Raw genomic sequence first — 72,089 nt, 5'->3', positions numbered from 1 at the left:
CTTTTATATCCCCTATGTCTGACACACTTCACATTGCAAATAGAGATTTGTTAAGACGCTTGAGCAGTTCTGTGGTGTGCTCCTCCCAGTTGAATTTTTATCAAGCTGCAATCCCACGAATTTAACACTGTCCACTTCTTCTATGTGCTTGTCATTGTATGTACTCGTGGGACACCCCTTACAAGTTGTAACTGCATGTAGTGTGTTTTTTCAAAGTTTGGTGACAAATAATTGGCTAGGAACCAGTGATTAATGTCCACAAGTATTTTATTAGCCGATCTTTCTAAGACTACACTTGATTTGCTATTTATTACAATGTTTGTATCATTGGCAAACAAAGCGAAATAGACATCTGGTAATGTTACTGATGAAAGGTCATTGATATACACAAGAAAAAGTAAGGGCCCTAAAATAGAACCTTTTGGGACGCCACATGTAATTAGTTCCCAGTTAGATGATGCCTGATAGCTTAATACATGTCTCTTTCCTAATAACAGCCTTTGTTTCCTGTCAGAGATATAAGATTTGAAAAATTTGGCAGCATTTCCTTTTGTACCATAATATTCTACTTTACTTAAAAGGATATTGTGATTTACACAGTCAAATGCCTTTAACAGATCACAAAATATACCAGATGCCTGTAATTTTTTGTCTAATGAATTAAACACATTTTTATTGTAAATGTAGATAGCCTTCTCAATATCAGAACCCTTTAGAAATCCAAACTGCGACTTTGACAGTCTGTTATTTGAGATAAGATGGTTATTAAGCCTATTGTACATTGCTTTTTCTAAAATTTTTTAGAGTGCTGGCAAAAGTGAAATTGAACGGAAATTTGATGCTATTTCTTTATCTCCCTTCTTAAACAGGGGCTCAACTTCAGCATATTTCAACCATTCAGGAAATATTCCAGTGATAAACGAGTGGTTGCACAGGTAGCTTAATATGTTACTTAACTCAGAATCACATTCATTAATTAACTTTGTTGATATTTCATCATACCCACTAGATGTTTATGATTTTAAAGATTTTGTAATGGACATTATTTCTGCTGGGGCAATGAGGGCCAAATTCATATTATGGAAGTTACTTGAAATGTCTGGTCTGAGGTATTCCATAGCAGCATTTACAGAACCTGACAACCCCACCTTTTCAGTAACAGTTATAAAAAGTGTATTAAAAAGTTCTGCAACACTATACACATCTGTCACCAATGTATCATTTACTCTTAATGCTATTTGTTCCTCTTCATGTCTGGTTCTACCTGTCTCCTCCTCCACTATATCCCATATTGTCTTTATTTTGTTATCTGATATGACTATCTTTTCCTTGTAATATATTTGCTTTGATGTTCATATTATAGTCTTTAAAATTTTGCAATATTTCTTGTAATGTGCTATACTATCAACATCAGAACTGTTTCGGATTGACAGATACAGTTTTCTTTTTGTTTTACAAGATACCCCTATTCCTTGAGTAATCCATGGCTTCTTTGTAGACTTTGGTCTAACGTTCGTTAGTTTCGGGGGGAAACATTATTCTAATAAGGTAAGCATTTCATTAGTAAAAGTGTTATATTTTTCATTCATGCCATGAGCACTGTGAACATCAGTCCAGTGAATGTCTCTGAGGACTGTCCTAAAGTAATCAATTTTTGGCTTATTGATTACCCTCTAGAGCTCAGATTTAACAGACTTTATGTCCTGTTCAGTATTAACATTTAACAGGAGGAGCTGCATGTCATGGTCTGAGAGGCCATTGACTATTGGTTTTGTAATATAGTTTTGTTCACTGTACTTTTCTATAAAGATATTATCAATGGCTGTTTGTGAGCAATTGGCTATCCTAGTGGGGTGTGGTGTCACCGCCAGACACCACACTTGCTAGGTGGTAGCTTAAATCGGCCGCGGTCCATTAGTACATGTCGGACCCGCGTGTCGCCGCCATCAGTACTTGCAGACCTAGCGCCACCACAGGGCAGGTCTAGAAAGACGGACTAGCACTCGCCCCAGTTGTACGGACGACATTGCTAGCGACTAGACGTACGAGGCCTTCCTCTCATTTGCCGAGAGACAGTTAGAATAGCCTTCAGCTAAGCACATGACTACGACCTAGCAAGGCGCCATTAGCCTTACCTACTTTGAGAGTTATAGTATAAATGTCTCAAGAAGAACGCTGTATTCATCAGAGAATAAAAGTTAAGTATAAAGCAACTACGTACTTTTCTTGCTACCATTCAATAGTTATCCTGTTTCAGACTTCACGCCCGTCTGCATTAGTTAGCGTGCCTTTCGGCTACCTCCGAGTGGTGTGGCTGTCTTGCTACGCCACAACATGGGGAACTTCACAGTGGGAATTGTGTTGAATGATAGCGTTACTAACTCAAATAAGTTCTTATTGGGAGAGTCTTTAAGGAAATCTACATTGAAATCACCAGCAACCACTATTTCTTTGTTTTTGGTTCTTAAGTTGGCCAGTACAGCTTCAAGGTGGTTTATGAACAGATTAAAGTTACCTGCAGACGTTTGATATATGCTTAATATTATGAAGGATTTTTTGTGAAATTCTACTTCTGTTGCACATGCTTCCATATGCTGTACTAGGCAAAATTTATAAATGTCTATGTTCCTAAATTTATGACAGTTCCTGATGAATGTGGCAACTCCTCCTTTCTCCATTTCTGCACTACAAAAGTGAGATGTTAACCTATACCCTGCAACACTTAAATGTTCTATACCAGTGGCCACATGATGATCAGAGAGGCAGATTATGTCAGCTGGGTTTGAGGACTCTAATTCATCTATGCAGATAATTAATTCATTAATTTTATTTCTCAGTCCTCGAATATTTTGATGCAATAAAGACAGCTAACATTTCGCATTGACTGAGTTAAAATTGGGTAGAGTTGAAAATTGTTGAAAATTCTCAACCAATAGCTGTTTGTGTTGATGTAATAAGCTAGAATTATGTTTTTTGGTTTCTTTCTAAAACTGAAGGTTTGTCTCAGTCCTTAAAATTTGATTTCTTTCTGTTCTCCCTACCCTAAAAAAGGGTCTTTTTGTATTACAATTACATAGAACTTAGAGTATACACATTACAAATACTTGATTTTCTCAGCCATTATATCTATATTACTTTCTACAAAATGTACATTACAAACATACCAATTTCTAAGCAGACCAAGGGCCTCATTTAGTTTCACCACCTCAGGCCTCGGACGACTTAGTCCACCATTGTTTACAGGTACAATGCTTAATTTTGTAAGCAAATTTTATGTGGCTGTGCAGAACATACATTACTGGGTGACTGCCAACACAAACACTGTTGTTTATATAGGATATTAATTAGGGTCTAAAGCAACTTTAAATCTCTAAAGGCACAAATAAATTTTGTATTTCCACTTCACCATGGTATTTACACTAAAATACTAAGGCAAAAAATTATTATTATACACTGATATAAAAACATTTTTACCATATTGACTGTTCTGCAGTAATATGAACTTCAGCTGGATCCACTTTCAGTTACCAGTACAATATTTTTCGAATCTTTACATCACTTCAAACAAGTCTGTGTTACTTTACTACATATAAGTGATTACAAGCAATTGCTGAAAACTAGAATGAGATTTCTGTCTCACCATTTAAGAATATTTTGTCACTTAACATAGTATTTATTTATGTTACTTAATTGAAGACTGAAGCTTCCAGCAACCTGAGGATGTCCCTCATGCCATGTATTTCCTGCAGGATACCTTCTCAGACACTATATCTCTCCACATTATCGCCAAGACCATATATCCCCATTGCCCCAACCTTCCCCTACAAGCCCTAATCCTTCTCCAAGAATCCTGTCACTTGTACCACTTCTTCTTGTGGACTCATGACTGGGATACACTTACACACCACCACCAAATACTGAGACACATCAGGAATTTATTAACTGCAAATAAACTGTGGGGCTGGTGCACCAGACTCAATACTACATTCCCCATTAACTCTTTGAACTATTGGAAAGGATTCTATCGACTCACTGGCAATAGCCCTATCCTTTACTACCTGTTCCTAAACAACAACCATCCCCTACCTGACAAAATGAGAAAAGTTGTTCACTTTGCATCGTATATCACGAACATCTCCATCCCTGACAATCCCCAGTTTCATTATTCCCTGTTCTCTACCATCCATGAACGCACAAACACCACTGTCCCACCTCTGGTTCCCAGCTTCCAGTACTTGGACAAAGTATGACAAACAGAATTAAATACACCAATCACAGCACATCACACATTCTATACAAAAAAAATAACTGAGAACTTTACCCTTACAACCCTTTACACCACTATTCTCTCCAGACTATATTCAACTATGGAAAACGTCCAAAACACTAATTTTCCTGAAACTGTACAAGCCTCCAACTGATACCTCCTTCTACCATCCCATCTTCTCACCTCTTCTTTAGCAAGGTCTTTGAATCCATCAACCATTGAACCAACACCACCTGTTTCCCATTAACCAGTGTGCCTTCCATCCCAATTTCTCCTCTAATGACCAGCTGCTGAACATTGCCCATCTCCTACCCCACCAGCTCAACTCCCATAAAATCGTTATTTTTGTCTCCCTCGACCAAGAGAAAGCCTACAACCAGTATGGCATTCTGGGCTCCTTTTAAAACATCAAATACACACACGTTCACCCTCTTGCATTCTTCCTGTCTGGTCACCAATTCTTTGACACCATTAACAAAATCAATTCCTGTACATGCCATCCCACTGCAGGAGTGCCCCAAGGCTCTGTCGTCTCCTCTCATTTATCTCCTCTATGATGATGGCGTCCTAATGGGTAAAATATTCCAGAGGTAAAATAGTCCCCCATTCGGATATCGGGGCGGGGACTACTCAAGACGACGTCGTTATCAGGAGAAAGAAAACTGGCGTTCTACAGATCGGAGTCTGGAATGTCAGATCCCTTAATCAGGCAGGTAGGTTAGAAAATTTAAAAAGGGAAATGGATAGGTTAAAGTTAGATATAGTGGGAATTAGTGAAGTTCGGTGGCAGGAGCAACAAGACTTTTGGTCAGGTGAATACAGGGTTATAAATACAAAATCAAATAGGGGTAATGCAGGAGTAGGTTTAATAATGAATTTAAAAAATAGGAGTGCGGGTAAGCTACTGCAAACAGCATAGTGAACGCATTATTGTGGCCAAGATAGACACAAAGCCCATGCCTACTACCGTAGTACAAGTTTATATGCCAACTAGCTCTGCAGATGATGAAGAAATTGATGAAATATATGATGAGATAAAAGAAATTATTCAGGTAGGGAAAGAAATACAGTAGAAGAAGAATGGGTAGCTCTGAGGGATGAAATAGTGAAGGCAGCAGAGGATCAAGTAGGTAAAAGGACGAGGGCTAGTACAAATCCATGGGTAACAGAAGAAATATTGAATTTAATTGATGAAAGGAGAAAATATAAAAATGCAGTAAATGAAGCAGGCAAAAAGGAATACAAACGTCTCAAAAATGAGATCGACAGGAAGTGCAAAATGACTAAGCAGCGATGGCTAGAGGACAAATGTAAGAATGTAGAGGCTTATCTCACTAGAGGTAAGATAGATACTGCCTACAGGAAAATGAAAGAGACCTTTGGAGAAAAGAGAGCCACTTGTACGAATATCAAGAGCTCAGATGGAAACCCAGTTCTAAGCAAAGAAGAGAAAGCAGAAAGGTGGAAGGAGTATATAGAGGGTCTATACAAGGGCGATGTACTTGAGGACAATATTATGGAACTGAAAGAGGATGTAGATGAAGATGAAATGGGAGATACGATACTGCGTGAAGAGTTTGACAGAGCACTGAAAGACCTGAGTCGAAACAAGGCCCCGGGAGTAGACAGCACTCCATTAGAACTACTGACGGCCTTGGGAGAGCCAGTCCTGACAAAACTCTACCATCTGGTGAGCAAGATGTGTGAGACAGGCGAAATACCCTCAGACTTCAAGAAGAATATAATAATTCCAATCCCAAAGAAAGCAGTTGTTGACAGATGTGAAAATTACCGAACTATCAGTTTAATAAGTCACAGCTGCAAAATACTAACGCGAATTCTTTACAGACAAATGGAAAAACTGGTAGAAGTCAACCTCGGGGAAGATCAGTTTGGATTCTGCAGAAATGTTGGAACACGTGAGGCAATACTGACCCTACGACTTATCTTAGAAGCAAGATTAAAGAAAGGAAAACCTATGTTTCTAGCATTTGTAGACTTAGAGAAAGCTTTTGACAATGTTGACTGGAATACTCTCTTTCAAATTCTAAAGGTGGCAGGGGTAAAATACAGGAAGCGAAAGGCTTTTTTACAATTTGTACAGAAACCAGATGGCAGTTATAAGATTCGAGGGGCAGAACAGGGAAGCAGTGGTTGGGAAGGGATTGAGACAGGGTTGTAGCCTCTCCCTGATGTTATTCAATCTGTGTATTTAGCAAGCAATAAAGGAAACAAAAGAAAAATTCGGAGCAGGTATTAAAATCCATGGAGCAGAAATAAAAACTTCGAGGTTCGCCGATGACATTGTAATTCTGTCAGAGACAGCAAAGGACCTGGAAGAGCAGTTGAACAGCATGGACAATATCTTGAAAGGAGGATATAAGATGAACATCAACAAAAACAAAACGAGGATAATGGAATGTAGTCGAATTAAGTCGGGTGATGCTGAGGGAATTAGATTAGGAAATGAGACACTTAAAGTAATAAAGGAGTTTTGCTATTTGGGGAGCAAAATAACTGATGATGGTCGAAGTAGAGAGGATATAAAATGCAGACTGGCAATGGCAAGGAAAGCGTTTCTGAAGAAGAGAAATTTGTTAACATCGAGTATAGATTTAAGTGTCAGGAAGTCGTTTCTGAAAGTATTTGTATGGAGTGTAGCCATGTATGGAAATGAAACATGGACGATAAATAGTCTGGACAAGAAGAGAATAGAAGCTTTCGAAATGTGGTACTACAGAAGAATGCTGAAGATTAGATGGGTAGATCACATAACTAATGAGGAGGTATTGAATAGAATTGGACAGAAGAGGAGTTTGTATCAGAACTTGACAAGAAGAAGGGACCGGCTGGTAGGACATGTTCTGAGGCATCAGGGGATCGCAAATTTAGCATTGGAGGGCAGTGTGGAGGGTAAAAATCGTAGAGGGAGACCAAGAGATGAATACAGTAAGCAGATTCAGAAGGATGTAGGTTGCAGTAAGTACTGGGAGATGAAGAAGTTTGCATAGGATAGAGTAGCATGGAGAGCAGCATCAAACCAGTCTCAGGACTGAAGACCACAACAACAACAACAATGCCCATATACTCAAACCACATCCACCAGTCCAATTTCTTCAGTATTCTGATGCCATCACATTTCTTGCCTCTACCCTACATTCCAGAAACACTAATGATCCCTACAAATCCACCTCAGTCAGTTTATCTGCTAGTGTAAGTGATGGCTCCTCGAGATCAACCCTTCCAAAATCCAGGCAATAATTAAAAGTTGAACCGCCCACAACTTCCATCTCCATGACTTGTACCTTATCATTTACGACTGTATTATCCATTTACAACTGTATTATCCACTAATAGACTAAATATCTTGGACTGACCCTCATCCAGCTATTTATGGGGAAACCTTACATACTAACCATCCAACAGAAAGCTCACTATAGACTGCAACTACTAACAGGCTGAACTTGTGGATTACACACCTCCACTCACACGTACAAAACACTGATCTGACCCATTCTCTGCTATGCAAATGCTGCAGAGACCCCTGCCCCATCAAAGTTCTGTAAGTCTCTCCAGATCCTCAAATCCCATGCACTCCATCTCATTTTCCGCATCAGTTTACCTTCCCTCGCATGGAACCTGTACCAGCTCATCAAATTACCATCCCTCCTACCAACACTGAACACCTCCACATCTCCTATACCATCTGCAAACAAGAGTACAATAACTCCACTGTCTGCACTCTGATCATCAACGCTGATATGCTGTCACACATTTACAAATGCACCCCATCATCCTTACATCTACACACGCTCCATATCCTATCCCAACACAACTCCAACCAACTCCCTCTCCCATACAATGAGATTCGCCCTGGTATTTAGATTTCCTAGCAACTTGAACTCTCTCCCACATACCCCACTCCACATCAGGGATCCTCTCTCCTTTTCCTTCTGCATCCATCCCCTCCTTTCCTCTTGTTACCACTACCTTATCCACATACCAAGCTCCCCTTTACCCTCTTTCTTTCCTACCTTCTGTCTTCCCACTATCCTCCCCAACATATGTCTTCATCTCGATAATTTTCCTACCTAACAGACCCCCTATCTTTTATTCCCACACCCCTCAACACTATGAAACATATTCCCTTCTCCTGAAATACTTCTTTCCCAGTGTATGTCCTTCAAATTTCACGTTAAAGTACTGCATTTCATTGCTTTTTCTTATACAAATTTCACGATCCAGCGATGTTTTTTTTCTATTTTGTCTATTTTCATTTCTAGCTGTCCATCTTTGACGTTGAATTTCAGAAACAAAAGTAGTCCTAATGTTTTCTGTCTGCTCTTGTTTTTAAAGTGCCTATAAAGCACAAGAATTTTAATAGGGCTATGCAAGAGTAATCATTGTATATGTCAGTTTAGGATGATTAACAGAGGATTATCTGTGACTCTGCTTACTGCATTAATTTGAAAATATAGTATAGATTGTTGTGTTACTTAGCAGTTTTGAAAAACACTCCCATTTCTAAAAACACGCCATATGTCTGCAATTACTAGGGAGAGATCTGCGAAATGCATGTCAGTCTCTCTAACACCTCACAAAGAGTAATAAAAATATATTACTTTCATTGTCTCAATAGGTCCTTGCCAGGCAGTTACAATTTCTTCACACATCTGCATAGAATTTTAGCAATTGAGCTTGCTGATATTACAGAAGTAAACTTTGAGCATTAGAATGACCTGCCTGTCGCCAGACATTTCGAAATTTCTCCTAAACTCTTGTTGACTGTGACTGCCTTTCACATTAACGTATTGTACTTCTGTACTTTATTTTGTATCAACGCTAATAACTTGTTGGAAACTAATTTAGGAAATCTTTCGGATCCATGATTCTGATTTCAGTCAGTAAATTCACATGTGGACAGTTGCTCCTTCTTTTCAACCAATCTCGGACCCATTTCCTCTTTTTCGTTTGTTTTTTTTTTTGTTTGTTTTTGTAAGCAGTAGCTAATATAATTTGGTGTTTGACATCTTGTTGTTGTGGTCCTCAGACTGAAGACTTGTTTGATGCTGCTCGCCATACTACTCTATCCTGTATGAGCCTCTTCATCTCCCTGCAACCTACATCTTTCGGAATCTGCTTACTGCATTTATCTCTTGGTTTACCTCTATGACTTTTACGCCTCACGCTTCCCTCTATACTAAATTGGTGATCCCTTTATGTGTCAGGATGTGTCCTAGCAAACCGATCCCCACAAATCTCCTGTCTCCTCAATTCTTTTCAGTACTTCCTCATTAGTTATGTGATCGATCCAGCTTCTTTTTCTGTAGCACCACATTTTGAAAGCTTCTGTTCTCTTTTTATATTAATTGTTTATCATCTGTTTTCACTTCCATAGATGGCTACACTCTACACAAATACTTTCTGAAAAGACTTCATAACACTTAAATCTATATTCGATGGTAACTAATTTCTCTTCTTCAGAAATGCTTTCCTTCCCATTGCTTTTCTGTATTTAAAATCATGTCCACTTCAGACATCATCAGTTATTTTGCTGCCAAAATAGCAAAACTCATTTACTACTTTAAGTGTCTTGTTTCCTAATCTGATTCCCTTAGCAGCACCTGATCCAATTCGACTACATTCCATTATCCTTTTTTGCTTTTGTTGATCTTCATCTTATATCCTCTTTTCAAAACACTGTCCATCCCATTCAACTGTTCTTCCAGGTCCTTTGCTAACAGAATTACAATGTTATCGGCAAACATCAAAGTTTTTATTTCTTCTCTCTGAGTCTTAATTCTTACTCCAAATTTTTCTTTGGTTTCCTTTAGTGCTTGTTCAGTGTGCAGATTGAATTATGTCAGGGATAAGATACAATCCTGTCTCATTCCCTCCTCACCCACTGTTTCCCTTTCATGCCTCTCGACTCTTATTACTGACATCTGGTTTCTGTACAAGTTGTAAACAGCCTTTCACTCCCTGTATTTTACACCTGCCACCTTCAAAATTTCAAAGAGAGTATTGCAGTCAACATTATCAAAAGCTTTCTGTAAGTCTACAAATGCTATAAATGTAGGTTTGCCTTTCCTTAAACTATCTTCCAAGATAAATCATAGGGTCTGTATTGCCTCATGAGTTTCTACATTTCTCTGGAATCCAAATTGATCTTCCCTGAGGTCGTCTTCTATGAGTTTTTCCATTTTCCGTAAAGAATTCGTGTTAGTATCTTGCAACCATAACTTGTTAAAATTATAGTTCGGTAATTTTCACACCTGCCAACAACTGCTTTCCTTGGAACTGGAATTAGCACATTCTTCTTCAAGGCTGAGGGTACTTCGCCTACCTAGTACACTAGATGGAAGAGTTTTGTCATGGCTGGCTCTTTTAAGGCTATCAGTAGTTCTGACTGAATATCGTCTACTCTCAGGTCCTTGTTTCGACTTAGATCTTTCAGACCTTTGTCAAATTCTTCTCGCATTATCATATCTCCCATTTCATCTTCATTACGTCCAATTCTCTGTGTACAATTTTTCTTACAAGTTCATCTCCCTTGTATAGGCCCACTATATATTCCTTCCGCCTTTCCTTTCTTTGTTTAGGACTGGTTTACCATCTGAGCTCTTGATATTCATACAGCTGCTTCTCTTTTCCCTAAAGGCCTCTTTAATTTTCCTGTACGTAGTGCCTGCCTTTCCCCAGCTAAAATATGTTTCTGAATGCATACATTTGTCCTCTAGCCATTCCTGCTTAGCAATTTTGCCCTTCCTGTCAATCTCATTTTTTGAATGTTTGTGTTGTGGATTGGCAAGAGAGCCAACCCGGTATGAGAGGAAGCCGAAAGGCACGCGTTTTAGCTCACGCAGGCTGGAGGTCTGGAACAGGTCAAGGAAATTAGACTAGCAAAAAAGGACGTAGCCGTGTAATACTTAACTTTAATTCATAAACAGTGAACATCGCTCGTGACGGTACACGTTTTACAGCATCAATAGTAACTGGTAATGGCGCCTTGCTAGGTCGTAGCAAATGACGTAGCTGAATGCTATGCTAACTATCGTCTCGGCAAATGAGAACGTATTTTGTCAGTGAATCATCGCTAGCAAAGTCGGCTGTACAACTGGGGCCGAGTGCTAGGAAGTTTCTCTAGACCTGCCGTGTGGCGGCGCTCGGTCTGCAATCACTGATAGTGGCGATACGCGGGTCCGACGTATACTATGGATCGCGGCCGATTTAAAGGCTACCACCTAGCAAGTGTGGTGTCTGGCGGTGACACCACAGTTTGTATTCCCTTTCCTCTGCTTCATTTGCTACATTTTAAATGTTCTTCTTTCATGAATTAAGTTGAATATCTCTTGTGTTATCCAAGGATTCCTACTTGTCTTTTTATCTATTTGATCATCTGCTTCCTTCACTATTTCATCTCGTAAAGCTACCCATTCGTCTTATACTGTACTCCTTATTTCCTTTCCCCTCTTCTAGTCAACCGTTGCCTGATGCTCCCCCTGAAACTCTCAACAATCTCTGGTTCTTTCAACTTATCCGGTTCCCTCTTCCATAAGTGCCTACCTCTCTTCCAATTTTTTTCGGTTTTAATCTACAATTCATAACCAATAAATTGTGGTCAGAGGGGAATGTTTAAAATCTGGTTCCTAAATCTCTGTCTAACCACTACATTGTCAATCTGAAACCTTCCCAGTGTCTCCAGGTCTCTTCAAAGTATACAACCGTCTTTTATTATGTTTAAACCAACTGTTAGCGATGATTAAATTATGCTCTGTGCAAAACTCTACCAGGCGTCGTAGAAGTTTTCACCTTTAAAATCACCTTGTTAATTGACAATTTTTGTTAATATCATTGATAGTGTGAGGTCGCTTCAGTATATTGAAGTTTCGATAAACTAGTATTATCAATAAATATATGAACGTGTTCTTTGGTAGTCATTCATTCGGTTGTGTCTACTGCAAGTTCTTTGATGGTCATTGTTTGTCTAGTTGTGTACAGTAACACACCCACACACACTCTGAATGTCGTGTATTGTGTATACACCGGCTGGCTGCACTGCGTGGTGTGTGTGGTACCGTTTGGTTTCTGTGGGGAGAGGGTGGCTTAAAATGCTTGAACTATAGCTGGTGTTCAGCGTTAATTTACTCGTACAGTTAATTTGTTTGGATAAAATGTGCGGTATTAATTAGGTTGACAAACAACGTTTCTCCGGTAGGTGATAGACAATTACATTATAAGAAATGCTGAGACATCTTACAAAAAATGCTAGAGACATATTTGGCAAATTTAGTTTTAAAAATTTTGTGAATACCTGTGAGTTACGCAAGGTCAGTTCATGTATAATCAAGTCGAGAGGAGCAACTTCATATTATGCAAATAGTTTACAAAGTAGGAAATATGTCAACAACCGCCTTGGTGATGCAGGCGTCAATACCAATAGCGAAGATGGATTTGGACGAAATAAAAAAGATTCATGGACAGATTCCATACACTTGGAGCATTCTGCACTTGAATTTTTGGGATGGGTAAGTTTTCTGTGCTTACTATTGTTAAATATAACAGTGTTGAATCGTTATTTAGAGTGTGAGTAACAAATTCGTGTAAATATTTTAAAGAGGTAAAGACAAAATGATAGCGCTGGCTTTATGATATTCTGCATATTACCAATAGTCTTCCATTCTCAGAAAGGGTGCTCTTTGTCTTTCAGGCATTCTGCATGTCAGTTGAACTGACGATTTCTTAGGTTTTTAATATTTCCTAAAACAAAAACAAATTTGCCCCTACTATACTATGAACTTTTAAATATACTAAGTTTAAAACATATAATAACATTGAGACAGAGCTGTTCACCAAATTTAAACACCATCAGTCAGAAAATGTGATAGTGTCTTCCACTGGAATAGTGTTAGAGATGAGAGACTGAGCGGTAAGTTACACAGAGCGTAGGTTAGGTTAGCATGTAATAACTTGGGGGGGGGGGGGGGTAATAATATGAAATTAAGGTTGTAATAATGGATGAATCCTAAGTGTAGTCCAAAGGTTTAAGTTAGCTCTATAATTAATGCGATTTAAAAACTAAAGTTTCGAAGTTAATTCAGAAGACCTGTTTTACATAATACGTAAATCTGGACGATTAGTTTGATGCAGATTATGTACCGCTACATATAGTTCTATATTACATAAAAACTATGAAAAGTAATCAAATTAGCGAGGGGGAGGGGTAGAACACGACTTTCCATCCCCACTTAATTTTGCTATTGACGCTCCGATGGTTCAGTGCCTAACTACATACATTATTACCTCTTGCATGAAATTGTTGTTTTTTCCCCCCACAAGGCCGTTTCACGTAGCATCTGTGAAAGGCATGTTATTATTTTTTTAGAAATATGTATTACTCAAGCTCGTTTCCTGACATATTCTGCATGCTTTAGGATCTCCTACCAATGGATCTCTGGACGAAAAAGTACATCTAATCTAATTTTCGACCATCCTTTCAGTTTTAGATTGGACAGCGCTAGGAATTACACGAGGAAAATATTTCATTTTCTATATTTAATTGTTTCAGGGAAATTTCCTCATTGCAGTGATGGGCCAACCTTTATTATTGTTGTGTTCTGTATCAGAATATAGGCTTAAAACAATCACACATGGGTTGAACTAACTAATAAGTAAGAGGATAGTATACTATGCCGGTCCATTCAAATTTGCCATTTTAGAAGGTTAACTACCTCCATTTGTCACATGTTGTCATTTAATAAGACACGTGGTAGTCTTAAAAAGTAACTATTAGCTGCAAATGTTTCTGACTTACACAGTCACAACATTATTTATATAAGAATATTGTGCCCTATTGCAGAAGAGTCTGTTTAAAGTCAAAACACAGAGCAGTGTCAGCAACATCCACTGTTTGTGTGTCATCAATTTTATTTTCATGCTGCAAATAAAGTGAAGGAAGCTGTAAAAGAAATTGAAACAAACAAGAATGTTTCATGTAGAAGCCGGCCACAATAGTATCACAAGCTCACTGCATCGATTTAGGTAAAGTGGATAAACTTGGAGAGGAAAATGGTGAACAATTACCCCACAGCATGACCACCACGGGGTCATTCCACGTGAAGTGGCCTAAGGCTCCCAGCTCAACCATCTTCAGTTTTTGATGAAATTTGTACAGTATGTACCTGAGGGTGCAACGTTTCAGGGTCGCCTGTAACTGTTGAGATGCTAGAGCCACTTTTGTGAAGACCACTTTTACAAGAGGCCGAAAAGTTGTGAAGAAATCTTCAGGTTTGGCATTCCACTGTTCCTAATGCAAAAGAGCTAGACTCTTGCTTCTGGGTATAGTGGTACAACTTCTTGTGCTATACACACAAATGATGGAAGTAGAGTTCAGAAAGCAATGCATTTGGCATAGTCTCAGTTCAAAGAGGGCAACACATCATGTCGTGAGAAATTTGTCCCATATTTTAATGGGGCGTAAGTAGTGGAGAAAGTGCACTATGGGCCTGATCTTTTGCCAAACTACTGTCTGTCTGGGAGTTTAGTATATCACAAATTTTGGTCTAGCTTCTGTGTTTAATTACTGTGCTACCATGCTGTAAATTTGCTGAAAAACATGAATGTATCAAAATATATCTGTGTTCAAAGTAACGTATCTCAAAATGGACACCTGCCGCATTACATTCATTAGCAGCGTTTAACAGAGCATATTTTATACTATTAAAAAAACATGTTTTCATTTTGGTGTCTCTTTGGGTAAGGTGCAAAAATTGTGCCCAAACTATTGACTTTTTTTTTTTTTTTTTGTAATTTGAGAAAAATCCTTGCATTGCTCCATGGTGGCTACGCCATTACCAATCTCAGTGACTCGTAGCCCCATTGCCAAGGGGCCTCGCCCGATAGCCATGCAAAGTCAGCCACAGGTGGGTTTCTTTACTGCAGGTTCCCAAACCGAAATTTGAGCATCTGACAGGTTGTCAAGCCTGAATGTGGGTATCTAGCAGGTTCCCAAATGTGAATGTGGGTATCCAACAGGTTCCCGGGCCTTGTTTGGGTCTCTTTGTGGTTCCCAAGCCATAATGCAGAATTTTTCAGTCATTAAATGCTTTAAATTTGTTGTTGATGTCCAAAACTAGTGTTGCGGCAAACTGTATTGCCGCCCCATCATTGAAGCAGCTGGAACTGTTATGACTATAATTATCTGTTGTTCTGGAATGCAGCATATGTCTCTTCTAACTGGCCAGTGAAATGATTGAGCAGCTCCATGAGGATTCATGACATTAATCAAGGCATCTTTTTGTTCACATGAAAGTTCAGATATTTTCTATCCACCATTTTCCACCATAAATGCAAGCGACATACTGGCCAGGCTGTAGTTCAGTAATGACAACATGTTTAGTAGCAACTTTAGCGCACTGACTAAACTCTTCATCATAAAAATATTCTATGACTCTTGCCGTCACAGCCTCGGGAAGCTTTTCCCCACATTTACCTTGGGCTGTGCCAATATTCCCTCTTCAGCTTTTAAATTTCTAGCCTTACATACCATTCTTTCTGAAAAACAAAATTCTTCCATAGTCTTTTTGATATACCAGCTTTGGGGAACTAAGGTTAAAGTTTAAATTTCCTGATTATGATTTGATATATGTAATTTGTCTTTCAATACTTGGATCAGCTGACTGTAATCTGAGCGGATGGTTGCTCCAATTCACTGGGATCAAGTCCTCCCACTTCTGCAACTTTCTTAATAATTGCACCTTCAGCTTGATGTATTTTTCACTTTGCATATCCTTTTGTATCCCTTGCATCAATTCGTTGAAATTTTGATGGTGATATTCCAACAGCTGTTAAGCTTGTACTCAAATTGTGAGCAACATTAGTCTTGTCATCTTCATCTGACTGAGATGTAACTTCCATCTGTGAATATTTCAGTGTATCAAATTCTTCTCAACAGGAAGGGCACTTTTTTTTGGCTTGGTTTAATACCAGACACAGTTATACTTTTTAGTAGGTCAGCTGTTTCTATGTTGATCAAATGCAAACTTTTTTGTGCGGTGTGGTTTTTCTTACCAAACAGGTTGCGGCACAATCTTTGCAAAAATTCAAATCTTTGTAGGAGTAAAGTGTCATGGTGGAAGCATAGTTGATCATTTTCAGTAGGGTGTAAACCATTCCGTCTAGTAAGTAATTGTTGTTCTTTTAAGGAAAGTTCCTTTACAGCTTTTTGTCCTTTTAAGACACTGTATGTTATTAAATGGCATGGGGAATCTGTATTTCCAAAACTGCACACATTAACTTGATCTTGGGTCATTCCATATCAAGTCATCTAGGCCATGACACCCATTACCTAGTTGTGAACTGAGATTTTGTGTACTGCTTTTGTATCTTATATTGAACATTGGCCAATTTTATTTATTTATTTATAACTTACACCATGGATCCAACTGTGAGAATTTCACATGTATGTAGTGTGTGTCAATTTTTACATTGTCAATGACAAGTACTTATACACTACATTTACAAATAAAGATTAGAAAGTTACCTTACTACTACAATGATCCATAACACAATATGATGAAATGAGAAACCTTAGGCTTACAGCTGACAAAGTATAAAACATAGTAGATTAAATATGAAAAAGGTCATATAACCCAGATAGTTAAATATAAGCAGTTAACACTAAAAGTGTTACATATGTGGCAAGAATGTACAGCTTAATGTTCAATTTATACGATAATACATCGATTTTAAGGCAGTTTCTCACTGTTTTTTTTCATAAACTCTTTCAAACTGTAAAATAACATGGCTAAAAGAAATTGCCTCAGAAGCTCTTTAAATGTAGATTTGTTGGCTATTTCACATTTGATTTCTGAAGGAAGAGCATTAAATATCTTTATACCAGAGTACTGTACACGATTCTGCACAACCTTCAAATTTTTACCTTCAGTGTGGAAATCATGTTTCCTCCACGTGTTGTACTGATGGTATTCACTGTTACATTTGTATAAATCAGTGTTTTTACTTATGAAACACATAAGTGAATATATGTATTGAGAAGTAGTTGTAAGAATTCCCAGATTCTGGAATAGGCTTTTGTAAGTGCATCTAGGGTCTACACTACACATCACTCTTACAACATGCTTCTGAGCAATGAATGTTTTCTTTGCAAGAGGTTGATTTCCCCAGAAAATAATTCTATATGCCAAGTAACCATAGTATGCTGCTTTTTAAATTTTGAAATGTTTTCTGGCGGTATACCATCTAGTGAGATATCAAGAGTTTCAAAATACTTCTCAACAATCTCTTTACTCAGAACTGCTCTCATTGTAGCAATGTTACTACACTGTGTCACTGATAATTGTTTTGTGCATGCTTGGGGATGACTTAACCCAGTCTAAGGTGGGAAGTCCCAAACTTAGCTACCTTCCGTCTCATTCTATCCAACAAAATTTTACTGCTCGCTCTTCGGTCAAACAAATCGAATCGGTACCCCCAGGCACCCATTTGAATCACACAATTACACAGTTGCTTTTCTTCGTATGAAGTAAAAACTATTCGTCCTCTAGGTTTCTCCCAGTGCGTATTTTTCATTTTATAGCACAAGGTCCGTGTACGTATATTGAATATTTGGGAGACTTTGTTTAGTGACATCATCTTTCGCGAAGAGAACAATAGTACTCGAGAAAATTGTAATCTCGTAAAAGAGTTGTTGCAACTCTCATAATTGTTTTTAAATTACGAATCAGTTCTGCACGTCTACCGTTCATAAATCTGGCTTGGTACTCTTCTATATTAGATCCTACTTATCTCTCTATTCTATTTTGCTTTATATACATTCTGTTGGTAGCAATTGCTGAAAGTTTGATGCAATTTGTTACTTCAAAGCAAACTGTAGAAATTTGAAAATTGGCTGCAGTTTTTAAAGAAAATATGGTATGCTGACAGTTTTTTCCCTGAATATCCTTTTGGACATGTAGTTTCTGAAAACATGTTAGAGTTGCCCAATTAAATTTTTGTAAATTAATTTTAATTAATGTTATTGTTAATTTAGAAAAATATTTTGGACAATTGTCACCCCCCCCCCCCCCCCCCCCAAATAATAAAGTTTTATCCCACAAAAAAATCAGTTTTGAAAAATGAATGGCACTATCCTGGAGAGAAATACAATTACTACCCAAGAGACATTAACAAGATAAGTACACATAACAATATCCAAATTGAACATAAATTGCAGTACATTACGTGACACGTGAACACCTTCTTACTTGTGTCATAACCAAATTAAGTGAATGTAAAAATACATAGCATTTTGTTTATAATATTTAAGCATTTTGTCAAAAGCCAATATTGTCAACACTGCCCAAATTGGTGGTGCTGCCGTCTGCATTAAAGTTGGTTCGGAATTACACGTGTGACAATACACTTTGATGTTCAGATAATATTTTTTTTTGTATGAGAACGACTTTTCTTCCATCAACTTTGAGGACTCTTTGCTCAGAGAATAAGTATGGCAAGTTGCAGCGATGATACCAACTTCGCTCAGAATACGAGGTGCAACAATAAAGTAATGAGGCTGATGTGAAAAAAAACTGTTGCTTACCGTTTTAGTCAAGTTTAGTGTTGTCTCCTTCAAAGTAGTTCCCTTGTGACTGCACACACTTTTTTCAGTGCTTCTACCATTGATGGTAACATTTCTGGAACTCATCTTCTGTAATATCCTCCAAGACCCTCGTCACAGCTTTTTGGACATCTTGTGTTGTTTGAAAATGATGTCCCTTGACCGCCGTTTTGACTCTTGTAAATAGAAAAAAGTCACACGGAGTGATATCTGGTGCATAAGGTCGCTGTGGTACAACTGAAATTTGTTTTGAGGTTAAAAAGTGCTGTACTGACAGAGCAGTATGGGACCATTTTTGCACAAATCTTTCTCATACCAAGATCGTGAGTTATTATTAGACGAAACAGTTCTCAATTGATGTTCAGTTCTTCCGCAATCATTTTCACGGATAATCTTAGATCAGATCGCACGAGTTCACGCACCCTGGCCAAGTTGACATCCGTCCGTGAGGTCGATGGTCATCTACTGTGGTCTTCATCTTCAACATTCGTTCTGCTTTCACTAAACATTTTATGCCAACAAAAAACTTGAGCTCTTGACATTACCTCCTCTCCAAAACCCTTCTGAAGCTTACCATAAGCTGTCATTGCGTTTTCACCCAATTTAACGCAAAAAGAAATGGCATACCATTACGCAATATTATGCGGTTCAATTTCCATGATGAACGACACAAACGTGCATTAACTTATTACGGCACAACTCACGACTGAGCAGTTGCATCGATGTGCCGCTTGGGCTAGAAGCAGCTTATAGACCGAGGTCAAAGGTATTGTGCCTGCAGGGTTGCCACATCTTACAAAGAAAATCAGTCTCCTTACTTTATTGTCACACCTCGTATGAGAGAAAGAAACATCACAAACGTCATTATCAGTCCAATAGAATGGGAGTGGTCCGTGAGGATGCGTGAACCCTACTGTAACATCTCCTCCTTCACAGTTCACCTTCTCAACAATTCCCAAATACCAAGAAGAGTCATATGCACATGCAACATAGCAGTTGGGCTGCACAGTGCATTCTGGCATTAGTGGTGTAAATGCATCTGAGAAATCATGCACGATACTGAAATCCGTATCACAGCTCAGCCTTTTTGCTCCAATCTTGGTTGGTGATATTGGTACAATGTGATGCATAGATCGTGTTCCAGGAATTGTTTTTGCACTTGTTAAGTGCTGAGAAAGATGATGTCTGACTTGTAGCATTTCATCTTTTGAAATATTGAGAACTGAAGTGCCTTGCAGGTTCTCGTGATAGAATTCAATTACCTGTGAAGTTGTAAGTATTTGATCTTTCTAAACTCTTTGCAAACTTGTTTTTGTGACAAGTCTTTTAACAGTGCCACCAATACCATTACAGGGAGATTTGCCATGGCTGGTAGCAAAAAAGGACCAGCTACACTTTATGTTAAAGTCACGTTCGCGGTAGCAGATATTTCTGAAATTCTTAATAATTTTTGTATTGTGCACCACAACCACAGCGAAATATTCGACATACACTAGATGAATTTCTGGAAATTCACACTTTAAAAAATTCAGTACAGTCTTCTGAGTCTGGTACACCAATGCAACATCATGTTCTAGATAATCTGAAACAATACAAATACTTTTTGCTTCAGCTGTTTGTCCTTTCTGTAATATATATGGGCAGTGTGAACAGTGCAGCTGCCATTGTTCCACTGGTACCCCTGTACTTCATCTTGAACAACAAACTTGAGATTTTCACTGAAATCCATTAAAATTAACACTGATCCTTCATCAAGTGTTTCCTTCTTCATTTTCAAATAATCAGATTTCGATTGAGAAATAAAAGAGTGTGGAGTAAGTTTTTCAATTTTATTAATTAGTTTTCACAGAATTTTGATACAGAAGTGATTTGAAAACTTAGTCATTCTATCGATTGATACCCATTGACTGCAGTATACCATCTCATTAGGATCATAGTCTTCTATTGCATTTTGTAAGTGCGTTTTATGCAATGAACTGGTGGGACTTTTTCACACAGATGAAAAATATAGGTTCAGTTATTTATATCACATGCTACTATTTTAATTATATCTTCGTATGTTTCCTTAATAGAAATGGAATTTAGAAGCAATTTAACGTTTTGGTGGTAAATGCACACACATACAGTATGTACTCCTGATGATCCTGCAAGTATACACTGTTTTGGTCGAAGAGAAGCAAATTTTGAGAATCCTTCTTTGTCTTCAGGATAATTTTTTAATAGAGAGAATACAGTTCAGTTAAATTACTTAAAACAAGACACTTTTTATAGGTATTTTTGTTAGTGCTCACTTTGGCTTTTTTCCCAGGCATTATTCTTGTGTTTTCGTGATCCAAATAAAAACTCTTTACTTTTTGCACTGTATTGTCTGGCAATATTTTTTCTCTTTTCTGCTCACCCATTGATAAAATATCCTTCTCCATAACCCCCTGCAGGTCCGGGGTTAGAATAGGCCCGAGGTGTTCCTGCCTGTCATGAGAAGCAACTAAAGGAAGTCTCACATTTTGGACTTCACGTGGTAGCCCCCTGTAGAGTTTGACCTCCATTCTTCAAAATTTTCCCGAAGAGTGAGCCAGTTGGGGAAGGGCGCCTTACACGGTGCATTGTGTCCGTCGTGTGCCGAGACCTTTCGCATCCTTCATCGACGTGGATCTGCACTTCGGCTCATTCTCCAGCTGTTGGGCGAGGTCACCCTTCTGGGTGCATTTTCCTCCATACATTGTGCAGGAACATTCTCTGCACTGACAGTGATAATGGACTTGTTTGCATCTGATATCCAGCACGGTAGCCAGTCCATTGTGGTGGGGCTGCCACGTATCCTGTTGGTTGTAGCCCCCTGACAACACAGGGATCGCTCTGCTGATGCCTTTGCCATTAACTCCCCATGTATGCCAAGGAGTAGATGCCCGTCACCCTGGGGCATCAGAACTCCCAGTAATGGCCATCCTGCCAGGTGGCCTTTGCTGCGGCTGGGTGGCGCCCGAGGGGAGGGCCCCTGGTCGAAGTGGGTGGCATCAGGGCGGTTGACACGCCATGAAGCATACTACATCACCTCTTGCTGGTGGTCAACCACCAGCAGTCTCCGAGCATTCGAGGGCTCAATTTAATGCACAGAATTATAACCACAACTAGTTCCCCCCCTGACGATGCCACGGGAGGAACGCCAGGCTAAGGACGACAGTGAATCTTACTCGCCCCGGTACCTAGTATGTACGAGAGCTGATGGGGAATCCTTTGTGTCGATGAAGCATCAGTTTTTTGTAGAACATTTGGAGGACAATTTTGGGGAGGTGGAAGGATTGTCCAAAATGCAGTCAGGGTCAGTCTTAATAAAAACAGCCTCCTCTACCCAGTCACAGGCATTACTCGCTTGTGACGAGCTGAGCCTGTTTCTGTTACTATCACGCCCCATAAGAACGTAAATATAGCCCAGGGTACTATTTTCCACAGGTATCTTCTTTTGCAGTCTGGCAAAGAGCTGCACGCAAATTTACGGTGGCGACGTGTTCATTTCGTCCGGCGCGTCCATTGGGGTCCGAGGTATAATCGGGTTGCCACCGTTGCCTTCGTGCTGGCCTTCAAGGGTGACACATTACCCGAGAAGGTCAAGGTGATGGTCTACCGCTGTGATGTTATGCCATATATCCCTCCCCCGATGTGGTGCTTTAAGTGCCGGAAGTTCGGCAGTATGTTTTCCCGCTGTACTTCCGGCGTCACCTGTCGAGATAATGGACAGACCTTCACATCTCAATATTCCCTGTGCCCCGCCTCTCATCTATGTCAACTGCACAGGATTTTACAGAAAGAGAGGAAAATTATGGAATACAAGACCCTGTACGACTGACCTACACTGAGGCTAAGAGGAAATTTGAATGCTGCACCCTGTGCCTATGACATCTTCCTATGCCGCCGCTACAAGAACAGTTATTGCCCCATCAGTTCCGCCAATTCCAGTCGGGTCTCAGAGCTGTAAAACTACACCTGCCCCATTGATGGTGGGGGCACTTCCCTCCCTGTTGCTCCTGCACACCTACTTCGCGAGCTACTCCCACCATCGGGGACATTAGTCCCACCTTCGCAGCTGGAGAAGTGTAAGTCTTCTTCAGCTCCTCTTGCTGTGAAGTGGTCCCTTGGCTCACTCCCTTCCCAGGATACTACCAGTGGCAAAGCGGGTACCCGCCAGTGGCTGAAGCGCACACACAGGTAGCTGGTCGTAGGGCTTCACAGTCCTCCTCAGTCCCTGAGACTGAACCAGTGAAGCCTTTCCTTGCCCGAAAAACCTAAGGAGCAGCGAGAGAAACTAAAAAAAGGAAAAGACCCGCAAGAACCAAGGCACTGCGATGGCACCCACACAACTGCTACCTACAAGCCCTGCATCTGAGGATGAAGTGGTGATTGTTGTGTCTGCTGAGGACCTAGATCTCGCTGGGCCCTTAGACAAAAAGAATGTTGATTGCACAGGTACTCATCAGGTAGCAGCAGGTGATCCTGAAGTGCAGACTGCCTCATTGAGTGTTTCATGCCTTCCCAGTATCACAATAATGTCATACTCCAGTGGAATTGTGACGGTTTTTTCCACCACCTGGCTGAGCTACAGCAACTGTTAAGCTTCACACCTGCTTTCTGCATTGCCCTCCAGGAAACCTGGTTCCCGTCAATGTGGGCCCCTGCCCCCCACGCTATAGGGGATATTACAAGAACCATAGCGTGTCGGGTGGAGTGTGCGTCTATGTCCTGAACTCTGTATGTAGTGAACCTGTGCCCCCTTCAGATGCCTCTCGAAGCTGTGGCTGTCAGGATACGGACGATGCAGGAACTAACTGTCTGCAACGTATATCTCCCTCCAGATGATGCAGTACCCCTGAACGTATTGGCTACACTGATTCAACAACTCCCTACACCTTTCCTACTTTAGGGAGATTTTAACACCCATAACCCCTTGCAGGGTGGCACCGTGCTTACTGGCCGAGGTAGAGGTACCAAAAATTTACTGTCTCAACTTGACCTCTACCTCCTGAATACTGGGTTCGCCACACATCTCAGTGAGGCTCATGGTATTTACTTGGCCATTGATTTATCACTTTGCAGCCCAGGACCTCTCCCATCTGTCCACTGGAGAGCCCATGATGGCTTGTGTGGTAGTGACCACTTCCCCATCTTCCTGTCACTCCCCGCAGCATCATGCCCATGGCCGCCTACCCAGATGGGCTATAAACAAGGCAGACTGGGAAGCTTTCACCTCTGCCGTCTCCGTTGAATCTCCCCCACATGGTACCATCAATATGGTGGTTGAGCTGGTCACTCGAAAGATCGTTTCTGCAGTGGAAACCGCAGTCTCTTGTTCCTTAGGGTGCCCGCGGTGAAAGTCAGTACCTTGGTGGTCACTGGAAATTGCTGAAGCCATTAAGGAGCGCAGGGGCTCTACAGTGACATAAGCGGCACCCTTCCCTAGAGCACTTAAAAGATCTTAAATTGCTCTGTGCCTGCGTTCGCCACCTTATAATAAGACGGAAACAGGAGCGTTGGGAGAGGTATGTCTCAACCATTGGGTGCCATATGTCACCTTCCCAAGTCGGAACAAAGAACGGACGTGTTTTTGGGTACCAGACCCCAACAGGTGTCCCCGGCATTACCATAAATGCTACCGAAGGAAACATGATTGCCGAGCACTATGCTCGAGCCTCTGCATCAGCAAATTACCCCCAGCCTTTCGCAACCTCAAACGGCAGATGGAAGGAAAGATCCCCTCGTTCACTACACGCCACAAAGAACCTTATAACGCCCCATTTACAGAGTGAGAGCTCCTCAGCGACCTTGCAGTTTGCCTTGACACAGCTAATGGACCAGATTGGATCCACAGTCAGATGCTTAAACATCTTTCATCCGACTACAAGCAATATCTCCTCGTCCTCTTCAACTGAATCTGGTTCGATGGTGTCTTTCCATTGCACAGGCGGGAGAGCACCATCAACCCAGTGCTCAAAACCAGTAAAAACCCACTTGATGTGAATAGCTATTGGCCCATCAGCCTCACCAATGTTCTTTGTAAGCTGCTAGAACTTATGGTGAGCCAGCAGTTGTGTTGGGTCCTGGAGTCACGTGGCCTACTGGCTCCATGCCAGGGAGGTTTCCGCTAGGGTCGCTCTACCACTGATAATCTTGTGTCCCTTGAGTCTGCCATCCGAACTGCCTTTTCCACATGCAAACACCTGGTTGCCGTCGTTTTTTATTTACGAAAAGCTTACGACGTGACCTAGCGACATCATGTCCTTGCCACATTATGAGAGTGGGGTCTCCATGGCCTGCTACGATGTTTCTGTTTCCATCACGCCCCATAAGAGCTTAAATATGGTCCAGGGTATCATATTTCACAGGGACCTTCTTCTGTAGCCTGACCATGAGCTGTGCGCCCATTTTAGAGCGGCAAGGTGTCCATTTTGTCTGGCGCATCCACTGGTGTCAGAGGGATAATCAGGTTGCCACCTGTGCCTTCATCTTTGCCTTCGAGGGTGACACATTACCCGAGAAGGTCAAGGTGATGGTCTACCGCTGTGATGTAAAGCCATATATCCCTCCCCTGATGCGGTGGTTTAAGTGCTGGAAGTTTGGCCACATGTCTTCCCGCTGTACTTCCAGTGTCACCTGTCAGGATTGTGCCTCCACATCCCAATACTCCCTGTGCCCCACCTCCCCCCTCTGTCAGCTGCAGAGAGCACCATTTGCCTTACTTGCCAGACTGCAGGATTCTTCAGAAAGAAAGAAAAACAGTGGAATACATGACCCTGGACCAACTGACCTACACTGAAACAAAGAGAAAATATGAGTGGCTACATCTTGTGCATATGACGCCAACCTACACTGTTGCTACGACAACAGTACTACCATCTTGCTTTCTGCCATGCACAGTTGGCTCTCAGAGCCGTCAGACTCCATCTGCCCATTGGTGGGGGACACTTCCCTCCCTGTTCCTAAAACCTACTTCAGTCCCTGAGACTGACTCGGTGAAGCTCTCCCAGCTGGACAAACCTAAGGAGCAGCAAGTGATCGCACAGGTACTTATCCAGTGGCAGCAGGTGACCCTGAGGCGTAGACTGCCTCATGGAGTATTTCATGCCATCTCAGTCTCACAATCATATAATCCTCCAGTGGAATTGCGGCAGTTTTTTCCACCACCTTGCTGAGCTACAGCAGCAACTGTTAAGCTTTACACCTGCTTTCTGCATTACCCTCCAGGGAACCTGCTGTAAGGGTTATTGCAGGAACTGTAGCGACTTTAATAGTGTCAGGTGGAGTTTGCAGCTGTCCTGAACTCAGTATGTAGTGAACCTGTGCCCCTTCAAAACCCTCTTACGGTGGCTGTCACAATAAGGATGACACAGGAAATAACTGTCTGCAACGTATATCTTCCGCCAGATGGTACAGTACCCCTGAACGTATTGGCTGCACTGATTGATCAACTCCCTAAATCTTTCCTACTTTTTGGAGATTTTAATGTGCATAACCCCTTGTGGGGTGGCACCATGCTTACGGCCAAGGTAGGGAGGTCAAAAATTAACTGTCACAACTTGACCGCTGCCTCTTAAATACAGGTGCCCCCACACTTTTCAGTGAGGCACATGGCACATGTTTGGCCATTGATCTCTCGGTTTGTAGTCCTGGCCTTCTCCCATCTATCCTCTGGAGAGTACATGATGATCATTATGGTAGTAACTACTTCCCCATCTTCCTGTCACTGCCCCGGCATCACGCCCACGGACGCCTACCCAGATGGGCTTTAAACAAGGCAGACTGGGAAGCCTTCACCTCTGCTGTCACTTCTGAATCTTCCCCACATGGTGCCATTGATGTTGTCATTGAGTAGGTCAATACAATGATCGTGTCTGCGGCAGAAACGTGATCCCTCGTGCCCCCAGCGAAAGACAGTCCCTTGTTGGTCGCCGGAAGTTTCTGAGGCAATTAAAGAGCATCGATGATCTCTACAGTGACGTAAGCAGCACCCTTCCCTACAGCACCTAATAGCCTTTAAGCAGCTCCATGCCCGTGTTCGCCAACTTATAAAAAGACGGAAACAGGAGTGTTGGGAGAGGTACGTGTTGACCATTGGGTGCCATACGTCACCTTCCCAAGTCTGGATGAAGATCAGACGTCTTTCTGGGTACCAGATCCCAGCAGGTGTCCCTGGCATTAACATCAATGGAATGTTATCTACCGATGCAAACGGGGTAGTCGAGCACTTTGCTGAGAACTATGCATGAGCCTCTGTGTCAGAGAACAACCCCCCAGCCTTTCTCACCCTCAAATGGCGGATGGAAAGGAAAGTCCTCTCATTCACTAAATGTCACAGTGAACCCTGTAACACCCCATTTACAGAGTGAGAACTCCTCAGCGCCCCTGCACATTGCCCCAACACAGCTTCTGGACCAGCTTGGATCAACAGTCAGATGATTAAACATCTCTCATCTGACTACAAGTGACACATCATCATCATCATCATCATCATCATCATCAACCAGATCTGGTGCAATGGCATCTTTCCTTCACAATGGCAGGAGAGCACTATCATTCCAGTGCTCAAATCCGATGAAAACCCACTTGATGTGTATAGCTACTGGCCCATCAGCCTCACCAACCTTCTTCGTAAGCTGCTGGAACATATGGCGTGTCAGTGCTTGGTTTGGGTCCTGGAGTCACGTGGCCTACTGGTTCCATGTCACGGCGCTTCCATCTGGGTCGCTCTACCAATGATAATCTTGTGTCCCTAAGTCTGCCATCCGAACAGGCTTTTCCAGATGCCAACATCTGGTTGCCGTCTTTTTTGACTTACGTAAAGCACACAAGATTACCTGGTGACATCATATCCTTGCCACATGGTATCAGTGGGGTCTCCAGGGCCCACTCCCGATTTTTATCCAAAACTTCTTATCGCTCCATACTTTCTGTGTCCAAGTTGGTGCCCCCTAGTGCCCCCCATATCCAGGAGAATGGGGTCCTCCAGGACTCTGTATTGAGTGTATCTCTATTTTTAGTGGCCATTAATGGTCCAGCAGCAACTGTAGAGCCGTCCATCTCACCTTCTCTGTATGCAGACGACGTCTGCATTTCGTACTGCTCCTCCAGTACTGGTGTTGCTGAGTGACGCCTACAGGGAACTATCTTCAAGGCTACAGTCATGGGCTGTAGCCCACAGCTTCCAGTTTTCAGCTGCAAAGTTGTGTGTCGTGCACTTCTGTCGGCGTCGTACCGTTCATCCGGAACCAGAACGTTTCCTTAATGATGATCCACTCACTGTAGTGGAGACATATCAATTCTTAGGACTGGTTTTTGATGTCCGATTGACTTGGCTTCCTCACCTTCGTCAACTTAAGCGGAAGTGCTGGCAGCACCTCAATGCCCTCTGCCGCCTGAGCAACACCAACTGGGGTGCAGATCACTCTACACCTTTCAATCCTGCCTTGATTATGGGAGCCTGTTTTATGGTTCAGCGGCAGCCCCAGCGTTGTGTTTACTCGACCCAGTGCACCACTGTGGTGTTTGCCTAGCGACAGGAGCTTTTAGGATGAGTCCAGTGACCAGCATCCTGGTGGAGGCCGGAGTCCCTCCATTGACAGTCAGGCGTGCACAAGTGCTGGTCAGTTACGTTGCACACATTCATAGTTCTCCTGAGCATCCGAATTATCGTCTCATTCTCCCAACCACTGCAGTTCATCTCCCGCATCGGCGGCCCGGGTCAGGGCTTACGGTAGTGGTTCGCGTCCAGTCCCTTCTGTCTGAACTGGAGTCCTTCCCTTTACCACCTCCACTTGAGGTCCATTCACTTACACCTCCATGGTGTAAACCTTGGCCAAAGCTTCGCCTGGACCTTCACGTGGCCCCAAGGACTCCATTAACCCTGCGGCACTCCACTGTCTTCCTCTCGATTCTCGACATGTACCTGGGCCATGAAGTGGTTTACACCGACAGTTCAGTGGCTGGTGGTCACATAGGCTTTGTGTATATTCATGGAGGACATACTGAACAGCACTCCTGCAGATGGCTCCTTGAGCAGCCTACAAGCTATCGACCAGTGCTACCCTCGTCATCCTGTGGTAGCATCCATTCAGTAGTCCATCTATGCCCTGGAACGGTCCTGTCATTCAGTGGTGTGTGTGTGGACCCCAGGCCACGTCGGAATCCCAGGAAATGAACTTATCAACAGGCTCGCCAAACAGGCTACACGGAAACCGCTTCTGCAGATTGGCATCCCCATAACTGGCCTGCGTTCTGTCTTCGGCCACAGGATTTTTCGGCTTTGGGAGATGGAATGCCATAACAGTACACACAATACAATCATTAAGGAGACTATGAATGTGTGGAAGTCTCCGATGCGGTCCTCTCACGTGAAATCACTTGTCCTCTGCCAGCTCCGCATTGGCCATACGTGGCTAACACATGATTGCCTCCTCCGTCGCGAGGACCCACCTCGGTGTGACTGTGGCTCACAAATGACGGTTGTCCACTTCATGCTGGACTGCCCACTTTTAGCCACTCTGCGGCGGACTTTTAACTTTCCCAGCACTCTACTTTCGGTGTTGGGTGACAATGCCTCAACAGAAGCTTTAGTTTTACATTTTATTCGTGAGGGTGGATTTTATCCTTTGATCTAAGTTTTAGCACATGTCCTTGGTCCCTCTGTTTTCTCCACCCTAGTGCTTTTAGGGTGGAGGTTGTAATGTTTTGCAGAGTGTCTGGCTTCTCCTGTTTATTCTCATGGTCAGCCAGCCATGGTAATCTGCTCTCTTGTTTTGATCTCTTCTACATGTTTCTTGCGTCTCTCTGTGGTTTCCTTGTACGATTTTGTCCACTTTAGTGTTTGTTGCCCTTCTGTCATTCTTGTGGTTTTCTCTTTTCTTCCAGGTGTGTTTTGTATGTCTCGATTGTTTTACTCCCAACCTTATGAAATTATTTTAATGGGAACAAGGGTCTGATGACCTAGCAGTTTGGTCCCTTCCCCCCTCTTTTAAACCAACCAACTCTTCTCCATTAAAAGATCCCTTGCTTGTCATACCAAATATTCAGAAACCTGAAATTTGGAACTGACTTTTTGTTCAGGCCAAGTTGGCAGCACAAGAGTAAGTAACTGAATTTTTTCACCATTATTTGCATATTCAATTTTCTGTTTGATTTTGTCCATGAGTTCATCATGATGTTTTACCTTTTCTTCTAGTTCTATTAAACCACTGTCAGGGATAGTGCTTGCATTAGCAGCCAGCTCAAATTCATATGTATGTGAAATTTTAGTTTTCAAAGCCCCAGCTGCAGATTCCAGTTTTTATTTGGCTGTTGCTTACAGACTATGCTGAGCAACTGAATGCAGCTTTGCAGGAGATACTCTGAAGCTAGTTAAGCTAGTATTTAGCACAGATTTTTCTGGAGCCTGCACCTTTACATTACTGTCATTTATATAGTCTGGTGATGAGTCGTCACTTGCTTGTTTTTCATTAATAAGTTTTATACAGGTTGGGCACATTTTCTCCCCAGGAATAACGCTAAAGCCTCTCATTATGCAGGTATTTGCCTTTTCTAAATTAATTTCATGCAATCCAGACGAAACAGATCGTTTATGGCACTTGAAGGGATCACAGCAAATTTTCTTACGTAGAAAGTATCTCCGCAGGTACCTGTCCTTGTGTTTAACACACACACATGAAACACTTAAATCAAAGAATGAATGTCTATTGCTTCGTCATAATAAAAGTTCTTGTTCTTCACTAGTCAGTTCATTCACACAAGTCAGGACATTGTCACACATATCTTGCAGATATTTTCCAAGAAAACACTGCCTGCTTGAACTTTCCATACTGCTTCAGTCATAAAAACAATATTTGTCGTAAATAATTCAAAAGATGATTGGTATAACCTAAAAAGTAATTAAATAATGAAAAATAATTCTGTCCCATTGTTTCATTACAAAAGTATTTCACATTGTTATTGTAACATTGGGGACTTTCGGTTTGGAATGAATACTTAAAAACTGCAACAATTGAATTTTTAACCAGTACTTGACTCTGGGTACGACTCAGTACTTGACTCTGGGTACAACTCAGTACAAGAGCTCAGAACTGCATGCTCAATGAATACATGACCCAAAACAAAAGGAACCGGATGATGCAATACATGTAGTGGCAATAAAACAGTGTTCTCAGATATTATTGTTTCCTAGGGAAATTCAGTGTAGCCAAATTCAGCAATTCAGTGGTGGCATGGTAGTCATGAATTAGCAACTTTAATATTTCTTGTACTGTAACGTTGTTTTTCACACTTCCCATTGTTTCTACAAACTGATTCTTTTTGTGTGGCGTAATGGAATATTTATAATAATATTGTAAATTTTCAAAAGGTATATATGAGGGGGTTCTACCTTTAAAAAATTATAATGTCCATGCATGGATTTTGTTTAAAAGAAATTATTTACAATTTTTTCTGAGATGTATATGGTATATATTCCCTACAAGAAGCATGACTATAAAAATATAAACTTTCCTCTTTAGGGGGGGAGGGGGGGAATCAAGCTTCCACTGCAAAAACTGTAGGAACTGTTGCATTTTTAAATTATAAAGTAGCTCATCTATGAAAGCCTTAATTCCTGAATCTATACAACTTCTTTTTACCATAAGTGAAAAAGTAATTGACTTTCAATAGTTATATTTTGGAAATGTGAAAATATATAGATAAACTTGAATTACACAAAATTTCAAGGATTTGCGTGATGATGGGTGTCATTTCCTAAAATTTCTGGATGATTTGATGTGGAATCACCCTCTTGTTTTTCCATTTTAGCGACAACTTGATGTGCTTCAGGCACAAAAATCAAATTGTCGAGTCCTAAATAAAGTAAAGAAATAAAATTAATAAGCATTCAGCTTCACAAAAATTATGTAGCAGTCACGAGTACAGTTAAATGGTTAAATTTAGCAATGAACCTGTCACAAAGGTTTAAAATCACCAAATAAAAAGCAAAATGGATATTTAAACACTGCAGACATAATCAACAAAATTTCAAATTTAAGGTGCAATTTTTGCACCTTACCCAAAGAGACACCAAAATGAAAATGAGTTTTCTAATAGAATGAAATATACTCTGTTGAGGGGTGTTAATGAATGTAATGTGGTAGGTGTCCATTTTGAGACACATGACTTTGAATGCAGATATATTTTGATACATTCATGTTTTTTAGCAAATTTACAGGATGGTAGCACAGAAATTAAACACACAAGCCAGACCAAAATGTGTGATGTACTAAACACCCAGACAGACAGTAGTTTGGCAAAAGACTAGGGACATAACACACTTTCTCCACTACTTATGCCTCGTTAAAGTATGGGACAAATTTCTCGTGACGTGATTTGATGCCCTCTTTGAACTTAGATTATGCCAAATGCATTGCTTTCTGAACTCTACTTCCATCATTTGTGTGTAAAGCACAAGAAGTTGTACCACTATACCCAGAAGAAAGAGTCTAGCTCTTTTACATTAGGAACAGTGGAATGCCAAACTTGAAGATTTCTTCACGACTTTCTGGTCTCTGTAAAAGTGGTCTTCACAAAAGTGGCTCTAGCACCTCAGCTAAGTTACAGGTGAGCCTGAAACTTTGCATAAGTTCATGTAGTGCCCTCAGGTATATACTGTACAAATTTCATCAAAATTGGAGATGGCTGTACTGGGAGGATGTTCTAAACTGGGACACTTGACATGGAATGACCCCACTGTCAACTATCGTGTATACATTGAGAGTGAGATCAAAATGCAATTATTTTTAAGTGGGTATTAATTAAGTATAGTGGCTGGAAGAACCATAGTTTTGAGGGCATTACAGAAGTGTCCAATCTTCTTTGACCCATGATGCCATCAATATGGCGGAAATGGCTACTTCCAGCTTATACAAATTGACTACAATGATGTCACTACATACACACACCAATAAATGCGAACAATAATAAAAATGACATAATGATGACTCACTCCAAAAATAAAATGAAACTTAATGGGACACCCATGGAAAATTGGGCGTTTAGGGCAGGGACAAGCTAAATATACACCAGTGAAAAAACACGGCACAATCTCAAAACAAATAATATAAAAAAATTAAATTACTAAATTCCACTACACCAACAGGAATTGGACAGTTTCCTCGACGTATATAGCTCGGCCACAGATTAAAAAAAAAAATTAAAAAAAAGCACCTACAGTCCCAAAAAGTGGAATTGGAAACTTCCTTTGATGTATACAGCTCAACCACAGCTTCCAATACCAAAAAACCAACAACTACAACTCTGAAAAGTGGAACCAAAACCAACTCAAAAACCCAAACACCCCATATTCGCAACATCAATTAAAACACAACTGACTTTCCATAAATATACAACACACAAAACATCATAATTACTATAGAATAAAACCAAAACAAATATTACTTACCAACAAACGCCTCTGAGAGACACACACACACACACACACACACACACACACACACACACACACACACACAGCGCCACATGTCCATGGTGACCAAAATCTGCAGAAGCTGTATGATAGTCATTGTACCATCACCTATCTCAAAACGTAGCAATACACTCATGAACGTAACTGCCTTATCTGTACCTAACAAAAAAAGCAATAATAAAATTAGAGTTCTTTCCCCACAACAAACACCAAACTAATCAGGCCCAAGAAAAGTGCCAAACACATAAACAAAACAAACCTTAATAACTCACTGGAAACACTTCCTCAACACTCGTTATAGCAACAAAAACATAAACTCAGAACCACGTTAGCATGATGACAACGACAACTCAAATGAACCCAATACCACATGTTAAACTCAGCATGTCCACCTTCACCTCCAGAGGGCACCATCAAATATAACAACACAACATCTACAAACACAACCAACTCAAAAACTCCGTGCCGTAGTGACGTCACACACCACAACACTATTATGTCAAGGGTCAGAGCAGACGGGTGAAATCACACACTTCCATTGACCCTTTTTGAATGGATGAGTACATGATAATCAGCAAAAAATATAGTAGTGGTAATACAGGACTAGAAAATAAGAATATGTGGAACCAATATGAATAGGGAATGTGTTACAATTACGGACATAGACTAGAACCCAACACTCACAACAGTAGTATAAGTTTATGTGCCTGCTAATTCCACAGATGATGATTTTGGGAAAAATATGTAATGAGATAAGATCTTCAGACAGTTAAGGGAGATGAACTTTTATTTGTGATGAGGGACTGGAATTAAATACTGGGGAAGGTAGGAAGGGAGGGGGGGGGGGGGGGAGGGATTGGCATGAAAGAAGGTTGTATATGTGAAAGAATCCTGGAGACACCAGAATGCTGCCAGTAGATTACATAATGGTAGGAAAGAGAATTAGAAATCAGACTTTTTTTTAACTTCAGAAATTTTCCTCAAACAGACATGGACTGAGTCCATAGCTCTTGTTTATGAACTCCAGATTAAAACTGAAGAATATACTTGGGAAATTCAGGAGATAGGTCTGGGATAAACTAAAAGAACTAGAGGTTTCTAAAAGATTCAAAAAGAGAATTAAGCAACAATTGGCTGGAACAGGTGAGTGAATACAGTACAAGTTAAAGAAAATAATGAAAGCAGGAAGTCAACTAGGCAAAATCCAATGGCCAGTAGAAATTCTTGTGTAACACACAAACATACTGAATTTTTTGTACAAAAGGAGAAAATATTAAATAGCTGGGAAGAGGAATTGACATCTAAGGCATGAGGTTGGCAAGTAATGAAAAATAGTGAACCAGGAATGGCTAGAGGAGAAATGCAAAGCTGTCGATGTATGTGTGACTGTGGGAATGATAGAGGTCACCAATAGGAAAATGGTGGAAACCTTTGGAGAAAAGAAAAGGACCTGTATCTATATAAAGAGCTCAAATGGAAAGCCAGTACTAAGCAAAGAAGGGAAGGCTGAAATGTGAATCAAATATATTGAACTGTTCAAAGGAAAGTAACTTCAAGTTGGTATTATGGGAGACAAGAGGACATAGATGAAGTGATGGGACATGTACTGATAGGAGAACTTGACAGAGCACTGGAAGACCTAAGTCGGAACAACTTCCTTGGAGTAGATAATATGCCTTCTGAATTACTGACATTCTTGGACAGCCAGCCATGGCTATATTATTGTGTCTAGTCTGCAAGATATATGAGACAGGTGAAATAACCTCAGAACATAAAGGAGAATGTAATAATCCCAGTTCCAAGAATGTTAGGTGCTGCCAGTTGTGAATATTTCAGAACCATCAGTTGAGTAAGCCATGACTGCGAACTATTACAAGAAATTATTTATGGTAAAATGTAAAGCAAGTGGAAGGCAACATTGGAGATAGGTTTGGGTTCCAGAGTCATGTTAGGACACACAGGGCAATACCAACCCTGTGACTTGACTTAAAAGACAGAAGGAAGTAATGCAAATCTGCCTTTACATCATTTGGAGAATTTTTTTTTTTTTTAAAGGAAGAAAGAAAAAAAGAACACTTTTGACAGTGTTGACGGGAATAAATTTTTTGAAATGCAGAAGCTAACTGGGATGAAATACTGACAGCAAAAGGTTATTTTCAACGTGTACAGAAACCAGACTATAATTTTAAGAGCCGAAGGACAAGAAAGGGAGGCAGTAACTGAGATGATGGTGAGAGAGAGCTGTAGCCCATCCCCTGTGTTTCACAACATTTATGTTGAGAAAGAAATAAAGGAACCCAAGGAAATATTTGAAAGGGAATAGGCTTCAGTTGAGATTACCAGTGACATTTTAATTCTGTCAGAGACAGCAAAGGACCTGGTAATCAGTCGAACAGAATTGATAGTGACTTGAAAAGAGTTTATAAAGAGAATGTCGACAAAATTAAAACAAAGGTAATGGAGTTGAGTTGAATTAAACAGGGTGATGCTGAGGGTATTAGATTAGGAAATGACACACTAAAAGTCATGGATGAGCTTTGCCATTTGGGCAGAAAAATAACTGATGATGGCGCTGAAGTAAAGAGGATATAAAATGTGGAATGACTGTCGAAAGAAAAGCATTTCTGAGAAAGAAAAAATTATTAGGAAGTGCTGTTTGATAATGTTTGTCCGTATATAGCATGGCCCTATATGGAAGTGAAAAGTAGGCAGTAAGCAATATAGGCATGAAAATAATAGAAGCTTGTGAAATATAGTGCTGCCAAAGAATAATGAAGATAGGATGAATCACTCACATAACTAATGATAAAGTACTGAATTGAACTGCGGAAAAGATAGTATTACATCACAACTTGGCGAAAAGAAGAGATCGGTTGATTTGGTATATTCTGAGGCACCAAAGAATAGACAGTTTGGTTATGGAGTAAAATTTGTAGAGGAAGACCTATGTTTGATTGCAGTAAGCTGGTTAAACTGGATGTAGGTTGCAATAATTATGCAAAGGCTTAACAGGGTAGAAAATGGAAAAAAAGGTGCATCAAACCAGTCTTCAACCTGAAGATCGCAGTTTTTGTTCCTAATTCCACTCATAACATACATTTGCCGTGATCAGTGCACTCGTGAGCTTGCGTCGATGCAAGGAAATGGAGCTGTGTTCAGTGCTAGGGAAGAACACTGTCTGGCGGGGGGAGGTTAAGCACCCGGAAAGGGAGAAAGAAATGAAACTTCAAAGAACTTGACAGTATGAGCCCACCTATCAGTATGTCACTGAACTCCATCTGGCCTGGATGCATGCACTAATTCATTGGAAAGGGTATAATAAAGCCATAGTATCTTCTCCTGAGCCAAGTCTGCCCACAACTTTTGTAACTGGTTCATGCTGTCCTTGGTACTGGCACTGGATCAGAGTTGATGTCTGTTACATGTTTCATCAGGGTTGGTCTGGGGATCTTGCTGCCCATGTGAGCACCTTATCATGCCAGCAATTTGTGGAAACACGTCTCACGTACAGATAAGTATTGTCGTGTTGAAAAATGACACCGAGATACTGTCACATGAGAGGTGACACGTGAAGACTGTGTACCCTCCGTGACATAGCATTGTGCCATTTGACTTCCTTCAGTCACTACCAGCCATGACCTAAATCACACTCAGTCTCTCTACACTGTGACACCAGGAGTAAAAGTACTGTGCCTGTCCAAAACATTGAAGACTGGACCTCTTGCTAGGTTGCCACTATACTTGCCAAGGATTATCCAGCATACTACACTACTGCAATTTTTTGCTGAACACAATACAGTGCCATTCATCAGCATCCATACTTGCCGGCCACAGCACCATTCAAAACATGGCCATTTTTGTGGTGTTATTGGCAGCCTGTGTGAGTAATTCCCTAGTCTAGCTGCCACTAGCCTCCAACCAGTGGTGGGGGATGATGGAATATTTCAGGGAGTCCATTATGTGTTCTCGGGTGGTAGGCACAGTGTGAAGGGGTCGTGATGTGCTCCATGCACAATATGGTGATCCTACCATGTGGTGCCGAGACATGATCGACTGGGATCTTGACGATGCGTATGCCTTCCGTCGTATTCCCGTGCAATCCGACATTCCCATGCAATTCAACATTGGGATGCTGTCACACCTGAATGCCCCACACATCTGGATACTGCACGATTTGACCAGCTGGCCAAATGGCAACACACAATGAGGTCCCTATCAGATTCTTATCAGGTGCTGATAATGCCATCTCACAGGCGCACGTGGCATCTCCGTGTCCTTCAGTGGTCGCTAAGTCTGATGCTGTTCACTCTCCTTATTTATCCTACAAGGCATGGTAACAATAGTAAACATGAACAACACTAATGCACTCCAGTGGCTGTTCTACCTATCACAGAGAACTGCAACTTTAAATCATTTACATACCTGCTTATAGTATGTATGAATAAGAAGTTACATTGATATCAGACCATGTCTTCTGTGTGCTTAACTCCTTTTGTCAGGCAGTGTAGAACAGGAAGATGGAAAAATCCAAAGAGGAGAGAATGAGTGCAGGTTGAGTGAAGTTACAGTTACTGGGCAGGGGTCTGTGTGGGACAGGGAGATTGGGGGTTTAGAGGATTGAAGGATAAGTTGCAAAGACAATCCCCATCTATGTAATTCAGAAAAGCTGGTGTTAGGAGACGATCGAAATGGCTTAGGTTGAGAAACAGTCATTGAAATCAAAGCAAGTTCTGAGCAGCATTTTCTGTCATTGAATGCTCAACTCTGTCCTCAGCCACGGTTTGGCTCTGGTTATTAACTTGGCTGGACAGCTGTTTGGTGGTATTGTCCACATGAAATACTGTCATAAGTTACAGGAGTACTGTTATGTGATAAGACTGATTCCACAGGTGACACTGCCTCTGATAGGATAAGATGTGCCTGTGATGGGGCCGCAGTAAGATGTGCTGAATAGATGTATAGGACAGTCTTGCACCTGGATCTTCCACAAAATATGACCTATGTGGCAAGAGATTGGTAGTCAGTGCAGCATAAAGATGGACTAGGTAATTTTGTAGATTGGAGAGGTGGCGGAGTATCACTGAAGGAAGGATGCAAAAAAATTGTGGCTGACTAAAATTTGGACGTCTCGTGACCAACTCTAATGAAGGCAAGTATAAAACAGTGTTTGAGAAGTGTGTGAAACTCTATTGCAAACTTCAAGTTGTGTGGCATTCTCACTAAGACATGGTAACAGTAATAATGGTGGTGAAGATACTATCATGAGATCCACCAAGTAATTCAGATTAAATGGCTGATAGAATTAGTTGAAACATAGTTTTATCTGAAGTAAGTGCTGAAGAATAGTATCTGTTTCATAGAGCAAGTTGTTTTATGTTGTTCTTAATGAAAATGGTAATGCTATTACTAGAATCAGTTGAGTGTTAAAATCACTGATTAGGCTCAGTGTGTGTTCATAAAGTAACACAAGTGTTGTCGAAAAAAAAAAATTATTCAAGATATAATTACAAAGCCAGGGCAGAAAGGTGGTCTGTATCGGTTGTAATGTCATCTGTCAAATTGGACTAATGCTTGTACATGCCTGAGTTAGATTGGAAAATGTGTCATTATAATTACGTTCAGTCTACATCACTACTTGTAACAGTATGTAATTGTGGATCTGTAATTGTTGACAACTGTGACATGGCATTTGATCAGTGTGCTGATGACAGCTGCACTGTCAATTTAAATCTAGATCTGCAATGCAGTTAAAAGAGAGAAGGCTTGCTGAATCAGTTGATTTGTATCAGTATAACTCTTGCCAAGTTTGGCACAGAACTTGATCACATACCATTGTTCAATCATTTACTCCATTACAGATGAAGACACGGTCTCGGAGATGAGTTTCACTGAATGAAAAAGACGCTGACACAACCACTGCTCAGACCAGACTGACTTGGGGTGCATTGTGAACCTGGTGCATCCTCCTCTCTTCCTCCTTCCCTTTCAGAGTCTAGCCCAAATGATCCAAATGCACTGCAACACACGGTCACTTCACAGTGAAATCACTCGAAATACTTTATGAACGCTACCTGTATACACATTGCATCTCAACAGTCACTAATTTGAATGGTCATAGATGACAATCACAATGTGTTAGTAACACTTCAGAGTGGCAGAAAAGAAGTGAGGAAAGAATCCAAATTTCCACATGTTCGAAGAAAGGAGTTAACTGTTGGCAGCAAGATCATTAGAAATGGTACCTGGTGGAACACACAACCGAAATCGAGGCTACTGAGCAATTTCTTATCTTTCTCTGAAGTGAAATTCCTGCAACTGTGGGACTATCCCTCTCATTCGTACCAACAGACTGGGGGTTGTTATGACTATCATAGTGAACTGAACAAGATTATGTTTGCTAGTATACAAGGCGATACAGCTAAGCTATTCTTCCCAGTTGTTTCTTGAACTGTTAAAGATACCATAATTCTATTTTCCCCGAATGAATTATGATAAATGTCTTCACTAAAGGGTGCATATTCTCTCTGCATAACTATGTTGGGGATATTGGTATCAACTTTGCTTTTTCGGGTAGAAATATATTAATTTCTGCTGCTAGTCTCGTAGTTCTAAATGATGAATTCAGTGACACTTCACTCTTCAGAATCTGATTAGTAGTTTTGGAGAAATTACAATATTTGGAACTTAGGATATTTCTGTTTTGCACTGGAAACCAGTTGTTACCTCATGAAGAAGTTCGCATTGTTATACGGAACTGTCATGTCAGGCTGATGGGGTGCTTTGGCTTGATGTATCTAAATGAGACTACTTAAAAAATTGGAATAGTGGAGAAAAGTTTGATTTAAAACTGATACTAATAACACTAGGCTATGATGATTCGACTGACACATGAATGGGAATGCAAAGACCGTATCATGTAAGGATGGTTTGCTAGTTAACTATGGTGACATTTTGGCTTTTGTTCCTGCCAGAGCTTTAAAAGAAAGATGCATGTCAAAAATTACATAGATTTGTAATACAGGGGACTGAGTTATAAAGATTGGTAAATAAGAACTTTGTTTCATGAATTTGATGTAAAGATACATACTCACATTGCAGAATTACATCAGCAACAGTAGCAGAAAGGGTATCACAAAACAACTTGGTCATAAACTCTTCTCTAAAATTCCATTTATATCATGAAGTTTTTTTAATGCTGACCATCTACTGCAATTAACATTGTTGTTTCTGGTGTGAGGACTCGTAGACAGACAGATGAGATTCCTTTGACATCATTGCATGTGCTGCTACAGTTTTGTGTTTTAAATCCTGTTAGATCATCAGAACATGTGCATGGGCATAATCTTTGAGTTTACCACAGAGAAAAAAGTCTGATGGTGTCAAATGTGGCAAATGAGCTGGCCATCTGATAACACCCACATGTCCTATCCATTGACCAGAATAGAGCTGGCTGAATGCTTTCCTAGAACCAGATGTTCACTCTACAACCTCTGATGTTGAACCTGCCTCGGCCAGCATGGGTTCTCAACTACTTACAGAATTCTGTGTGTTCTCTGCAGCCTTGTTGCTTAATCTGCTGATAAAGTGACTCGTGATACAGATGGAAGCTGTGTGGGTGCAAAATGCAAACACTAGTCTGACTTACTCCGGAGGCACTCGCAATATATTTTCACCTAAGATGTGGATTATGAGCAACAGATGCTGGAACATTTTGTTTTCTCCTTACCCTCTGCCTAATATTCCAGTGCCCTTCCAACATAAGCTTTTTGCACATTCGCTGAATTGTCGTTCTTGTCAGTCACTGTCAGTCTGGATATCTTTGCACATACAACTTAACTGTTTGCATTGTGTTCCATCTGCATTAAAGTAGTAGTATATCCAGTTTCTCTTGGTTTTTGAAAGGCTTCCCCCCCTCCCCCCCCCCCTCCAAACAACCAACACTCAACACATGTGAACAGCATATACAGAATGAAAGTGATATTTCTTTTGTGCTGCTTTTACACAGGTATTGTAGTGGTGCAAACAGTCTGTTTCTTCCATATCTAGCATGATGTTTTTCCTTATTTGGGTACAAAGTTACCAACTTCCACATGAAACAGCAATCGATTTAATGTTCAAAACAGTCAAATCTTAAGTTCTAAATGTTTTAATTGCTCCAAAACTGGTAATCAGATTTTGAAGGGTAAAATACCATTGAGCTTGTCTCTCTTAGAATTACAATATTAGGATTTTCATTATAAAAAGTGAAGTTAATATTGATGTCTCTGTAATAAATATATTTATGCAAAGAAACTGCATATTTTTTAATGAGGACCTCCTCACAATTCATCTAGGTGAAAACAAAACTAAAAACTATTAAATGGTTCCTGAAATACTGGAGCTGATCAGCTTAGCTGAATCACCATCTATAATGTGGTTGGCATGTAATAGATCATGTGTGGTAGTTATGTAGGACAAGTTTCATATCGTTGATGGTTTTAGTATTAGGGTTGACTCTAATTTATATACCCAACAGGAATGTAAGTACTTGGTGCAGCCAAACTACGACAAATCTGAAGTTCTGTAATTAATGAACTGCCATAGGCTGTCAAATAATCTGTGAAAAACAGAGTGCCTAATAATAACTAGTGCAATAAATGAAGTCTTGTAAATGAAGACTAATCCACTCCAAGGAGACTCCGAGTAACAGCCAAGGCCATAGTATGTGCAGTTGTTGCTATACTCATCAGTGATACCAGTAGGCTTCTGATAAACGATCTAGTGTATCTCTGTGTAGCAGATTCTGATGTTATTGTATGATGCTGGGCACAGGCAGTGCTGATGCTCTAATGCAGGTTCAACATCAGAGGTTGTAGAGTGAACATCTGGTTGCTAGTGGAATTTGCTCTTTTTGAAGGGAGTGCTACCTAGATATTATCATCAGTGTCACCTATGCCGAAGCCCATATCTGTATATGTGAAAGCAGTTAGATACCTACCCCTTATAACCAGCCCATTGGGTTGCTAGTGATCTGGATGGTATCTGTATTGATGAATGCATGTATCTTCACTAGTGCCATTGGAATAGTGGGTGGCAGTTACTGTGTTGGCACTCTGTCCTGCAGCATTGGTGGCAGCTGTGGTACAGTGGCTGTATCTACAGAGATCAAATGGCAATACGGGACATTCAAAACCTAAATGCAGAAGATGACAATAACAGCATAGTCTGAAGATGCCCTCATTAGGTTATGTGCAATATATCGCCCCACACTCGTTCACCATTATACAACTGACAAGGTGGTTAGTGGTTACAGGCACACACCGTGACTAGACCTGCTTTGCCTTTCATATTGAAAGCAGGCAACACAGTAATGCCCATACTACTATACAAGTTCTGACCTCTAGACAATTAGCCAGGGCTTTGTTGTGGCCAAAAAGGAATGATAGCTGACATGCAACTGGTACTGTTGGGAAACATGGTGTTAGTAATGCCTACCCAAAGTCCTCACCCCTCACACTGAGCAAGCAGATGTACTCTGTAACATACCAAACACTCTGTTCCCCCTTTTCCAACCCAACCACTCTGTGCTGTGGTTGAAAGTATAGTTCTTGTGAGAGAAGAGAACTAAGTAAATCGGAACAAGATAAGACTTGTCATCTTCCCTTACAGCGGAAATGAAAACTTCTCAGAGGCACTCATAATATGAAAGTGGATGTTGATTTGACAAATCCTGCAGCACACTCCATTAGGGAATTTCAAATAATTGGTAAAAATACAGGGTGAACTGAACCTTCGTGCACAGGATGTCGGCTTCATCCTGTAACGTAATGATGTGGCATTTCTTGTTGTGTGTGTGCAGACGGACAGAGAACAGCACAGTGACAGTATTTCTTATGAGGCTATGTAAGTTGTGGTGACAGACTGATCTGTAGCATAGTCTCAGGTCTGTTTACATTGGAAGCTAAGTTTGGTTGTGAATACAAAATCTTAGCTGTGCTGCCATACTGATCTGTTGTGTAGTCCAAGGTTTAGGTTAGGTTGTAAGTTGACAGTTTTTTAATTGGTGAAGTGGTATTGAATGCTTCAGTTAATCCAAAATACATTTATAAGATCGTGAATGTGATTCGCTGTGGAAGGAAGAGATAAGCAACCGGAAGATGGAGTAGCTTATCTAATGTGGAAATGGAGTAAAATTAAATTTATACAGGAGAATAAACTCTTAATTTTATCATGTAATAATGCATTGTGTTTTGTTTCTTATAGAGTACAGCATTGGCCATAGGATGGTGCATGAGCCAGCCATTTTTCCGAAAGTGCATTCTACCATCTGATGGAAATAAATTTGATAAAGCAGGACTTGCTCCCAATTTGACAAGAACGGTATTTGCTCAGCCAAGTACTGAAATAAATAAAACTAACAGAAGCTTCAGTTATGAAGTGACAAGAAGTACCATTGCACAACCAATTGTTGGAGTAGCTAAAAAAGACAGTCTCTCCACTCAGACTACAGCTCACAGAGTTGAAAATAGTGCATGCAGTACACTAACAGTGCAAGAGGTAAGAAAGTGCACACTATGTTCATAATCTGTTTCTTTACGTATATTTAATGAAATCCATAGTCATTATATCTTATAAGCAGATTGGAATTAGTTAAGAGTTACAAGTAATTTTGCTCACATTCCTTCTACTTTGTATAATGTGGTCCAACTAAAGGCAATTATTTGAGGATTTTTGTATGTATATGGCACGATTTACTCAGCCAGTTACAAGGGGACTTGCAATTTAATGTGGGTTCTGAATTGCTGTACAACTTGGCATCTTTCGCATTAACAAACATTGCTAGAGCTGAAAGAAGTGAAAAATGATACACAACTCGTAGAACTGACTGGGAGTCAAAACTAAGACCTTTGGATCTGTAGTGTGACACTTTGCCAGAGAGCCAAAAAGATTTTTTATACTTCAGAGCTATATTACATGTTTTCAGCTCTACAGCAGGTTGGCCCTTGTGTATGATGGTTCCATAATGAGTAACAGAGAGTTTGAGAGTATTGTCATTGTAATTAAGATATATAAGAAAAATTTGGAGTAGGAATTAAAATCCATGGAGAAGAAATAAAAACTTTGAAGTTTGCTGATGACATTGTAATTCTGTCAGACAGCAAAGGATCTGGAAGACCAGTTGAATGGAATGGATGGTCTTCACGGGAGTATATAAGATGAAAATCAACAAAAGCAAAACAAGGATAGTAAAATGTAGTCTAATTACATCAGGCGATGCTGAGGGAAATAGATAAGGAAATCAGACATTTAAAGTAGTAGATGAGTTTTGCTATTTAGGGAGCAAAATAACTGATGATGGTAAAAGTGGAGAGGATATAAAATGTAGACTGGCAATGGCAAGAAAAGTGTTTCCTGAAGAAGAGAAATTTGTTAACATTGAGTATAGATTTAAGTGTCAGGAAGTCTTTCCTAAAAGTATTTGTATGGAGTGTAGCCATGTATGGATGTAAAACATGGATGATAAATAGTTTAGACAAGAAGAGAGTAGAAGCTTTCAAAATGTGGTGCTACAGAAGAATGCTGAAGATTAGATGGGTAGATCACGTAACTAATGAGAAGGTACTGAATAGAATTGGGGAGAAGAGGAATTTGTGGCACAAGTTGACTAGAAGAAGGGATCAGTTGGCAGGACATGTTTTGAGGCATCAAGGGATCACCAAGTTTGTATTGGAGGGCTGCATGGATGGTAAAAATCGTAGAGGGAGACCAGGAGATGAATACACTAAGCAGATTCAGAAGGATGTAGGATGCAATAGTTACTTGGAGATGAAGAAGCTTGCACAGGATAGAGTAGTGCACATGGAGAGCTACATCAAACCGGTCTCTGGATTGAAGACCACAATAACAATTAAGATAGTCACATTCTTCAGAAAAGTACATTAAAGGTACATCTCCCCCAGTTGTGGTTATTAATGTTAATATGAAAGAGAACAAACTACCTTCAGTCACAAATTGTGATTTTTATTCCAATAAATTATGCATTTCAAGCCCTTGGGGGCTGAAGTTGAGCCCCCCCCCCCCTTTCCCAGGGCTCAAAATGCATTATGTATTGCAATAAAAATCAATATTTGTGACTGAAGATGGTGGTTTTCTTTTTTAAAGAAGTAATACAATCACAGCAGTAACATTACCAGTAATGGATGTAATTAGTTGGTAATATATGTGGAAGAGGTGTTGGCTCTCCTCTTAAGTCTCACTTTATTATCTCATCAACTGTGATACTTCATGGGCCACTGTACCATGGAAAGATGGCACTGATAATTAGTTATTTTTTCAGCAAATGAGTCATGATTAACTATTTAGTGCTTGATCCTTGTAGTATTAAAAGCTGAAAAGTTCCTGATAAACACTTACCTCTGTTGCATTGTGTACAAATCTACCAACATTGACAAAACCCCTTTAAGATTTTTGCAAAACATGGGGTCATAGCATTAGATGTTATATGTCATGAATTGATGATCTGTGGTTGGCGTCACTTCTCTGATGGCCAAGAAACACGGATTTGGATGTGGAATGAAATAAATATTTTTGTTAATTTGTTTTAAAATCTTGGATTAGTTACATTCATTTTAAGTAAAAATCTCAAATTAACTTAAACCTGATTGTATATGTCTGTGTGGAAAGAAATCATTGGCTTTAGTTGTAGTATCATCAGACTTTAACTACCATAAGACTTGTGTATTGTATTAAAAGCACTCTCATACAATATGAGAGTACATTTTAACAAAATGAGAGGTTGTCAAGATGTAACCTGCCTCTCATGTAGAATCCACTACAGGAATACTGACTTCTACACTCACTACACTGTACAAACTACATTGGATGAAATAGAGCTATGGGGGAAGTTGAGATTAAGAGCAAACGATGCAGCACATTATTAGTCTGTTTCTGCCCACTTACTATTCAACATAGGCTTCATTGCTTTCTGCAGCCTAGTTATGCATAAAAACAAACAAGTAAGTGGCTTTTACAAAGATTACAGATAGACTACCATACAAATGACATGGACTAGATTTAGGATGTCACATTCATTTTGCACATCCTCTGCATGTGCCCATGAAAAGTCCAAACACTAGTTGCAACATTCAACATATAAAAACGTAACATTGCTAATCATAGTAAATTTGGAAGAAAGTACTATGAGATGTGACACTGATGTGTCACTTAATACAAGGACATACGGAGCATTGCTCATTGCTTTCCACATTAGTGTTGGTTAAAACTCAACCTTATGTGTATATATTAACAAGGACAACTGCTGTGGCATTTTCTAACTTTATGAACTCTCCATACTTTGAATAACAGTTTGTGCACATCTTCACAAACATTCAGAAATAATTTGTTTCATGGTTGTTTTAGTTAATATTGAAGTAATAATGTTTGCATACCATTGTGTAATAATTAATAAACAAATTAAGTTTCTCTGTAGTATCGTCTTACATTGTTATTGGCTTTAGTTAACAGTTGTCAGTAATTTTTGGCAGTTTGAGCGTGACATCAGTAGCCTTTCTACCCCTAGTAGCTGTAATGGTCAACATTCACTGTCAAATTTTTGCAGCCACATTACTCCACTCTCAGGTTGTAACAAGCCTCCTGTCACTGAATAGAGTTGAATGCTTGATGTCAAATGAGGTGAACCCTCTTAAAGTTCTGCTCTGCCAGTGTTCTTCGGTAAAATTTTACCCGTTGGACTGGAGATATCTTACAACAAGCTATATTAGACTTTAAAAGTATAACAATGTAGCAAAAAAAAAATTGCGAGCTCTCTGATGGAGACATCACAAGAAGCCAGTTTCTCCTCTCCCAGCTCACTTAGTGCATTACAGTCTGTCCAGCAAAAATACCCAGCTCTCAGAATAATTCATAATTATCCAGGTTACGCACCAGTGTTTACAAATAACAAGTCATGGTGATGTATGTTGGTATGTTACTACATGACAACTCAACAGACAAGTTTTAGTGTATACAATAACAGAGACTCACTTCTTTGCTGATAAAAAGATCAATAGAGTATCACTGAGAAGAAAAGTTAGTGAATTCAGAAAACAGTAAACTGTGATATAGTGTAGACACTTCAACATATAGCCCGCATCTCGTGGTCGTGCGGTAGCGTTCTCGCTTCCCACGCCCGGGTTCCCGGGTTCGATTCCCGGCGGGGTCAGGGATTTTCTCTGCCTCGTGATGGCTGGGTGTTGTGTGCTGTCCTTAGGTTAGTTAGGTTTAAGTAGTTCTAAGTTCTGGGGGACTGATGACCATAGATGTTAAGTCCCATAGTGCTCAGAGCCATTTTGAGCCACTTCAACATAAGCTGGCCACTAGCATGAACAAATGAGGACTTAATCCACCGTGGGAGAAGGAGCAATTCAGGGGAATAAGTCCCACCTGCCTCTTACATGGCCAGCAACCTACATTTGTGGTTTATGCTTCTCTAAAAGTGAAGCTGTCACATCGTGATGGTAACAATCGCTGATTATTTGTAGGGTTGTAGAAGTAGCACCAGAACCCCATGATGGACCTTGAGTATCTTCTTCACTCATTTTGAAATAAGAAAAGAAAGCAGCGAGGAACACACAACACAATGTAAAGTGAACTACACAGACTGTTTGGTAATGGTTACCCGAATCTCTTGCTGAGATTGGCAGTGCCGTAAATGCAGAACAGACCTCTGTTGGTATTCTGTGCTACCTATGTTCAAACCGCCTTCCACCTAAAACTGCCTTGATGACGTTTCTGCCCAAGAGATAAAAGAGGTAGTCATGTGGCTATTCTCAAAATATGTTTCCATTCACGATGTTGGAAGGAAATTACCTTAATCTGATTTCACATGGAGCAGTTTGCTTTGGACACATGGGTACCTTTTCCATGGAAAAGAACTGCTTGTTTTTGATGGTTATGGCATGTCACTTTCAGTAACAGCACATATTTTCTTATCAGGTTCAGTAAATTATTCTACATTTAGTTTCTCTTATTATTAGGAGCATATTTCTCTCATATTAAGAATGATTGGACACTATTGACAAAGGAAACAAAAAATAAAAAGAAAAGCAAGGTTCTATAATTATATTTATCTTCATTGTGATCTCCCTCATTCAAGTTACGTGATAAAAAATTATGGCATACCTGCAGTAAAACAAAGCATCCATGGCACATTTTCTGTAGATTGTTCTACCACCCCAAATATTGCAGTAACTTAATATCCTCAGCACTCCATTAACTTTGTGTCAAATCATGTGTGAAATATGTAGGATTCTTTTATGAATATAAATTAATATGGCAAGCTAACTTTGCACAACAGTAGTTTTGTACAAAAATTCATGTTAGTTGTAAATATATTAGAGCAGCGTAATTAGTCATAAAAGTGCTTTGAACTTCACATTTTATATTAATAATACCATTCTATTTGATGGAACAGTGCTGCAGATACAGGATTTAATTGATTGAAAACCCATTATTTGTTACTTGAGTATAACTGATGTACCACTGAACATAGACCCAGTAGTTGTTAAGTGCCAGCCTACAAACCCATAGATTGAGGGTGCAGTCCTCACTTGGTAGGACTTATGTGAGGAAAAATACCAAGTTGCATCATGATTTAGAGTCAATCTTCATATATAGGTTCTTCAACGGGTTGTGTCCGTCAATTAACTTTCGATGTGACAGTGCCTAGTGAAGCACTATGGTGTTTAAACCAACATTTTGGTTAAGGCAAGCTTCAATTACTAGTTAATAGTTTTTTAATTCACTATAACAAATATCATATTTTTTCTCATTAGTAATACTTTTCTCATGCATTTCAAACAATTGCTTTAATTTTTTCCTGTAAGAGAATGTCTTAGCAATATTCTACTTTCACCTGTAAAGCTAATGGGTCATTTGTTGTATGTATACAGGTTTTTTTAGTAGGTGATGGGCATACTTTGGAAGATAATAATATAGACCTTTCTGGGGGTGTGGGTGGGGGTGGGGGGGGAGAGACATATATTCAGTTTGATGTACAAATGTTGGAGAGTCACAACATTTGACAGATTGATTACTGGAATCCAAACATTAGTTGTTCAAAGATAGAAACAGCTTAAGAAAAGGGATGAAATAATGAGTCCATACTACCTTGCCCCAGTTAAAAATGTTGTTGGAATTTGCCAGCATAGTTGAAAATATTCTGTGATGTCATGGGCATTTACACATGCCACTTATGGTGACATCATGTACCTCTATGACATTTGCAGATTTGATTACTTCTGTTCAAGAGTGCCAGAGATAGTTTCCTAAAAGAAGACTAGCCTGTAGTGCAGGCCGTTCCAGCTCTTGCACACTCTGCTCTACATAGTGTTGTCACTTACTTTGAACAATCAGGTGCACCACCATGTGGCACTGCGAGCCTTTTGATCTGCCACCTGCACCTTACAAAATGACTGACATACTCTTAAGTGCTATGGAGAAATTTTATGCCACATCAGGGGAATAGGAAGCTAAACAAGTGAAGAAACTGAGTAAGTGTATTGGCCTTCTGAAATTTGACTTCTCCAGACCAAGAGCAGAAATATATTGGGCATCAAGGAGTTCACAGCATTAATAAAGAGGATACTCTTCATTGTCACATCCTGAAGGAAAGATTATTCCTTGATTCTTATTTTGATTACTAGGAACAGCTGCTCAGAAGGGTAAGTAGGCCCAGACATGCACATGATCTGGGCGGCATTTTTGTGCAACGTGGGAGATGTTTTTTGTTGTAATGAATGGGACCACCATGACACATTTAGCATTGAGCAAAGCTGTATTGTGGAAATCTGTGACTTCTAACTGGAATGACAATGCCAAATCATCAGGTGAAAAAGAGAAAGGGGTGCTGAACAGTTTCATTTCTATTTCCAAAATAGTGGGCTCTCAGAATCTTTTTTTCAAAAGACGTAGTGAGCTACTTCATCTTGGTTTGGTAACTGCGAAAACTAGTACCTTCAGGGAGTTTTAAAGGAGTCAAAAGACTGAAGAATGTTAAACTTTCATTACTCATTTGCCTTTCAAAAAAAAATTTTTTTGATGAATGCTCTGATGTGGTGGTGGATGTCATTAGCTGCTCTTTGCCCTGCAATGACAAATTTAAATTGTTGGGATGCATAGTTGTCAGCTAGGAACACTAGGTCTGATATTCATTTTAAATTTTTAAGACAGTGCGTTTCTTCCACACTCAGTTTGAGAGAGAGAGAGAGAGAGAGAGAGATTTCCTTATTAATGTTTCCTTATTAATGACAAAGAAAACATCAAGAAATTTCCGCTGACTAAGTCAATGAACTGTACTGTGGTAAAATATGTCACCTTACTCTGTTTCCATATCTTGCAGGAATCCTTTGAATTGACATTGGTTTGCCATGTGAGACCACACAAAATTCACCCACTCGACCACAGCTTTCATTATGCCTCCTGGCTCTACTGTTTTAGCACACAGTGCTTCAGTGAAAGAAGCTGTGAACAATCAAAACATCTTTCTGGAATTCACTTTTTAGAGTATATTTTAAATTAGAATCAAAACCCTGAAGGTGCCAGATTATTTGTGATCCACCGTCTGTGGTTACAGAATGTAGTTTATCTTACGGTAAATTCATATTGTCCACTGATTCACAAATATGCGAAGTCCTAGAGCAGTGTAATGGAGCAGTACCACATCCCAGAGTTTCTCCGTTACTTGCAGCTCCATCTTCACCATGCACAGTTACTGAAAGCTGAGCACTGTTGTATAGATCAGTGCTTTTGTCAAGTGCAAATGAAAAGACAATTAAGTTCTCGGCTTTTTTCCTGAGCTGCATCTCAGAATTTTCTGCCGTATCCAGGATTTGATGAGGTTCTGTTCGCTTCAAAAGACAAACCCATTGAATTGCCTGCAGCTCCCTCAAAAACAAACATTCTTCAACTGCTATCATATACAATTTTACAAGAGGTCCCTCTGAAAATGAATTGTCATTTGTTGCTTTAATGTGGTGACTTTTTAGCTTGCTCAAACTGCTGTCTCATTCACATTTCCTTCACTATCATTCACTTGAAAAGTATAAACACAATACAGTATGTGAACTAATCTCATACATTACTATAAATTCTGTCCTAAAAATTCCTTTTTTAAATTTGAGTCTCCTGGTATGTTGTTCGTAAGCCTGGTTACTAACACGCTATGTGCTTTGCCTTCTACCTGCTTGTAACGTGTTACATGAGGATGTTTACATTGACACTGTATGTTGTACTTTGTAGCAGAATTCTGCATTTTGTGACATACAGGCACTGTGGACATCCATCCCTATCAGTAAATAGAAATGTAGCCTCCAATTGAGACATGGTTTCCACAACTAGGCATTGTTGTTATTGAATGCACATTGTTGCATCAGTTATGGCTTCATGCAACCAGGGAGCAGTAAATTCATTTTCCACCCCCATGTGAATTACAATCTGCTGCAGTGAACTCTCTGGAGTGCTTCTGCTCTGTGGGGCACTGTTGGAACAGCCTGTTGCAGAACAATGTATTCAAAGACATTAAACACTGCATGAATATGGTCTCTTCCCAATGTGTGTGTCATATCAGTATGCATTAAAAGCCAAAAAATGTTATATCATAAACTATTGTGAATAGTGTTTATGTTGATGTGGAACAGTCTGAAGGGGAAATAACATACAATCAGCTGTCACGTTTTAATTGTTGTATGTTTCCTCCTGAAACACTGTGCATACTTTAACTGTGAAATAACTAAGTTTTATGTTATATTAAGTTTCTTCTACATTGTATTAAGTTTCTTCTACATTTTAGGCTCTGGATAAAGCTACAGACAATTTAGCACAAATTCAGAAAGCACTAGCTGGTGCTGTTGATAATAAGCTTGGAGTGAAGCACATGGAATCAGGAAAAAAGAAGCTAGCAGCTACATACTTTCTAAAATCAGCAAAGCTGGGCAACAGAACATCTATATTTAATATGGGCATTTGCTATGAAATGGGCCTTGGTGTAGAGAAGGATTTGACTCAGGTGGGTTGGAGCATCCTTTATTTTTATATACAGGGTGATTCAAAAATGCGTGTAAATATTTTAAGGGTGTATTTGTGAGGTAAATATAAGACAAAAATGTTCTATAAATGTTTTTCCATAAACGTTTAATTCCAGAGTTATCGTTAAATACGAAAGTCATGTCCGTATCAAAATGACGGCAGTGCAAGCAGCAGGATGCCATATTCTGGTACGTAATTCACATACGTATCTCCCAACAGTTGATTCGAAACTGCATGAATAGTGTTTGTTTTTGTTTGCACGTGATGTTTACTCCTACTGTACGGAAGATGGCGCTGATGTTGTTGGTAACGGAAAAGTACGTCCTGTCGTTCATTCATCGTCGGAAGGCCAAAGGTTTCGTGCACATGATGTACTCAAACAGTGAGTATGCTGATATGCACCTTGTGTATGGTGCAGCAGATGGAAATGCACTTGCAGCAAGACGAAGGTACAGTGAGCTGTTTCCAGGAAGACGGTTACCAAGTCATCAGACGTTTGTATCTGTGGACAGACGTATGCGGGAGTATGGCATTCGTCCTGGGCCGCATTCAGGTCGACCACTTGAGCATGCAGTGAACGTCGAGGAACATGTTTTGGACCTGGTAGACCAAGATCCATCTATCAGTACGAGACAAATTAGTGCAGCTGTACGACTTCCACAATCTACTGTATGGCGGCTGCTTCGGAGACAACAGTTGCATCCATTTCACCTGCAAAAAGTGCACGAATTGACACCTGAAGACTATCCTCGCCGTCAGCAATTCTGCCAGTGGTTACAAGAGCGTCATTTGAATGATCCAATGTTCATTCGGCGGATATTATTCACAGATGAGGCCATGTTTACTCGTGCGGGTGTAATCAATTCGCATAATATGCACCAGTGGGCTGTCGAGAATCCTGGCGCGAGAATTGTGCATGGATATCAACATCAATTCTCCATAAACATTTGGTGTGGTATTGTGGGGAATTACTTACTCGGACCTCATGTTCTGCCTCCAAGGCTGAATGGGCACGCGTACTGCGAATTTGTGGAGGGAGAATTGCCTGGATTGTTACAGGATGTCCCTCTTGCAACACGAGCCACCATGTGGTTTATGCACGATGGTGCTCCCGCCCATTACAGCCGCAACGTAAGGGCGTACCTCAATTCTGCGTATCCACATCGATGGATAGGTCGCGGAGGACCAATTGCTTGGCCAGCCAGATCACCTGACCTGAACCCTTTAGACTTTTATTTATGGGGCCGACTAAAGACATTGGTGTATTCTTCTGCAGTACCGAACAGAGAAGTGCTACAACAAAGAATTGAAGGTGGTTGTGAAATTATTCGTGGAGAGTTGAACGGACTGTGTAATGTGCAGAGATCATTGATGCGACGAGCACGGGTCTGTCTGCAAGTTCAGGGACAGCATTTTGAACATGCATTGCATTAAGATTTGTGCAAATACAGTACAGTACAGTACAGTCTGTAAAATGCTTCAATTTTCCTTAGTTATTGTGCATTGCTGTAGTTCAATCAACAGGACCTAAATTAATACAGTGTTCGCGAGGAATTGTTTCAGTTTGTTACGTCACGTTTATTTATCAGTTTGCGTTGTTAGTCCAAATGCACTGTAATTAAACTGTGAACTCTGGGAATTAAATACCTTACGTTGTATTGAATGTATTATCCTGTTTTGTTCATAACTCTGTAATAAGCCAAGTATGGAAAAAATTGTATAGAACATTTTTGTCTTATATTTACCTCACAAATACACCCTTGAAATATTTACATGCATTTTTGAATCACCCTGTATATATATATAATGTTATATATGTTTATATCTAAAAACAAAGATGATGTGACTTACCAAATGAAAGTGCTGGCAGGTCGACAGACACACAAACGAACACAAACATACACACAAAATTCAAGCTTTCGCAACAAACTGTTGCCTCATCAGGAAAGAGGGAAGGAGAGGGAAAGACGAAAGGATGTGGGTTTTAAGGGAGAGGGTAAGGAGTCATTCCAGTCCCGGGAGCGGAAAGACTTACCTTAGGGGGAAAAAAGGACGGGTATACACTCGCGCACACACACACATATCCATCCACACATATACAGACACAAGCAGACATATTTAAAGACAAAGAGTTTGGGCAGAGATGTCAGTCGAGGCAGAAGTGCAGAGGCAAAGATGTTAAGGTGTTGATGATTGACCTGTCATTCAACAACATCTTTGCCTCTGCACTTCTGCCTCGACTGACATCTCTGCCCAAACTCTTTGTCTTTAAATATGTCTGCTTGTGTCTGTATATGTGTGGATGGATATGTGTGTGTGTGCGAGTGTATACCCGTCCTTTTTTCCCCATAAGGTAAGTCTTTCCGCTCCCGGGACTGGAATGACTCCTTACCCTCTCCCTTAAAACCCACATCCTTTCGTCTTTCCCTCTCCTTCCCTCTTTCCTGATGAGGCAACAGTTTGCGAAAGCTTGAATTCTGTGTGTATGTTTGTGTTCGTTTGTGTGTCTGTCGACCTGCCAGCACTTTCATTTGGTAAGTCACATCATCTTTGTTTTTAGATATATTTTTCCTTCGTGGAATGTTTCCTTCTATTATAGTTATATATGTTTATATATATAATGTTAAAAATCTTCTGTTTACACATCCAAGCAGTTTCTAGCATTTGCTGTACCAGCTTTAGCGAAAAAGGCCCAAAATTTCTCACGGTTATGTCAACTTGAATGTAAGCTACAGTCCAACATAAAAAAGGGAAAAAATCATGCAAGTAGATATATTCTGCCACTTTTCTGTTTAGTTACCTCCATCAGGACAAATGGGATGCTACATGTTACTAGGTGCGTGCGTGCATGCATGCGGGGGGGGGGGGGGGGGGGCAGGCAGCTCAGTTTCTCAGAAGTATAATTTGAAGTTGGCAGATTGTTGTTTGGAACAGAATGTCCCACCAAATTCAACACAACAGTGCTGGAAACTGGATTCAAACACTAAAATGTTGTATTTTTACAAAAAGGCCTTTTTCATTAACTGATTTCTGTTGAAACTTGAGGTTGATATGTAAGAATATTTACTAATGTTTCATCCACATTTGTGGATGACATCTCCACAGATGAAGACAAGGAGGAAATGTTAATGAGTAATTTCCTGCATTGATACAGCTTCTCAGCCTGGAAGTTTCAAGAAAAGAGAGGGCACTAGTTTTGAAAATCTTTGTTCAACCCTATTAATGATTAATATATAATTGGTTTTATGTAAATGAAGGTGGGGGTGGGGGGGAAGGAAGGAACTGTTGATTTCAACTACATTGGGACTTTATGTGGAATCTGTAACAACGAGTGAAAATGTGTGCCAGACCAGGATTCGAAACCTGGATCTCCTGCTTACTAGGCAGTTATATTAACCACTGTGCTTTCCACAGTGTTGATCACAGTTACGTGGAATATCTTGGCATGTCACTCGGCTGACCCACATTCCCACCTAGCACCACCTATCTGCAGTCCCTGTCCATGCCCTCCAGGCTCGCTGTTTTGATATTCCCATAGGAAATCGAATGTAGTTGTTCATCGAGACTGAAGGTGGTGGGTTTATTGACCATTGAGGTGAACCAGTTATATGAATGTATGGTGTTTGTTCTTTCACACATGTCTGAAAGAACAGACACCACACATTATATAAATAACTTATTTTGTTACTCATTTACCATGATCCTCTTTCATTAACTTATTTTTGTACAAAATTCTTTTGCAGGCAGCTTCATATTACAGAATGGCTGCAGAGAAAGGACATCCAACTGCAATATACAATCTTGGTGTTTTTCATATGTATGGTTTAGGTGGTGTTGCAAAGGACCTCTCTCATGCTCAAGAACTTTTCAAGTATGCTGCATCACTTGGTCAAAGGGAAGCAAAGGAAGCATATACCAAACTTTCATCTTATTTAGAAAGAAAGCAAAGGTTAAAGCAATCCACAGATATGTCAGCACAGTGTACAAGTAGCATAAAGTTGTCAGAAACATCATCAGATAAGAAAGCAACCCTCTTAACGGATAGACTGTCTGCTAATGTATTATATCACAGATCTAAATTTAATGAAGTAGTAGTGCCAACTACCAGTGCCCATGATAAGTGGACACAAGATTTTATTAATATTGTCTCTTATTTACACAGGCCAGGATAGAACTCCAATAGAAAATTTCTTTCAGTCTCTGCCACAAGTGCAAGTGACATTACTTGTGTTTGAGGATTGGGTGGGTGTGAGTCAAGGAATTCATACTCTTATTCAAGCATTTTTGAGGACAGGTCTGAGTTTGATAGAGGAATTTTCATTGTTAATCTTTGCTAGTGATTTTATGGGAAACTAAGCCTCATTTGGGGTTTTTGGCTGCATATTTAGCTGTGGTTATATCCAAGGCCACATTTAAGAAGCACAAAAATGGTGATAATGAGATTTTAGAGGAAGAACAATGTTTTTGGAAAAACTTAAAAATTTCTGAGAAATATTAGTATTACTTTTGGGTACTATTAGTGTCTTACAATTTTAGTGCAACTAATTTTTATTAGACCACTATTTATAATGCAACTTAGTATGCTACTGTTTATTTCTTTCATTTTGTGTTAATGTGACATGTGCTTTTATATCCTAAGATGCAAGTCAAATTTAAAAGGTCTATGTTCTACAAACTTAGAGAAAATTAAATGTAAATATTTTGAAAATTCTGAACTAAACAGCAGTTACGTGCTCTTTGACATTTGGAATACTCACTCATTTTAGAGCCTGTGGCAGTATTGAAGGCAACCACTGGTTAATGAATTTCAGTGACAATTTTAAATTGTTTTATAAGAATTGTTCCCTCCCTTAGGTCATAGATGGACCAACTAAAGATACAGAATCCTGTTGCAGGAATAATCTCACTTGTTGGGTTGTCCCACACAGGTATCAGATCATCCCATTGCATATTTAAATATCTGGGCTTTTCCCATTTTTCAAACTGCCACTGTACTCATGATAAAAATACATGCATCTAATAAGTTAACTAACTACTTTTATAGAGGTTGCATTGCTTATAAACATTGACCTACCCAATGTCTTCTTCCATATTTCTATTATTAATGCCATTCTTACTTATATGTGCCCACTTTTCTGTCCTTGAGTGTTATTTCCATGACTTTGAGCACTGTACCTTGTGCCTTTTTAATCCACATTTTACTACATTTCTTCTTCCAATAAGATGGAGTCTCATAAGTTACCAAATTGTTACTTTGTTATTCTACAAATAGTCTTTCTACATTGAAATTATGGCCATAAAGTTATTGACTAGTTTATGTGTTGTCATTGAGACATCCTGTTTTGACAGAACAATAGTATCTTGTAGACAGGAGAGAGTGCTTGCCTTGTTATATCCATTGTTTCCCTCTCTAGTACCATTTGTTTGGAGCTCTGCAGAGGGAAGCCAATTACTGAACATCAACTTCGCTGCTACTGTTCACCTGATTGTAACATAAGCTTATCTAATAAATTCATGATAAGTGACTCCGCAGCCATTATATAACTTGTGTTTACAGGCATGTTGAAATTACAATGTTCAGTAAACTCATCTATTACTAATGACTCTTCCCCACTTCTCAGCTTGTTTTTCCCTATTACTCTACATCTCTGATTATAATTTGATGTATGCTTCATTTATTTTGCAGTTTAAAGAGTTCTTCTTTCTGCTACTCACACACAACTGTAATGACTGTCCTTCCTTGTTGTGAAAAAGTATATTCCCATTTTTCTGTATTTCATTATATTTCTTATTTTCACTTCATTTAGTCATTATATTTATATCTTTTTATTAATTTGGTTCAACTTACCTATCTAAGTCACTTTATGTGTCCAGAACTGTTTTTCCCCATGCACATTTAAATGAGCAGTTGATTCTTATTCTTTCAGCATGTTTTTCATGTGTACAGGACTCAGTTTCATTTATTGTTGTATTTATATTTTCTGTAAGTTTCTTCTTTGAGTTATTGTTTGAGCATCATGTGGTTACCTTCACTCCCTCTTCGTTTCTTCTTTTTATACTGCAGCTCCTAAATCGCCCATTGATCCTGCAGTTCCGAAATTTCGTTTCTGTATTGTGCATGTTTCAACCCTCATATAGTTCTTATAGCCACTGAGTATCGTCTTCTGTAATATCATAGGATACAATTGACATGGTTCACTGGCCAAACAATTGTTGAAATAAATTCTTTTTTAAGAAAAGAAGTGATCACTGATATCAGACTAAAAATAATAGTCAAACAAATATACTTGTCTTTTCATTTAATGTAAGAACTTGACATTGTGAGGTGTTTAAATTAGTGTACTTAAGTGGCTGAAATATTCTGCTTTTGACTTGTGATGAAGTATTCTTCTGTAGCTGAAACTGGTTGCCAGTGTCAACGTTACTTTAAATGGTTTCTTAACTGTATCTTCAGTGTGATTCTAGTGTTAAAAAAAAAGGCACTAGTTTTGCTTTTAATACATAAACAATGCTTCTGATAGTATCTAGTGGACTGTGTTAAATTTTTAAAATCCAGAGATCTTGTGAATTGTGAAACTGAAAAAATAAATTTTTGTGTACTTTTTAGTTGTCTTAATATCACATGCAATTATTTTAAAAATTAATTCTCTTGTTTTGCTTCACATAAATTTTTTTTCAGAAAATCTAAGAAGTAACAAGAACTTTGCTCAGAGATTGAGATTCCTTATCCAGTAAGTATAGACTGTAGTAATGTTGTTTCTGGTGCGTGAAAGTATGACAAGAAAAACTGAATTCTGACATTTATCTTCTAAAAAGAGGATAAAAATATGCCAGTCATAAACACCCTTGTATACGCTTTTCTGATCTAACCAGACATTTGCTTACTCTCCTATCTCATAGAGGTTCTGTAAATCTAAAGACTACACTTCTGAATTATTTGAACACATAACTGAACTGAAAATCCCTGTTTTTCGTGTTTAGAGAAGTTATCTTGAATATTAACTCTTTCATAAAAAGGATGACCTGAGATATTGCAGACAATGAATAAATAAGTCCCAGGAACATTATCAGAAACATTAAATTGTCATGTTGCATAAAAATACAGCACTGTCTAGATCAGAGGCTCAGACGATTCTGCAGCAGCTGAGTCCCATTGAAAATTAGTGGCAGTGCTGCAAATAGTTGTCATGTATACCCCTTTATACTGTACATGGCACATGTGCCACCCACCACAGCTGCTGCCCCCAAGACTGGGCTGAGCTGGTGGTGCCGCTGATAGTAGAATACCGGTGCCAACAATACATCATACTCAAACACTTGGTCCAGCTGCATCAAAGAGTTTTGTGTTTTGATGCATGGAGTACAGGGACAGGGTTCTACATCTTACTAAGAGGAAAACCCTTGTCTTTATTGATCAAATTGCCTGGCAGCCAAATTTCAATTGCCTCTTAACCAATGTGTACGTTGATGAGATTTGATGAGAGTCTGGTAGTTGCCAGTACTTCCAGAGTCTCATCAAATTTCATCCCATGTGCTTCATTTAAAAAAATGTTCCACTTCTGCTGATTTTTCAGGCCATTGTAGTATCATGTGACAGCAGTGTTGTACACACCCATCCAGTGCTGTACAATTCAAGTGGCTGATCTAAGCCTTTCCACATTGACATGGAATTTTGTATATGCTAAGCTTTCTAAGTCTGAAATCATCTTTGTCAGAGCTAAGTATTCCCCAAATATCGGAAGGTGGACACAAAACGTTCTTAATGTTAAAACTCCTTACAATATACCCCCAGCGTTAGGCATGAAGTACATTGATCAATATTCCCTTTTATACACTCCCAGGGAAAGTCTATTTAACCTCGTCCTACAGTGCCAGAAAGGGATACATATTGATACCCCGTGATTAATCTTTCAAATAAGGAGATGTGGGGCCCACAGTGGTGGTGTTGGAGAAAGGTTTAAATTTTACTCTCACTCCAAGGAGGCTTCCTGTTACAGAATTTATCTGTTATTTAGAACAAGCACTACACAGCTTCTCTGAAGACCAGGAAGAAGAAATTAGGCAAGAAGTGTTCCACATGTTCCATCGGTCTTCGCCACCATGAAATAACATCTCTTACGTGGAGAGAACAGCTATTTGTTCCCTTAGGAATGATGATGTAGTTTTACCAGCTGACAAGGGGAATACCAAAGTTGTTTCGACATGAGATGATTACATCCTTAAAACGGATTCATTACTCGGTGTCCTGAATTACAGATGTTGATGATGATGATGATGATGATGATGATGATGATGATGTAGATGTAGTAGTGACCTACAGAAAAGATTAAGCCCAAGACTCTCTCTGTTGTGAAAATGTGTACATTTTTAGAAGAGTTCTGCAAAAAACATGATACTGATGCTGTTGCTCCGCATAGCTGGTATGGTCTACCAAAGATACATAAGGAAGGGGTATCCTTACATCGTATAGTTCATAATTTGTGTGCACCCACTTATAACTGGGCAAAATACAAAACATTTGTTCTTAACCCATACATTGGCAAGTGTGAAAACCATATCTCCAATTCAGTAGATTTTATTTGAAGGCTGAAGTCTTTGAAGCTGGAACCTTCAGATTTACTTGTGATCTTTGATGTGGTATCTCTCTTCACATAAGCCCTTTTGAAGGCTCCTCGGGTTTTATTAGTGAAAAACTGGATGAAGAGTTGATAACTATCTGTCATCATGTACTGACATCCACATATTTTTCATTTAATTGAAACATTTTTGAACAGAACGGTGGAGTGGCTATGGGTAGTCCTTTATCGCTGATAGTTGCCAGTTTATTCATGGAGCTTTGCAACCAACATGTTTCTGGAGACATGTTGACAGTACATTTTTTGTTTGGCCATGGGGAAGTGATGCTCTTATGGGAGACATTCCATTTTTGAATGTCATGGTTTACAGGAAACGTGATGGTACTTTGGGACATAGTGTTTACTTAAAGCTGATACAAAAAAAAAAAAAAAGTTTTTTGAGATGTCAACCATTTACTGTAATGATACTGCAATACAAATCTGAAGTGTTAACTGTACAACTTTGATAATGGTGTATTCAAGTGTTAGTATATTTTTAATTCACAATTGCATTTATTATATTAATTTAATTGTTGATCAATTTCACTTTGCCCGTGGCATGAATCTGATCACTAATTTATTTCTTATGCAAAAACAAGATCAGTTGTCCTGCGTAGTTAATCAGATCACTATTTTAGAATACGTTGGTGTATTTACAACAACATATTACATCTTCTAGTCTACATAAGTTTTCAAAGGTACATTAAATTCCAACATTAATGCTGTAAAACACTTGCATTCAGGAAAGTTGGCAAATAGATTTCAGTATCAGCATGAAAGATATTGACTCGGTATCATAAATATCTCTGCATTCAAGTATATATTTACTTCACCTTCTTTGTTCTGTCTCAACTTTTTTAATGGTTTGGGCTTGTTATACCTCAGTTACGTCTTTAAATTTTAGAAAGACAAAGTAAATGTTACTATCAAAAACTTTATCTCGGAAACATCATTTCATAAGTGTCATTAGAGAGGTTATCAAGTTTATCAGTAAAAAACCTGAACCTTCATTTCATGAAAAATTTCACTGTGGTAAAATCATTTTTATTGAATTCTTGGCCATCCCTATCCTTCTCTTTGCCGACCCCTACATTTTCATTTGACTGGTGCTGTTCTACATTATTGTTAGATATTCTGGAGATAGAATCAGAATCACAAGATAGGGACACACAACTTTCAGCACTGTCACATTCATTGAAATATCTGCCAATAATACTTTCATTAGGATGAATGCGTTTCAGTTACATTCTGAAGTCTGCTGTCCAAAAAACTTCTTGTGTGTTATGTATTAGTTTCGTCTGAAATCTGTGAAATAACCTTATCAGGACAGAAGGAGAAATTCCTACTTTTCAAAACCCAGATATAACATACAGGCACCTTTCAACAACCAAGGAAATTTGTATTTTGTTGCCACCATCTAGTATTCGTTTTACAGCCATCTAGCTTATTTCTCCAGGCAATTTCTAGGGGTCTAAAAAGGTCACATCAAGCGGCTGACAAATATTAGTAGAGTTAGGTGATAGAAGCACAAATTGAATGTTATGTTCCAGGCACAGTTTAATCATGTTAAGTGATGGATGCCTTGAGAGATTGTAACCTATAATTACTTTCGGTCTCACTAAAAGCCAGATGTAATGCAAGACAGTTTGAATAAATCATAATTCAAACACTGTTAGATCAAGCGAATCACTTTTGTTCGTATTATAACCTGCACCAGTTGAAGCTCTATCTGTTCAAGTATCATAGAGATGTAATTTCTTAGACTTTCCCGGCGATTTGATGACATCTCGTGGAAATTGGGTTTTCTGCCGGATATCAGCGTCTTCCAAACACAATATTTCGACGTCATTACTTGACGTCTTCATCAGGTGTTCCCTGAGGCTGGCTGCTTGCTGGACCGGGTCGCATATTTATGCATGCCCGGTGCCTGGTGTTCTGTTTGCCGTTCCCTAGTCGGTCCGCGCCCGCGGGTCGCGCTATCCTGCCGCTCTAGGTGTTCCCTATTCTGTCCGCGCCCACTCTGGCCGCCTCCAACTGCGGTCGTGGCCTCCTGGTGTTGCCTTCTCAGTCCGCACCCATGAGTGGCGCTCCCCTGCCACTCTGGACGTTCCCTATTCCGTCTGAATTGATTTCTGTGTTCTTCCTCTCTGAGGACTCTTCCTGGCTGGACACATATAGGAGAGAGGGACTAATGACCTCGTAGTTTGGCCCATCAATCCAGTCCAATCCAATCTGTAAGCAGTGTCATTTAATGAGTTATGAAGGAGCATGGTGTCAGCACAGTGTTGTCTGGGCAGTTGTCTGAACCAAGTAGCTACTCAGTTGTCGTCATAAGGCTGAGTGCACCCCTTTCCAGCATTCCCACCAAGGAAAAATCCTCAGCAGTTCCGGGAATCAAACCCAGGTCATCCACATAGCAGCCATTGATGATACAACTGGATGTATGTTGCACTAGTTATGCAGAAATGAAGAGGCTTGCACAGGATAGACTAACATGGAGAGCTGCATCAAACCAATCTTTAGTCTGAAGTCCACAACAACATGTTGAATTTTTCTGACATCAACTATAGGCACCACGAAGTTCTCACGCCCTGCTGCACTAGATAGTTTCAAAATTAGGCAATTATGAATACAGTTTTCTTCAATACCTATTAAGTCACTTTCAATAAACTTTTCTTCATGGATTCATCCAGGAATCGCAAAAGCAGATTGTCTATGTTTGCATCAAATGCGAACAGCAAGGCATTCACTCCATTTATCATAGACATTATCCATGGAAAAACAAAAACAACAACAAATTACTTTATGATTTTTAAAATGATGAGCAGTGTTAGACACTGGTACCAGTTTCCAATGTCTGTAAGTGAGATCCTTGAAGGGCTCTGGGACATCAAGTGTTCTGAAATGGTAGGCAGTAAGAACTTTGTTGCAAACATATATTTGGACAAAACTATAATTTTTAGCACATCATAGAATGAAGTAAAACCACACTCATCAAACCACACGTTGCTAGTCATGGAAATCTCCACCAAGACAATTCATCCTCCCCCTCTACCCCCATTAGTGGCAACACTATTCCCCAGCCCCTTCTACAATCCTGATAACATTGCTCCAGGACTTTTTTTCCATTCCCTCTCCAGTCAAGACACTCCTGAAAGCAGGCCATTTTGAGACCAACAACAACCTGCAAGCTGCTATGACACGTGCCCTAAAAGACTCAGCCCAGGGCTTCCAGTATGCCTACAACACTCGGAAAGCTTGCTGGCAAAAATGTGTTGACATAGGGGAGTCTTTGTTTTTTTTGTTTTTTTTTTTTTAAGAATTTGCTTCATTGTACCGTTCTGATCAATTAATTACTTTTTAAATACTTAGTCATACTACTTCCTGCATAAACCTTCCACTTTAGAAAACTAAATATATTTGATAACTACAAGTTGAAAGAAAAAAAGATAATGTCTGTCAAATGGTTCAGTCATATTACAGCTTGATGTGATCAGTGTCAATAACAGTAATCATGTTAATGAGGGGTTTTTACTTTCCTTTCCTTGTATGGTTCTGTACTATAATATTTCAACATTTTGTCCTTACCTCTCTCAACAGAAGTCCCATGGAGGAATGCTCACTGTACTGTGCATGTGCTGCCACCCCCCCCCCCCCTCCCCACACACACACACTTGTTTTAATTTAACTGATTAGTTTGTAAGGCATTTTCCACTTGAGTTAAGAGATTCTAGGCAACCGACAGTTATTAGTAGAATTGCTGTTTATCGTGATACAACAACAATGATGTGTTCATCAAACTCTCTGAAGCAATTTGCATTCATCAGCTTGCAGAAATGTAACTACTATCCAACATAGTTGTATAAAATATTTAAAATATTTGTGCTGTTACTGAATATCATTTAAAGTAGTTTCCAGTTACACTCCACAGCAAAACAATTGGGCCACTGTGTACAAAAATGGTAGAAAATTTGGACCAATTGACAATATCAGCAGAAAAACTGGTCTATGCCATGACATCAAGCAGAGGAAGCTGGTCATTGATTCTGGAAATGTGAGATACCCAATGTTCAGTCTCGATTCACATATCCCTCGAATGCTAAGGACTGATTATGTGGTTGGCTAGCAGTGGTGATGAGACAGATTATGGACCTGAGAGAAACAAATTGCAGTGCAGCAACTGGATACATCCACATCTACATACATACTCCACAAACCACAGTACAATACATGGCATTTCCTTTCCTGTCCCTCTCGCAAACAGAACGAGGGAAAAAAAAACTGCCTATAAGCCACCATATGAGCTCTAATTTCTCTCATCTTATCTTCATGGTTAGTATGCAAAATGTACGCTGAGGTGACAAAAGTCATGGGATACCTCCTAATATCGGTCGGACCTCCTCTTGCCTGGACTCAACTTGACATCACATGGACTCAACAAGTCATTGGAAGTCCCCAGCAGAAATACTTAGCCATGCTGCCTCTATAACCATCCATAATTGTGAAAGTGTTGATGGTGCAGGATTTTGTGCACGAACTGAGCTCTTGCACATACTGTCCAGAATGTTCTTCAAACCAGTTGCAAACAGTTGTGGTCCAGTGACATGGTGCTTTGTCATCCATAAAAACTCCATTGTCTTTTGGGGACAGGAAGTCCATGAAAGGATGCAAATGACCTCCAAGTAGACAAACGTAACCAGAGGACGCAGTCTGTTACATGTAAACACAGCCACCACCAGCTTGCACAGTACCTTGTTCACAATTTGGGTCCATGGCATCATGATGTCTGCACCACGCTTGAACCCTACCATCAGCTCATACCAACTCAAATCAGAACTGATTTCGCCAGGCCAAGGTTTTGCAGTCATCTAGGGTCCAACCAATACGGTCACAAGCCATGCCCAGGGGAGGTCTGCAGGCGTGTGCTATTAGCAAAGGCACTTACATGGGGCATCTGCTATCATAGCCCATTAATGCCAGATTTCGCCGCACTGTCCTAATGGATACATTCGTCATATGTCCCACACTGATTTCTGCAGTTATTTCACACAGTGTTGCTTGTCTGTTAGCACTGACAACTCTACTCAAACGCTGCTGCTCTAGGTCGTCAAGTGTAGGCTGTCGGCTATTGTGTTGCCTGTGGTGAGAGGTAATGCCTGAAATTTGGTATTCTCAGTACACACTCGACACTGTGGATCTCAGAATACTGTATTCCCTAAGGATTTCCGAAATGGAATCTCCCGTGTGTCTAGGTCCAACTACCATTGCACGTTCAAAATCTATTAATTCATGTTGTGCTGCTGTAATCACATCAGAAACCTCTTTACATGAATCGCCTAAGTATAAATGGCAGCTCTGCCAGTGCACTGCCATTTATACCTGGTGTACACGATACTAACACTATCTGCATATTGTGCATATCACAATTGCACAACTTCTCTCACCTCAGTGTATGATGGCAGCAGTAAAATCAATGCCAGTTCTCTACATTTCCACAACAGTGTCTTGTGAAGTGTCATCTTCCCTCCAGGGATTCCCGTTTGAGTTCGCAAAGCATCTCTATAATGACAGTGATAAAATGTACTGGTAACAAATCTCAGTATGCCTCTGATTTGCTATGTCTTCCTTTATTCTGACCTGGTGGTGACCACAAATACTCAAGCAGTACTCAAGAATGGGTCGACTAGTGTTCTACACACTGTCTCCTTTATAGATTTGCTACACTTTCTCAAAATTCTCCCAATAAAGTGAAGTTGAGCATTCACCTTCCCTACTCCCAGCCTGATGTGCTGATTCCATTTCATATGACTGTGCGATGTTACGTGTAGATGTGACTTTGTGAATCTGTACACTACTAATGTTTTATTCACGTTTCAGGATTGTTTTTTCCCTACTCATCTGCATTAGCTTACATTTTTTCACATTTAGAGCAAACTACTATTCATCACACTAACTAGAAATTCTTTCCAAATCAGCTTGTATCCTGTTACAGTCACTCAACCACTACACCTTCCCATACATCACAGTGTCTTAGCAAACAGATGTAAATTGTTGTGCACCCTGCCCATCAGATTATTTATGTGTACAGAGAACAAGAGCGGTCTTGTCTGTAGCTTTGTGCACTTGCTATTGAGGGCAACATTCTAGGTTAGGTTACTTATAGTGTCTTCAACCCACTCGCACATCTGGGACCCTCTTCCGTATGCCTGTACCTTCATTACCATATCAGCCTACAGTGGGGCACCTTTTCAAACACATTTCTGAAATCCAGGAATATGGACTCTGCCTGTTGGCCGCCTCCTGTGGTTTGTAGGATATCGTGGAAAAATGGAAATCTGAGAGTTTCAAATCAGCAATTCTTTCCAAATCCGGGCTGATTTGTGGTCAGAAGCTATTCTGTCTGAAGAAAATTTATTATATTCGAATTCAGAATGTGTTCAAGAACTTGCACTAAGGTATAATAGCGAAAGTTGCGTGCTTCATGCATTGAACTTCTTATGGACACACAAATTTGTTCTAATTTTTGCCTGTCGATATTTGCGCGGTCTTTATTACCATCAAATATGAGGTCCAGATGATGTAAATCTTCTGTAAATGCACTTACAAGGGCTCACTATCAATTAGTGAGGTTTAACTAGCAGATCTCATGAGAAGAGTCTGCCGTAGCTCACTCTCTGATTCAGCTAAAACTTGACAGGGTGGCGTAGAGGGATACCTAATTATGTGATCAAAAATATCTGGACACCTGGCTGAAAATGACTTAAAAGTTCGTTGTGCCCTCCATTGGTAATGCTGGAATTCAATATGGTTTTGGTCCACCCTTAGCCATGATGACAGCTTCGACTCTCGCAGGTATACGTTCAGTCAGGTGCTGGAAGGTTTCTTGGGGAATGGCAGCCCATTCTTCACGGAGTGCTGCTCTGAAGAGAGGTATCGATGTCGGTCGGTGAGGCCTGGCACGAAGTCGATATTCCAAACCATCCCATAGGTGTTCTGTGGGATTCAGTGCGAACTCTGTGCAGGCCAGTCCATTACAGAGATGTCATTGAGTAACCCCTCTGCCACAGGCCGTGCATTATGAACAGGTTCTCGATCATGTTGAAACTGCTCTTCAACAGTGGGAAGCAAGAAGGTGCTTAAAACATCAATGTAGGCCTGTGCTGCGATAGTGCCATGCTAAACAACGAGCGATGCAAGCCCTCTCCATGAAAAACACGACCACACCATAACATCATCCTCTCCGAATTTTATTGTTGGCACTACACACGCTGGCAGATGATGTTCACCGGGCATTCGCTATACCCACACCTTGCCATCGGATCACCACATTGTGTACCATGATTCATCACTCCACACAACATTTTTCCATTGTTCAATCGTCCAATGTTTACGCCCCTTACACCAAGCGAGGCGTCGTTTGGCATTTACCGGCATGATGTGTGGCTTAGGAGCAGCCGCTCGACCATGAAATCCAAGTTTTCTCACCTCCCACCTAACTATCATAGTATTTGCAGTGGATCCTGATGCAGTTTGGAATCCCTGTGTGATGGTCTGGATAGATGTCTGCCTATTACACATTGCGCCCTCCCCAGCTGTCGATGGTCTCTGTCAGTCAACAGACGAGTTCGTCCTGTACTCTTTTGTGCTGTACGTGTCCCTTCAGGGTTCCAATTCACTATTACATAGGAAACAGTGGACCTAGGGATGGTTAGGAGTGTGGAAATCTCGTGTACAGACTTATGACACAAGTGACACCCAATCACCTGACCACGTTCGAAATCCATGAGTTGCGCGGAGCGTCCTATTCTGCTCTCTCACAAAGTCTAATGATTACTGAGGTCGCTGATATGGAGTACCTGGCAGTAGGTGGCAGCACAATGCACCTAATATGAAAAATGTATGTTTTTTTGGGGGGGCTGTCCTGATACTTTTGATCACACATGGTATTTTTGCTTCGATGCCAACAAGCAATAGCTTCTGAGAAGATGACAAAGTTTCTACGTGACTTCATCAGGCTACTTGGACAGCATATAACCAAGTGTATTGGTAGCGCAGTGGCTAAGAGTGCAGTTCCGAAATTTTGGGCCATATATTCTCTCTCGTCTTCGTGGAGGTGTGTGACATAAATATTTTTTATGACATCGTGAAATGCAATGGAATTAAAGGCAAAGGAAATAAATATTTCAAATATTATTGAAACAAATTTTATCATCAAAACTGATACAGGTTAATACCTTCCAGAAAACTGCGACTAATAGTATGCGTGGAGTCAGCAACAAATTTGGTGCTTGAGTCCATCAGGACAGTGGAATGACATCAGAATGTGCACACAATAGCCACAAAATGTGAAAAACTCTCAAAAGAATCCTATCAAAAGTTTCAGGACAAAATTTTGCGACCTTACTTAAAAATGGAGCCGTTTCTCTACATTCAGGGTGTATACAAACCGGGAAAAACCCGGGAATTTTTTTCATCTGGGAGAAAACCGGGAAAACACGGGAATTTTACATTGTTTTAGTTTTCGGTTAAATTTTTGTAATTTTGACTGATAAGAACCAATACTCTAACAACGGATATTACTGTATCCCGCTACTGCAGAATAATACTCAAACAATAAAACATAAACGAGAGAAAAAAACGAAAATAACTTAAATTGCAAAGGAAATGCGCCATACGCAACAATGACGCACAGTGCTCATGCAAGCGTCTGCCAACAGCAAAATGTGTCAAAGGCTTTAGGAAGACTGTGCAATGTTTCATAACAACAGATTACTTCCGCTGAGCGTGAAGTCACAACTGTTTACATTATATTCGTTTTAGCAGTTAGGAGCGGGCTCATGGGCATACCCAGTCGAGTCGCGTTTGAGCATTAGATTCTCCCGCTTCTGGTGACAGGAATGTGGCTATTGGCTGTGCAAGCAGTCGCAGCAAGCAGCTAGATGCTACCAGGAAAAGTGGGCGCCAAATTCATATTCATGAGGGGGGAAAAAACCTTGTTTCACAAAGCGCCCAGCATCCTGCGCACGCTTGTGTATCGATTGTTCATATGATTTTGAAATGCTTCCCTGTTGCTTTTTGAACACATTTTAAGTTGATTTCTGAATGAATCATAAGTTGAGTTTTGAAAGCGTGCATAGTGCATGTGATGTCGCTGTCAGGAGAATCCTCGTCGCATCTAGAAATAAACTTTCCGCAGACAAAAGGGGACGGGGCTGTACGAGCTGAACGGAGTAAAGCCGAACGGATGAATGTCAATCGCTGTCTGATTATATGGTCTATTGGGTTTGCGAATGATCAGCGTTGTTATAATTACTAGCGAAATCCATAGATTGAGACTACCAGAATGGAAATAAATGACCGACAGGAATAAGAGAAAGATTACGTATTATCTTCTCGGTGTATCCAAGAAAATGAAATTTTGACAGAAAATTTTTGGCCAGATCGCTATACTGGTAAGGACCAGTTGTACAGTCCCCGGCTAGCAGCCGCTTAAGTTCTATTCTGGAAGTAACGCGGAAAACGTGTAGTACGAACACGTAATAACCCCTAGCCGGAAAACAATCGCGGGATAACTAAACCTGTGATTCTGGCAGGGTTAGTGAAATTAATCGCGAACAAATTTTGACAGTGGCAGGAATAGCTGCAGAATTGGTGATGACAAGATGGTTTGTTAGAATGAGGAAGGAAAAGAAACGGGGACATCAGACAAATGATAGAAGACTAAGACGATTCCAAATTTACATAAAAATTTCTTAATACTACTTTCCGATCTCATGCCTGAGAAGCTGGTGCGTATGAATGACATGTGAAACTATTTCCTAACATAAAGCTTTTCCCGTGTACTAGACCTAATAGGCATTTGATTTTGGCACTTTGTGAATTATATTGTGTCGTGTTATAAAAATGGCCATTCGTGCCAGAACAGTCTCATTTATTTGGTTTGTCTTACAAAATTGCTATAATATTAGAAAGATCTATTTTGTTTTATCCAGCAGAGTGACAAAATAGACGTAATCAGATCGAGAAACCACACCAGTCTTGGGTATTATTTGTGTTAACAGCTTTTTCAGAATTAGATAACGACATTTCGATTTTTCATGTAGCGAACCGTTTGACGAGCTTTGATGAGGTAATAGATTCTTTCGCAGAAAGGAAAGCACGCCATGTAAAGCGGTAGCAAGATTAGAGAGGAAAACAATGCTAGGAGCTAAGGATTGAAGAAATGTGTTCTTTCTTGCTTGTCTCTTTTCTTTATAGGTTTTCTGTATCCTATATTTCATTTTATGTCACACAAAACAGCAAGTTATAAGCTAATAGGCAGTAAAGAGATTTTTTAAAAAAAAAAGAGGTGCAGGCTGTCAAACAGGCCGACTGGGAGCAGGAGAGGCACCACAGGACATTTTAATTTCCACTGTCCTGTGTAGGTTTGATGGCATCCATTACAAAATATACACGTTTCAATTCCACATAGCGAAATACAGTGACGTGAGATAGAAGTATGCTTTATGTAGAGGCGTGGCAGTGCACCTTGACACACTTAAGACCAAATAACATGTCGTACATTTCCTCGAACACACATGTTTCAGACTTTTCAGAAAGATGTGCGCTACAAGATGAACATAGTTTTGAAAATTCGATTTTTTTTTTAGTATTCACCCGGTTTACAAATATCGTAGATCCGAGGCTGATGCGCAGAGCAGTCTGAGTTATAGAGGACAGCCTCCACGTGACCCGTGTTTACATTTAGCGATTTTGCTGTTTCCCCTTCGTTTACTCTCACGTCAAATGAAAGCAAAACAGATATCTGTGGCCGGGAGCTATCAAGTGAATTAAACTACATTCACATAATTACGGAAGGCTAAAATATGTCATTAGCTTCAGATTTTATTTTATTTTATTTCCACCTTTCTGACTGACAAGCATTAATCGCCTTGCAGAACAATGAAGTTATTTTTGTCTGTTTGCTAAAGAAATTTGACTTTTATAAATTTTTTCCGCAGAGGCAGTCGATGTATTTGAAACGAAATGTTTAATTCATCAGTACTGGCT

At 40.0% G+C, this 72,089-nt stretch overlaps 1 protein-coding gene across 1 annotated transcript; it reads left to right on the top strand.

Annotated features, from left to right (window-relative positions):
- The first annotated feature begins 12,234 nt into the window (after positions 1–12,234).
- LOC126183605 (uncharacterized) lies at positions 12,235–59,031 on the top strand. The gene is made up of 4 exons (XM_049925716.1): positions 12,235–12,795; positions 43,606–43,899; positions 52,190–52,405; positions 56,169–59,031. Exons 1-4 carry the CDS (start codon positions 12,511–12,513, stop codon positions 56,595–56,597), a joined length of 1,224 nt encoding a protein of 407 aa, XP_049781673.1. The 5' UTR covers positions 12,235–12,510; the 3' UTR covers positions 56,598–59,031.
- Positions 59,032–72,089: the final 13,058 nt, after the last annotated feature.

Source organism: Schistocerca cancellata, chromosome 4, assembly GCF_023864275.1.
Source record: "Schistocerca cancellata isolate TAMUIC-IGC-003103 chromosome 4, iqSchCanc2.1, whole genome shotgun sequence".
NCBI classification, from domain to species: Eukaryota; Metazoa; Arthropoda; class Insecta; order Orthoptera; family Acrididae; genus Schistocerca; species Schistocerca cancellata.
Note: the sequence above shows the minus strand (reverse complement) of the source record. Positions and strands in the feature narration are given on the sequence as shown.

What these genes read in the sequence shown, in the direction of transcription:
- LOC126183605 (XM_049925716.1), top strand. Translation starts at nt 12,511, where the DNA reads ATGCTGAGACATCTTACAAAAAATGCTAGAGACATATTTGGCAAATTT. An exon ending in GTACACTAACAGTGCAAGAG is followed by an intron (nt 43,900 to 52,189) that starts GTAAGAAAGTGC and finishes TCTACATTTTAG; the next exon opens with GCTCTGGATAAAGCTACAGA. An exon ending in TAGAGAAGGATTTGACTCAG is followed by an intron (nt 52,406 to 56,168) that starts GTGGGTTGGAGC and finishes ATTCTTTTGCAG; the next exon opens with GCAGCTTCATATTACAGAAT.